The sequence below is a fragment of the Biomphalaria glabrata genome, chromosome 9, assembly GCF_947242115.1.
Source record: "Biomphalaria glabrata chromosome 9, xgBioGlab47.1, whole genome shotgun sequence".
NCBI classification, from domain to species: Eukaryota; Metazoa; Mollusca; class Gastropoda; family Planorbidae; genus Biomphalaria; species Biomphalaria glabrata.
In genome coordinates, this window is record NC_074719.1 from 43465259 (window position 1) to 43537347 (window position 72089).

General features: G+C 35.9%; 4 protein-coding genes across 6 annotated transcripts in view; 2 read left to right on the forward strand and 2 right to left on the reverse strand.

Annotated features, from left to right (window-relative positions):
* Nucleotides 1–307: 307 nt before the first annotated feature.
* Nucleotides 308–10014, reverse strand: LOC106072011 (uncharacterized). The gene is made up of 3 exons (XM_056041579.1): nt 9870–10014; nt 5264–6808; nt 308–2819 (listed from the first exon to the last, which is right to left on the reverse strand). Exons 2-3 carry the CDS (start codon nt 6792–6794, stop codon nt 1270–1272), a joined length of 3081 nt encoding a protein of 1026 aa, XP_055897554.1. The 5' UTR covers nt 6795–6808; nt 9870–10014; the 3' UTR covers nt 308–1269.
* A 6-nt stretch (nt 10015–10020) lies between these two features.
* LOC106072012 (uncharacterized) lies at nt 10021–18258 on the forward strand. The gene is made up of 2 exons (XM_056041580.1): nt 10021–10216; nt 12763–18258. The coding sequence occupies exon 2, from the start codon at nt 12764–12766 to the stop codon at nt 14375–14377; it is 1614 nt and encodes a 537-aa protein (XP_055897555.1). The 5' UTR covers nt 10021–10216; nt 12763; the 3' UTR covers nt 14378–18258.
* Nucleotides 18259–23070: 4812 nt separating this feature from the next.
* LOC106064776 (uncharacterized) lies at nt 23071–55439 on the forward strand. 2 transcript variants are annotated; one of them, XM_056039915.1, is made up of 14 exons: nt 23071–23206; nt 24706–24835; nt 25866–26295; nt 26894–27005; nt 31151–31377; nt 32738–32917; nt 40395–40577; nt 42662–42811; nt 43902–44025; nt 46795–47012; nt 48004–48130; nt 50890–50938; nt 52822–52847; nt 54148–55439. In XM_056039915.1, the coding sequence occupies exons 3-14, from the start codon at nt 25888–25890 to the stop codon at nt 54312–54314; spliced, it is 1971 nt and encodes a 656-aa protein (XP_055895890.1). In that variant the 5' UTR covers nt 23071–23206; nt 24706–24835; nt 25866–25887; the 3' UTR covers nt 54315–55439. The 2 variants fall into 2 exon arrangements, with proteins under 2 accessions (XP_055895890.1, XP_055895891.1); XM_056039916.1 differs by lacking the exon at nt 24706–24835.
* A 5753-nt stretch (nt 55440–61192) lies between these two features.
* LOC106072013 (uncharacterized) overlaps nt 61193–72089 on the reverse strand; it is a 12985-nt gene continuing 2088 nt past the window's right edge. For both annotated transcript variants that reach the window (XM_013232250.2, XM_056039868.1), the window contains exons 2-3: nt 66835–68373; nt 61193–65494 (exon numbers count right to left, since the gene is read on the reverse strand). In XM_013232250.2, coding sequence (XP_013087704.2) covers nt 63927–65494; nt 66835–68365 — 3099 coding nt within the window. In that variant the 5' untranslated portion in view covers nt 68366–68373 and the 3' untranslated portion in view covers nt 61193–63926. The remainder of the gene's footprint in view (nt 65495–66834; nt 68374–72089) is intronic.

Consider the following 72089-nt stretch of genomic DNA (forward strand, 5'->3'; position numbering starts at 1 on the left):
CTGAGTCCGAATATTAAGACGTTTTATTTTACAGTCAAGTGCGCTGTTTAAGCAGAGGAAAGGTTCTCAAAACGTTCTTGAGGGAACCTATATTTTGATGACAGAGAAATGAAAGCAATGGCTTCAACATAACGACATCTCATGGTTGAGGTATTCGGCTTTTTAAACGGACATGAACTCATTACCTCGCTGCTACATTTGTCGGTATCATTTTCTCTTTTACTTTCTCTATTACTATTTTTAATTACTTGCTCTTAAATGCAATTAGAATCTAAAAAGAAAAAAAAAATAAAGCTCAAAGAGAAGATAACTTGGAAAACATTTTATTATGAAGAAGAGTTATGTACATAGCCATTGAGGTCTTCAATGTGGAGATAGAATCGTGAGAAATCTAGAGCTACGGCTACGGATTTGTTTACACAAAATTGAGTTTTTGTTGCAGTCTTAGAGGACGAACTATCAAAATTGCGCTAGTTTTTTTCTTTACTAAAAGTGGAGTGACCAGGTATCACTCAAAAACGATAACTGCACCGAACATAATGGAAACATATACAGTAGAATGCTGAATGTGAATCATTATGAATGTGTAGATTAAATCCTTCCAACTTCATAAGAGATCATTGGGGAAATTATTGAAATTCCCTCTCTCCTCTTTTTTTCTCTCTCAACTTTCTTTCCTCTCTTATATCTCTTTTCTCTCTCTCTCTCTCTCTCTCATTTCTCTCTCTTCTCTCTCTCTCTCTCTTTTTTCGTTCTCTCTCTCTCTTCTCTCTCTCTTTTCTCTCTTTTTTCGTTCTCTTTCTCTTCTCTCTCTTCTCTCTCTCTTTTCTCTCTTTTTCCATATTTCTCTCTTCTTTCTTTCAGTCTCTCTTTTTCCTCTCTCTTCTCTCTCACTCTCTTCCCTCTCTTTTTTCCCATTTCTCTCTTCTTTCTTTCTCTTTCTCTCTCTTTCCTCTCTCATTTCTCTCTCTTCTCTCTCTCTCTTTCCTCTCTCTTTCTTCTCTCTTCTCTCTCTCTTTCCTCTTTCTTCTGTCTCTCTTTTTCTTTCCTTTTCTTCTCTCTCTCTTTCTTCACTATTTCTCTCTTTTCGCTTTGTATATTCTATTTCTCTCTTTTCTTATTTTCCTCTCTTTTTCTCTCTTCTCTCTCTTCTTTTTTCTGTCTTTTCTCTCTCTTTTCTTTCTTACTCTTTCTCTCCTTTTTCCTCTCTCTTCTCTCCTTTTTCCTCTCTCTTTTTTTCTCAAAAGACTATATAATTGTATGTAAATATCATGAGTTAATACCCAAGTCTCTTGATCTGCGACGTCTAAGAAATAAAGTCTGCAACCATCGGCCCAACATGGGAAAAGCAAGTAAAATCATTGACACAGATACAGCCACTCTACTGTCAGTACAAAGACCTACAGCAATATTCAGACCAGCAGAAATGAAAGTGATTATCATCCATACTAAGTAACTGTAATTGTCTTCCTCGAGGTAATTGATCTGTGATGTCATATCGTCCAACTGGTTCAAGAGGTCTTCATGTCCTTGCACATTTCTGCTTTGACTGGCTAATGTGCTGTAAATCTTGTAACGTCGATAACGGAAGTGAATAAATGTTTGGAACGAAACAGGAAGTGTAATTTCGCGCATGTCCTTTCTCAACGTGTCCAGTTTAGCCTTAAACTCTACCTGTATTCTCTTTCTTTCTGCTTCTTTTAATTTTAATTCGGCCATAGCTAATTTCGGTTTAAGAACGCACAAGTCTCTATTGTAAGCCTCGTTTTGTAACAGAATCTTAAACTTCATCTCACAATAACTGAGCCCTTCAAATGTATTCTCATTCACCATTAGATCTAGCTGCTCTGTTAACTGATCCAGTCCATTGCCATGCTCTAGAACAGCTTGCTCTCTTCTTAAGTTTCGTTGTACGAGCTCTATTCGTTTACGGAATCTAGTGAAAAAACGAGACTCAGATCGCATGTAGTGAATGCAATCACGTGAATCAGCTTGGTCCATCTCCGAAATATGTCGACTAATTATGCTTATTAAATGTTCATAGCTACTTAAATCTCTGGAAGTCAAACTCATGAAATGCAATTTCTCTGAGCACTCCATTTCTTTTTGCATATACAAGACTTGCTTTTCCTTCAATTTGGCTTCTAATGTAAGCCTATGATGTTGTTTTCTCAAGAGAGAAAACTGTTCTTTAGTAACGCCGTGTTTAAAGATTTTTGCTAAGTCGATTAATGTTTTCCTTTGACTTTTAAATTCTTCATTTTGTTTGGATTTGTTATTGAATTTCACACATCTGTACTGAACTAGAGACAGCAAATGAGCTAGATCTGTCTTTTGATTTTTATGCCATTGTACGAAACTTTTTCTATTTGGATAATTAAAGTCGTACAAATCCCCGTACGTTACTACCACAATAAAAGAGTGACTGAAATTACCTTCGCCAAACATTTGTTTCAGAATGTGAAGCATTGTTCTGTTCTCCTCAGTAAAACGGTCACCGTATTTCCAAACGATGATGACGATTATTTTACCCTGGTTTGGACACTTGCTGACTGCTTCTTGCAAATCCTTGCAACCTTTTAACTTAGCTTTGTCAGGGTCCAGGCCTGTGTTCATGAGACCAGGCGTGTCAACAACAGTTAAGTTATATCCATCTACAGAAACCTTTTTGACTTGCACTCGGGATGTTTTTGTCTTCGCTTTATCGCTGGTTTTGAACGCGTACTGTCCAAGTATTGTGTTCGCTGTTGAACTTATGCCACTCCCAGTTTTTCCTACCAACAAGAACGTGAAGTCATTTCTCAAAATGGACGAGGTGGCTGAAATATTCAACCACATGTCAAATCAAAAATCAGTTCTAATATGTATCAAATTCTATTTTTTTAATTAGTGAAATATACATGAAAACATTTATTGAAATAGATTAAGGATAGCAAATATAGTGCAAATTTATAGCAAGTCTAATAAAAACGTCTCTTAATAATCCCAGCTCTTTTTTAATCAGACACAGATTCACAAAATTGTGTAATTTATTCACTACTATACCCCCGCTCAGTCCGCCCCATCCCCTCCCCATCAAAAAAAAAAAGACAAAAAAAAGATTAGGTTATGTTGTTACTGGTCGTTGACTTATAGCACCAAACTTCTGGTAGACAAATAAAACAGCTGTAGACGTAACTTATCTTATCTAATAAACTTGAAAAACTAGAATAAGCTTCTTGCCAACAATACTAAATAACATTTTATTTGTAATCTAGACCAAATCAACGTACTATGAGATCAAATAAATGTAGGAGACTTTAGTAATAATATCTTTTAACTCTTTCTCTCCTAACTGACGATACCAACGTTGATTCCACCAGAATGTGGTAAATAATTACGGAGAGAAAGAGTTAAGAAATCTAGCTCACTGCAATAATACAGCCTTTTAGTGTCACGTTCTGGAGTCGTCTGTCCTAACTTACACTAAGTGACGAAAATGCGACCTATGTTGCATCATTCACAACCAATCGCTAACCTCTTCCCACCGTCACCACATAAACACACACACACACACTCCATAACATGTCCATCTGAGGGAAAATTGCATTTGCAGCCCTTCCAACTATATTAGTATTAACCAATCTCTGTCATGTAATCTCTGTCATGTAATCTCTGTCATGTAATCTCTGTCATGTAATCTCTGTCGTGAATCTCTGTCATGTAATCTCTGTCATGTAATCTCTGTCATGTAATCTCTGTCATGAATCTCTGTTATGTAATCTCTGTCATGTAATCTCTGTCATGTAATCTCTGTCATGAATCTCTGTCATGTAATCTCTGTCATGTAATCTCTGTCATGTAATCTCTGTCATGTAATCTCTCTCAATCCCTGGTCGTGCGGTTTGCGCGCTGGATTGTCGTTCAGATTTATCGATGGTCCCGGGTTCAAACCCTGCCCGCTCCCATCCTCGTCGTCCTGCGGGATGTTTGGACTAGGAAGTAATTATCTTCAACTCTGAAGGAACATCCGAAATATGTAAAACATTTTACAAACAAAACATTTTACAAACATGAATCTCTGTCATGTAATCTCTGTCATGTAATCTCTGTCATGTAATCTCTGTCATGTAATCTCTGTCATGTAATCTCTGTCATGTAATCTCTGTCATGTAATCTCTGTCGTGAATCTCTGTCATGTAATCTCTGTCATGTAATCTCTGTCATGTAATCTCTGTCATGAATCTCTGTTATGTAATCTCTGTCATGTAATCTCTGTCATGTAATCTCTGTCATGAATCTCTGTCATGTAATCTCTGTCATGTAATCTCTGTCATGTAATCTCTGTCATGTAATCTCTGTCATGTAATCTCTCTCAATCCCTGGTCGTGCGGTTTGCGCGCTGGATTGTCGTTCAGATTTATCGATGGTCCCGGGTTCAAACCCTGCCCGCTCCCATCCCCGTCGTCCTGCGGGATGTTTGGACTAGGAAGTAATTATCTTCAACTCTGAAGGAACATCCGAAATATGTAAAACATTTTACAAACAAAACATTTTACAAACATGAATCTCTGTCATGTAATCTCTGTCATGTAATCTCTGTCATGTAATCTCTGCCATGTAATCTCAGTCATGTAATCTCTGTCATGTAATCTCTGTCATGTAATCTCTGTCATGTAATCTCTGTCACGTAATCTCTGTCATGTAATCTCTGTCATGAATCTCTGTCATGTAATCTCTGTCACGTAATCTCTGTCATGTAATCTCTGTCATGTAATCTCTGTCATGTAATCTCTGTCATGTAATCTCTGTTATGTAATCTCTGTCATGTAATCTCTGTCATGTAATCTCTGTCATGTAATCTCTGTCATGTAATCTCTGTCATGTAATCTCTGTCATGTAATCTCTGTCATGTAATCTCTGTCATGTAATCTCTGTCATGTAATCTCTGTCATGTAATCTCTGTCATGTAATCTCTGTCATGTAATCTCTGTCATGAATCTCTGTCATCAATACTGACTAATTATTAAATGTGGGCTTAGAGTACAATGCAACACGCTGTATAAATGAGTTGAAATACACCAGTGTAGAAAATTAACTAATTTTGTTTACAAACTGTGTACAAAACGGCAGTTGACCCGTAAACCCCACCACCCAAGTCCGCCATTTCATAACGCCTTCACAGATATATTGATTAAATCATTATTATTTAATAGTTATCAGTATACTAAGTAAATAAATGACTTGAGTAACTAAAGAAAACTATTCTAAGTATTAAGTATACCTATATCAGTAGACCTCTTCGTTCGAACTACGGCTGTGTGGATCGATCTACCAATGATCGGTACGGTATTCAATGCTGCAGAGATAAACAGGCCAACAACTGGGACAAAGCCAGTGGCTACGCTAACTCCTGCCATAATGCCAGATGTCGATGTCCAGCCAATGGAAATGTCGTTGTCCTCTTTCATGTACTCTATACGCTTTTTTAACTCTTCCACGTCGTCCACTAAATGGTCCAGCCCACCAATCTTTCGATTTTCTTTACTGATAGAGTCGCTTATCTCATTTAATCGACGGAAGTATTCGGTGAATCTACTAACCAGAGTTGGAATGTTCGTTTTCACCACATCGTTGCGTAACGTATCGATCTGAGCTCCGTACAACACAGAGACTTTTGTCTGTTTGGCTTTCAGAAGTTTGGAATGAACTAGTTTGAGTTTGGCTTTCAAAGAGATATAGATGTCTTTGTTGTCTTTGATATTAACTGAGAGAGAGTTAATTTCTCTTTCTCGATAATCCAGGTCGGAAAATGTTTTCTGCTGAATGCTGTGTTCTAAATTTAAGATAAGGAGGTCAAGGTCTTTTTCATAATTGTCTATCATTTTCTCTTTCTCAATCATTGATTGTAGTTTGGTCACTTGATCTCGTAACACTTGGAAAAATCGCGGTTCATCCGCGAGATAAAAAATAGTGCTAGGGTCATCCGCTTTGTTTAATTCATTTAAATATTTGCTCAGTGCTAGGAGCAAGCTTTCAAATCTATTCGGGCTTCTGGGCGACATAGAAATAGAATGAAACGAGTTAAATAGCTCCTGTAATTTATTTCCATACATGATTTGAAGACTTGGTAATTGCAACTCAAATACTAGTCTGTGATGTTGTTTCTTTAGGAGTGAAAATTGTGTCTTTGTGTATCCTTGATCTAAGCCTTTCACTAAGTCGATGATTCTCTGCCTTTGTCTTTTAACTTCTGCTGAATCTTTACATTTGTTATTGAATAGAAGACATCTATATTGAACTAATGAAAACAATTGACCCAGTTCTTCCTTTTGCTCTGCCATCCAATCTTTAAACTGTTTCTCTTGCTGGTAATTTAAAGCAAACATGTCACCGTGGGTCATGACAATAACACAAGATTTGCATAAATTTTCCTCACCAAACATTTGTTTCAAAATATCAACGGTTGTTTTATTTTCTTCAGTAAAACGGTCGCCGTACTTTAAAACAATAACGATAGCCATTTTGCCATAGTTTGGACATTTGCTGACCGCTTCTTTCATGTCGTTGCAAGCTTTTAACTTGATTGCTTCCAGGTCCAAACCAGTGTGCATCACTCCAGGTGTGTCAACGACAGTTAGATTGTATCCATCTACAGTAGCACTTTGGACTTGAATTTGATTCGTTTCTGAAAGAGCCAGGTCACTGTTTTTAAACAGATTGTGACCCAGGAGTGAGTTTCCTGTGGAACTTTTTCCGATGCCGGTTTTTCCAACCAGCAAGTAAGTCAGACGTCTTTGTTGAGAAGCAAGCATTTTTTGTGTGTGTCCTGTTAGAAAAATAAAGAATTTAGGGATACAATTGTACATTATATAGAACTCACTTTTTTTTTTACAAATCAATTTTTTGAATCAATAAAATTCGTTTTTCCAATTTTGATTTTATTTGGACAAGAAATTGAAACTCATTAATTTCCTTTTACAAGAAAAATTAAAATTTTGAAAAATCAAAAGAATGATGGAAATTACTTAATAAATTTACAAACCAGTGAAAATGTACATATTACTCCGCTGAGAAATGATTCAAAACGTATGTGGGTATCAAATTCAGTCTCAATGATCAATCTCTATCCACATGGAGATAACTATGGATTTTTTTTTTAAATTGTGCATTTTTATATATATTTATAAGGTTTAGAAAAGGTAGACATCTTAAAACATATCAATTTACTTTTTCTCCAACAAAATACAATCTCATCTGACACAAAATCACCTTTTAAAATTATTCTTTAGATAGCAGTTTATCGTATTTATCAATTCCAACTATTATTATCCCCCCCCCCCCCCCATTCTTCACAGGGTGGTAATTGAGTGGATATTCGAAACTAGGGTAAAAAAGTGTAAACATTTATTTCAGGATAAAATGTTGCCCACAGAAGTAAGTTTTGATTTGCTAATAATGCGAATATTGCGAGATCAATCCCCGTACTTCTCAATTTCCCCTCCCCCCCCTTTTTTTTTAAATGAGAAGTGAAATAGAGATGTTTAGTTTACAACTAAATTTCTATTAGTAATTATTACTATATTTCGGAACTTCTTTTGCAGTGCGCGCAACATTACGATCTCCCACATAGACTTTTGACCCTTAAATTCTTTTAACCTTTACATTTCTATATCTGTCTAACCAAGGCGACAATAGAAACACAAAGTCATACATGCATTTCAATTCAATTTTATAGCTTTGTAGGCGATTTGGCATTGAGGCTATCACACTGTGTTGCCACAGCAACGAGGACGATGAGAGAGTAAATCACATTCTCTATGAATGTCGTAAAAGAGAGAGAGAGAGAGAGAGAGAGAAATTAACTGGTCCAAGTGCCGCAATGGGTCTGTTCTTGTATGAGGACAAGGTTACCCTTCTAACCCACTGTCCACTTCCTTTCACGTGCTCTAAGGGAGTAAACTCATCATGTTTCGTTTACTGATACGGTTTTCTGATATGGCTACCTATCAAGACACTCGATCAGAGTTGTGTTTCCTTAGCGCCTAAAGACAGCACGGAAAACTTTCTCCCAGATACCCACTTCCCCCCACTGGTCCAAAAATGAGATTAGACCAAAGCGCTCTGAGCTAGCTATATGCATAAAAGTTGCGCCTTATAAAACCATTTTAAAACACAATTTAGTCCACTGTGAGAATTTGTCACATTATTCGTTTTAAATCTAGGTGTACAAAAATCTAGTTTTAATAACACTGTTGCTTCTTATTCATAAAGTTGAACCTGTCATGCTCTATTTATCTTGCCCTCACACACACACACACACACACAAATACTGGTAGAGAGCCACAGGGTCAAAAAGAGAGTGAAAGATAGAGTAACATATATATATATAGAGAGAGAGAGAGAGATCCGGCCTTAGGCCACTGCAACCTATGCGACCGCAGTGGGCCCACCACTTTTAAGGGACCCGCACTTTCATAGGACACGCGCTAGTTCAAGGTGTATAAATTATTAAATTAAACCATTTTATAACTTAAAACAGATTCCCGCGCCTTTTTGTCGATTTACCAGGAGCTCCTGAAAATCTCCCAAAATTACAAAATATACCAAAAAGTCCTTTGATTTCATTATTATTTAATAAAATTAACCTTCAAATTTGTGTTTCAAAAGCAATTTTTTACATAAATTCGTTCCTTTTATCTGCGAATGTAGAATTCCTGATGAGCATTCTTTCATTAGACAATACCGTAATGTTACACATCTTTCTATTCCTAAGTCTAAAACACTAATTCAACTGTAAGATGTTATAACTTCTCTTCGCAAAGATAGTTATTTACTTTAACACATGAACATACTATTTATAGTCAATTCATTTCATATTTTAATCAAATTAACATTCAAATGTGTTTTTCTAAAGCATTTTTCATGCATTCGTTCGCTAAAGCTGCAAAGCCGTGTTAAGATATATTCTAATAGTTTCATTCATTCGCGTACATCTAATAAAAAAGGTCATGCATGCGCACAATGAACTCTATCCAAGCTAATATTTAACTCTAGATTACTCCTTCTTCCCTAGTCCTATAAGAGCATGGAATGGGTTGCCTGAGCTAGCCAGGAAAACCAGTGACTTGGCAGAATTTAAGTCATTGGTTAATATGCATGACTAAATGCATGACGTGTAGGACGTAATCATCTTCTTTTTTGAAGTATCGTCTGTATTATATAAGATAAGATAAGATCTAGATCTATGTCTAAATCAAGATCTACTTTCTTCTTTAACACGTGAACATACAAAATTAAGTCTATTCATTTCAAATTTTAATCAAATATATGTCGTCCTACAAGCACATGTTTTTATTTGAAAAAATAGATTCAAGTAGATTAGCTATTTTGATAGCTCCATTCATACCATTTTTACATTTACGCATTCGCTTTACTTATAACATTATTATTTCGTTTAATAGTTTACAAAGCACTCCCAGTGACTCATCGACAATGATACGCAAACAAAAAACACGCGGTCCGCGGGTTATATATGTCTAGTATATATATATATATATATATATATATATGGATGGCTGCCTGGTCGTGTGGTTTGCGCGCTGGACTGTCATTCAGATTTATCGATGGTCCAGGGTTCAAACCCTGCCCGCTCCCATCCCCCGTCGTCCTGCGGGAGGTTTGGACTAGGAAGTAATTGTCTTCAACTCAGATGGAATATCCGAAACATGTAAAACATTTTACAAACATATGTATATATATATATATATATATAACTAGACAGTTTGAGAGAGAGATAGTGAGAGATAGTGAGGTAACCATTTGGTCATTATGCGTTATTTCCATATCACTAAAAAAAAAGAATTAAAAAAAAAGACTAGATCTATTACCTTTCCTACAGAAATTTTTTTCTATATCTTAAGACGCATAGCAAAGACCTTTTGAATTCGTGTCTAGCCCAATCACAGCACACTATTTACTGATAAGAAAAAAAAAATGAGCACATCACGAAGACACACGCCCTAACCACACTGGGCTAACTGGCTGAGGTGACTTTTATAAAAAAAAAAAACGTACCAGAGAACTTTCTTTATAATAAAAAGAACAGCTCATGGGGTTCTGAGAAATCTCGGGGAAAAATTTTTAATTTCAAAGAGAAAGCGAAAATTAAATTGCGAAACTTCAGATCTACGTTTTCCAGCAGGGAAGGAAAGTTTTTATTTCTAAATCCCGTCAGGTAGGTTACAGTATGTCATAATATTTTACAATATGGACATAGTTTCATTAATATTGTTAAAATGTTTTACATGTTTAGGATGTTCCTTTAGAGCTAAAGATAATCTAATTCCTAGTCCGAACCTCCCGCAGGACCACGGGGGATTGAAGAGGGCAGGAGGTGAACCCGGGAACCATCGGGACGACCGAAGAAAAGTCCAGACAAGGCAGTCATTGTAGAAACATGGTTTGATAAACTATTTCCTGTAAATACAGTGACTATGTCAGTATTTTAAAAGTCTGATACAAACTTAGACATAGGAAGCGTTATAAAGCGCTATGCTTCCGAGTTCGAATCCTGGTGAAGAATGGAATTTAAAATTTTAGGATTTTTGGGGGCCTATGATCCACAAAGCTCAAAGGGGTATCTGAAATTAATTGTTTAAAAGTAAAGGCGTTTGGTCGTTGTGCTGGTACAACAAAGCCACACAAACAGTAGGCCACAGAAATAGATGATCTTTAAACCATCTGCCCTACAGAATACTAGGTCTAAAAGGGGAACGTTACTTTTTTTTTAAAACTCAGACATAGGTCGTACCGAGCTGTAAAACGCATAGGGAGGAAAGCTCTTTAGAGCCTCTTTTCGGTTAGTGCTCACAGATTTAAGATCTTCTAAGAAGATTTGACGCCTTGAGTTATATGTGGACGTCCTTGGTTTCGATTTTCTTATTTCGACTTTCACGTTAAAGCTGACTTTGGAAAACTTATTAACCAAGTTGGCCATATTACACAGGGGCCAATCAAATGTTTATATCACAGGGGCCTATCAAATGTTTGTAATAAAAGACGCTATTAGTTTGGTGTGGTCTGTTTGTCCGGCTGTCCGTCCGTTCTGTTTAGATCTCGTAAACTAGAAAAGATTTTGAAAATCGGACATCATAATATTTTAGTCCGTTCAAAGTTATGATACAACGGCTACTTTTTTCTTTTCTAAAAGCGAAAAATCTATTTTTTTAAAATCACTTTCCATAAAAATACACCACTTTTACAACTATTCATTATTAATAGTAAAATATTCTGGAGGCTCTTTAGTAGGTGAGATCACTATTTGCTATTTTTTAAAACATTTATGCAAACTTTTTTTTTTTTAATTTTTTGTCAAAAAATATTTTTTTTACATTTGTATTACTAAGCTATGTAAGTTATGTCTTACTAACTACTAATTTTACACAAACATTTTTTTCCTACTTTAGAGAGAAAAAATCTATTTAGTATGCATGTAGGTTAGACCTAATTTGAAACATCAATAAATAAGTAATTTTTTATATTATCGCGTGAACTGTTATCCGCTCACGGCTTGTAACTAAAGGGGAAAAAAATATTTTTTTTACGAATCTTTTTTTTTTTTTTTTTTGAGGAATTAGAGATTGACCATTTACAAAGCAATTAGATCAATTACATATTCATTATAAGTCATAAGTTAGGCCAGGTTCACATCTAACTTCACCTTCACGTTCACCTATCCTTTGGTCTGCTGGACCGCTGGGGCACCACACAAGTTCTGTCAACCTTCTTTCTCCATTCTTCTCTGTCATTTGTCTTTGATCAAATTTAATTCTGATGTTCTATCAGAAAATATTGATACCTGCCTTTTTACCTGCCTGGGTGGACCTATTCGGGGGCCGATTTTGAGTGTTTCAACACAAACTGTCTTTGTAACCTTGTTAAAAATAACAACATTTTAGATATATAAATATGTATAATTATTAAAAAAAAATGTAAATTTATTTTTGTAGTATATGGCAAAGACACAAAACATTTTTCTTTAATTTTGGTTAAGGAAGGAGAAAGGGTTAAAAAAGGACAAGATATTTAATGGCGGTGAGACAAAGGGGAAAAATTGAAAAGCAAAAACGTTATTTTATTATTTTATTATTGGTAAGGTATTAACCATATTGAATTGTCTTCATATTCGATTTAAACGCTTATTATTTCTAGGCATAAATTCCTACAAACACAAAAATATTTTTTAAAAAAGCTGTGATTGACATTAAACCACTCATAACTTCCATGGATTAACTAAGGTCCATTTTAATGTCCCCTGACTTTCAATGTACTTTGTATACTTATTTTTCCAGTTGATTGAACCTCGCTTACATGTACCTCCAAATGATGTTTATTATAATGTAACATAATATAACATAACATAACATAACATAACATATAACATAACATATAACATAACATATAACATAACATATAACATAACATATAACATAACATATAACATAACATATAACATAACATATAACATAACATATAACATAACATATAACATAACATATAACATAACATATAACATAACATAACAAACATAACATACATAATATAATATAATATAATATAATATAATATAATATAATATAATTTAATATAATATAATATAATATAATATAATATAATAATATTGATTGAAAACTAATGCCTTTTGAGTAAATACTAACTTTCTCAAATGGAACAAGAGTGTACAATTCATATTAGCTTAACAGTATGATTTTTTCTTTTCAGAATGAATAACGAGGCTATGCATCGCACGTACATTTGTGTTGGTAGAACCGGCACTGGAAAAAGTTCATTGTGCAATCAGATTCTGGGTAGAAACCAATTTATTGAGTCAGACTCAAGTACGTCCGTAACGTCAGCGCCTCAGCTGGCCCTGTCCTTTAATCTAGGCTATAGTTTCACTGTAGTTGACACCCCCGGCGTAATGGACACGTCCGTGAACAGCGAGGAGGCCAAGAAGAAAAGCTGTGACGAGATGATTGAAGCGATGGGTCAATGCCCAGAAGAAGGCAAACGAGCATTTCTGTTAGTCCTGAAATACGGAGATCGATTTACTGAAGAGACCAGAAAGTGTGTGGACATCATTGAGACAATATTTGGAGATCAATGTCTAGAAAAATGTTGCATTGTTGTCTTTACTCATGGAGAAGCTTTTGATGCAAACAATGAGGAAACAAATATTTCATTTGAAAATTGGTTTCGAAATCAACGCGGAGACTTAGAGCTTTTATTACAAAGATGTGAATACAGGTGCTTATTGTTTCGAAATAAAACTAGAGACCAAGAAGTCAGCAGACAACAGATTGAAAGTTTGATTCAAATGACAAACAATCTGGATGAAAGTTATACTCAAGAGAAATTCGAAGCCGCCAGATATAAACATAAAAGACTAATTTTAGAATCCAAATTACCTGAGCTGTTAAAAAACTATGATCTTCAACTGAATGAACTACAAGAAAAGACAAATAGCAATCTGGTTCAACATCAAACCATGGAGCAACTCAATTCTTTTGAAAGAAAGGCTAAAGAAATTGTGTTAAAATTACAGTCAGAAGATGAAGGCATCTACTATCGTGAAGGTGAATTGAGTTTATTTCACCAGCAAAAACTGAGAGCTAAACAGATAGTGAAACAAATTCATATTCAACAAATGTACAAACTGAAACTGGAGTTGACAACTTCTATAAACATCTTTAAACTTAAAATTCAGACAAGTGAACAGTCAAGTACATTGGATCAACTTGAAGATGAGATAAAGCAATTCTTCGCACGATTCACAGACTTTGGCTTAATTATAGACAGAGATAACATAACGGTGGATTTTGAAAGAGACGGCATAATTAGCCAGCAGGAAGATATACAGCACTTTGAAGATGTCAAAATCTTAATAAATGAACTTTATAATGTAATGAATGAGAAAAGAAATTATTTAAGGGAAAGAATGACAGAAGACGAGTTAAAGAGAAAAATTCGATTTCTGAGACGGAAGTTGAATTCAATCCCAGCGTCAGAGACGAATAGCGAACTAGCGGAAAATGTTCTACAAGAAACGACGGAACTTCTGAACGCAGTGCAGCCTTGCAGGGCCATGGAGAACTTGATTGAGCAGCTCAAAGACATTGAAGATGAGGCCAAGCTAAAAAAAGAACAGTGTGAAAGAAACAGGCAGAATGCTATACAAGAGTCTGTGTTTGGCATTGTCTCTGGTGCCTTCGGGCTTGCGGGAAGTGCGGCCAGTCTTAGTAGACATGCCGTTGCAAGAGGTTTTAGTAGGATTGTCCCAGGCATTACATCCATTTCAAGATCTACTTTTGACTTCATACGAAGGGCAAGGCGTTGATTGATCTGTGTTTTCTCAAGCAATACAAGTCACGATTCTTTGGGGTTTCCAGTGTACTTAAGACGAAAGCTATGCTATAGTACTTTTTACAAAGCATATATCAACTCACTCTGTCTACCTGTCTGTCTACCTGTCTGTCTGGTGAAAAGTTTGAACATTTTTCTTCTCCCATTTCAAATTCTCAGATCAAGCAGATTCTGTGCAAAATATTAATTGTACTTGACAAGCCAGGAATATTTTTTTTTTCATCAATTAGTTAATTATTTATTGGTGATCAATTGCTTTGTTTGATATAGAAATAAGGGGAATAACTGCTATCAAATAAATAATGTGGCTGTATTTATGGATTTAATCACCTTACCATATTACAACACGGTTTTTCCACCATTTTTCATTCTCGGATCAAGATGAAATTTTGCGTATTTATTGATGGTCATCACGATTAAATAAATTAAATTAGCATTTTTTTTATTAATTAGTAGAAATTCATTTTGATTTATATGGCAGATATGTTACTAAACCTTGCACTTTTCTTAAAAATGGCCACTGTCTGTGGGTTTTCAACTTAGATAAGCTTTGTTTTTATTTAAAATGTAATCATTTTAAACTTGCTTGTTGTTGTTTTATTATATTTTACCTAGTATTATTAGCGAACATGTTCTTTCTTGTCTAATTTGAAAGTGAAAGTACGAGAAAAAAAAGGATCATTTATTTTAAGGTAAATCTTCGTGCATAGTAGAATGAATTTTTAGTTTTTCAATAAAACATCCTGCCTACCAATAACTAGAATTTCATGTGTTCAATCCCTACTATCGCCATTTTTTTTTCTTTATGTCATATAAACTAAGAAATATGAATGTTGGGTTTAAAAATACAGAGGAAATTGATTAATTACATTTAGTTTGTATATATATATATATTATGCCATTTCTGGCATGTTGCAATGGAATTGTGTAGCTATTTCCTCTTAGCACACAGAAATCCTCGTTTTTGAAAATGAGTTTTCTTTAATCAGTGACTTGTTTTATTTGGCTCATGTATTTTAGAATCTCTCCAAGGCACCCATTTCATGCAATGTCGTGTTTCTTGAGGTTTTCTCATATCCGCCACAAAGATCTATTTGCTTTATCTTGTTTTGTTTTTGTTTCAAAGTTTTTATCAACTCACTCTCTGCCTGGTACAAGTTGTGTACACCCTTATTTCTACCAAGCACATTCTTGGATCAAGCTGAAACTTTACACAATTATTTGCTGTACCCAAAATAGTGGGAATCAATTTTAAAAAAATCTATAACAAAATTAAGTATTGAAAATCAATTTATTTGAAAATTAAAAAAAAAGGGAAATAATTTTTTTTTCATTGAGAGATGTTGCTGTATATGTGGAGTCACTTCCCTTATTACATTTTGTACGCGTTTTGTTTCTCCCTTTTTTCTTTTACAGATCAATTTGTCGCTAACAATATATGAATCAATAAAAAAAAATATTTAAAAAAATTAATTGATAACTGGTCATATAACTTTGCTTTAAATAGCAAAAGGGAGCTAATGAGAGAAATGGCGTTTTTTATATGAGATAAGCATTGTTTTTAAAATAGATTTGTTTTTTTTTTTTATTTATTTTTTTGCTATGTGAACAAATAGCAGATGCCTTTGCTTAACTATTATGAAAGTTCCAAACAGTTCAAGCACATTTTGACCAACGTATATATTTGCATATTTTTATTTACTATTATACAAAGAGTCGGTCTGTTGGCTAAAGAGGGCAACCATAGACTTATATATTATACTAGCCTAGAAACCGGAAACAAACTCTTATCTGCGAATGATCGATTCACAGACCTAGATATATAGATTTTTATGTATGAAACTCTTTTTCAAGATCTAGGGGAAGTCGCCCAAATCAATATTTTCTGTCTTAGAAATGTAATGATCTTTAGTTTTCAAAGTTTAAAAATAATGCAATTTTCTTTGGAATTGGCTATTAATCACAGAACTACATATTCACGCAAATATATGAAACTAAGCCATTTCGAAATAATTCATGTCTTTTTATTTTAATCATTAATTAACTAGATCTTTCTAGATTATGTATCTAAAAATTGCAAAGTTATAATTATGAGACGAGAGCACTCTTATTTTTTGATGTTATAGATCTAACAACTAAATTATATGTTACATAGGTTAGAGTTGAAAAAAAAAAGCAACTTTACTTCTTACTTTACAAAACAACTCCTTGTTTCAACTTAAAAAAAAATATTTCAGGACATTTTTTGTATTGATAAAAAGATATAGTATATATAAGTCTATGGCCAAAACTTTTGTACACGTTATTTCTCCGACACCCAATCTCGAAACAAGCTGAAATTTTACACAATTATTTCTTTTACCTGACAACACAAGAATCAATTAAAAACCAATTAGTGTATTAAAAAGTAGTTTATTTAATTACTTTGTTTGGTATCTCAAACAAAGGAAAGAAATAGTACTTGACTGGAGTGGTACTAAAATCCAAGTTATTCCCCGTTATAGTTTGCCTTCTTAGGCTTATTACAAAAATAATTACATAACTGATCCAAACTAATTGACACACTTAATATACATTTTGATTTTTAATGTAAAAAAAGCATTGTTTTTTTTTTTTGTTCTTTGCTTGTTATTTTTTAAAAATTACATTTTAAATTTTGTTAACGTTTAATGTCTACTAAATAACTGCTTATGTTAATATTTATAATCGTAATTATTTATTCTGTATTTAATTTGAATATCAGTTGTTACCAAACTGTTGTTTTTTATGTGATCTAGTTTACAGTTCAAAGTCACATTGTAAAGGCTCACTTAGCAAATATATAATATTCTGATATTTAATTGTAGGCATATAGGGGGGGGGGGTATTTTTAAATAAATAATATATATACATAAAGACGGTGGGTCGTTGTTCTGGCTACATGATACCCTCGTTAACCACGAGCCAAAGAAATATATGACCTTTACATCATCTGCCACATAGATCTCAAAGTCTGAAAGGGGAACTTTACTTTTTTTTAGACATACATATATGGGAATGTCAGGACTTAGTTGAATTAATTACTACGTATTAATGTGTTTAGTTATTAAAATCAATGTGAATTACAAATGTGTGTTCGTTATAATTACTTTATAACATATATTAATTATAGCCCCGAATTCAGCCCGACAGCCACACCATACACACCCAGTTGTGCATAAACTAATAAACGAGGTGTATGATGATTTAAATTAAAGTATAAATTTAATCTAATATGTGTACAATGAAAATGATATATGATCATGTAAAGGTCAGCTGTTTCTTTGGCCTAGAGTTAACGAGGGTGTCGTGTGGCCAGCACAACAACCAACCGCTTTAATTCTTCTCAACTAATGTCAGGTACCCATTAGAGATGGGTGGAGTCAGAGGCGCCCTAAGATCCTAAAAATTAAAAATCCCGGTCTTTACCAGGATTCGAACCCACGGTTCGGAAGTCAATCAAGTGCTTTGCCACTCAGCCACAGCGCCTCCAAAAGAAATCTTTAGAATATCATATATCTTGTATTGACCCCTTTTAGAGCTCTTTTCAATGCTCAGTGATGAGAAAGTCAAGAAGTTGCGACTTTCATATATTTATATATGACAGTCCATCAGCGAAGACCTTAAAGTAATAAAAAAGCCAAAGCCGTGAACACTGGAACTGACCAAAGCTGCACTAGCCTTGTGTGTGGTCGCCTTTACAACGGGGAATATTGAACGTCAATGTCATCTTTGAGTTCATAGGAAATTTCTGTATACAAAATAAACAAAAAGTTTGTGTGCTGTATTTTTGGCTTATAATTAAAATTGTATATACTCTGAGCGGAAACCGCTGAAGAGCTGTATTAGTCTTATTATTGTTATTATTAACCTGCATTTATTTTCGAGGTAAAAAGAGAAGGGGGAATGAGGGCTGGGTACAAGTACAAATGTTCCTTTTTTTTTTTTTAAATCTACAATTCAGTAGTCAATTAGGAGTTATTAAGTGTTTAATGAGTGCTTTTACCACCCCCCACCACACACACACTTACACCAATAGAAGACTAGGCAATAATAATCTGTAGTTTCGATGGTCTTTAGTGACCCCTGGCAAATAGTCAATCGACCCCCGGGGGGGGGGGGTCGCGACCCACAGGTTGAGAACCCCTGTATTAGTCTGTTTTCCGTTTGATGTCACAGTAGGCCCTTACGAGACAAAAAGTTATTTATTACAGGTGCAATCGAGGAAAAGGTTAATGAAAGTGTGACGGGTCCAATTGTTCCCCACATTTTTACCAGTGACGCTATCCTTAACTCTCGAGGACCTAAATTCAACAGGTATCTTTAACTCTTGAGGACCTAAATTCAACAGGTACCTTTAACTCACAAGGACCTAAATTGAACAGGTACCTTTAACTCTCGAGGATTTAAATTCAACAGGTACCTTTAACTCTCGAGGACCTAAATTTAACAGGTACCTTTAACTCACGAGCACCTAAATTCAACAGGTACCTTTAACTCTCGAGGACCCAAATTCAACAGGTACCATTAACTCTTGAGGACCTAAATTCAACAGGTACCTTTAATTCTCGAGGACCTAAATTCAACAGGTACCTTTAACTCTCAATGACCTAAATTCAACAAGTACCTTTAACTCACGAGGACCTAAATTCAACAGGTACCTCTAACTCTCGTGGACCTAAATTCAACAGTTGCTTTTAACTCGCGAGGACCTAAATTCAACAGGTGCCTTTAACTCTCAAGGACTTAAATTCAACAGGTACTGACCTTTTATCTAGTGCTTTTATTGCTTTCTTGACATTTCGAAGTACCAGGAAATATGTTTTTTTTTTAAATCGCTTTTAGAGGAAAATGTGCCTTAAATACAGTGAATATAGTATGAAGAAACATTTCACTGTTAACTCGATACTAATTTTACATTCAAACTAATTTCTAATTTATTAAACAGTTTCACTTTCAGACCTTACACTTTCAATCTGTACTGTAGAAAATGTAATGGTCATCCATTTCTGTGGCCCACTGTTAATTAGGGTCTTATGTGGATATACTCTGAGTACAAATTCTCCTTCTTCCCTAGTGCTATTAGAGCATGGAATGGGTTGCCTGAGTAAGCCAGGAAAACCAGTGACTTGGCAGAATTGAAGTCATTGGTTAATATGCATGACTAAATGCATGACGCGTAGGACGTAATCATCTTCTTTTTTGAAGTAACGTCTGCATTATATAAGATAAGATAAGATAGCACAACGATCAACCGCCTTAAATTTTCCCAAATTTACGTCCTGCACCAATTATATTTCCTAGCTGCACAAATTAGAGATGGGTGGACTCAGTGATGCCCTAAGGATCCCGAAATAAAATATCCCAATCTTCATTGGGATTCGGACCCTGGATCCTTCGGTTCGGAAGCGAAGCGCTTTACCTCTCAACCACCGCGACTCCATTTATTAACATAACGTGTTCAAACCCCGAAACTCTGAGTTGAAACCTACCGCTATTTTGTCTTCAAAGCCGTCTCAAACTTCGGTGACACTGTGGACTGTCTTTAGTGAAAACAGTCGTATTGGCCTGCGCGATCCAAATATTACTTAAACAATACTAAGCGCAGGATCGAGTCAATACTCAACTTTATATAACGAAACCATAAAATAAATAGCAGCAACAGCATCGATAAAAGTACCACCGGCGGAAAATGGCTATGTCTGCGCTGGATTTGGCAAAATATGTAGGTCGAAGGTGGGGCTGCGTAGCGACGGGAATACTGTATTCCTCATTAATCTTCGGGCTCGAAAACAAGCCTTATTATAGTAGAAAAAAAGAATCCCGTAAATATTTTAAATAATTCTTGATTAGATCCTTAATACTTAAAGACATCTTGCCACAATAATTAATAATCGTAAACAACAGGTCCTTGTAGGTTTTCAGGAGCACGATACCACCGCTTCCTTAAAGGTAAGCATTGAGCAGCAGGTAAACCTCTGAAAAAAAGTCAGTTTGAGGGCTCTCATGAACTGGAATTAAAGAGAATAACCGGTCAGCTGATATCGAGTAACAAAACCCATTATTAGCAAGATATTGCTGTAACTTAACCAACAGCGAATCCGAAGAACCTCGATGGAGGAAGTATATAACAACATTATTTTAATAATAAATAAGCGAATAGAGCGAAACAGCTATAGCTTTCTTGTTTATTTTTTTTATTTTATTTTTTTTTTCAATAGGAAACCTCAGAATTTGCGCTATTGAATTTTAGCTTTATCATCATAGGAATCCTTGGGCCTTAGGCCTCTTTTCTTTGCCTCTTTTTTGGGCTTTATGTGCCTCTTTTATGGGCCCTATTGCCTCTTGTGTGGGCTTTTTTATATAGATTTTTATTTGTAAGTTCTCATAATTCACAAGTATTAAATAATAAACAATTGAAAAGTGATTAATCTAAAAATATAATAATAGTAATAGAAATACTATTTGATATCATAGACATACTACCAAACCATTGAAACCACCAGAGACAGAAAAATGATACAATGAACAAGAACAATCAACAATATCAAATATCCCTGACCCCCAACACCCCATTTCTAGAATACTACCTGAGTATTGTACAAGTATAAATCAAACTAGATAATTCTCTACCCTAAAATCAATAATTTTCCTAAATGTCAATTCTAAGTGATTATGATCAAACACGTTATTATTATGTAGAGCTTTGAGCCAGCTAGCCCAAACAAGATTCCTGTTTTCGGAAACAATAATCAAGTTGAAGTTATGCACCATTTTATTTTTTTAGTTTTGGCAGCTTGTTTAAAACATTTCTACGGACCGGAAATTCAAATTAGTGCATAAATTTAGCACACTTTTTATATTTGCGTTTTAAAGTTCAAAGATAAAGGACTGTTTTCTTAGAGGTACGCACTTAAGCTGTTTTATTGAGTGGAAACCTGTTCTCACTAGGTGGGTGGGTTAACATTAAACTTTGCATGCGGACAAACAGACTCCCAAGGAAAACATTGCCAATGATTTTACCATGCGCTGCACAGAGTAGCAAAAAAAGAATTGCAATGACTAACACACTAGAGGATTCATGCACTACATCTACTGGGGTGGTGGTGCATGTACATACAGTTAGGACATAGTGCACAATACGAACAAGACGGTGCAACAGTGTCAAATAATACAGGATAAGACGCGGACCAGAAATTATGTTAGATTAGGCTAGATTAGGCTAGGCTAGATATAGCTAGGTTATATAAGGCTTGGCTAGGCTAGATAGGGCTAGGTTATATAAGGCTTAATTAGGCTAGAAAGGGCTAGGTTATATAAGGCTCGGTTAGGCTAGATAGGGCTCCGTTATATAAAGCTTAACTAGGTTAGAAAGGGCTAGGTTATATAAGGCTCGGTTAGGCTAGATAGGTCTATGTTATATAAGGCTTGACTAGGAACGATAAGGCTAGCTTGGAACCTTTGGGCTTCCTTAAAAATTATGACAGATCCATCCGAAAGAATCCCAGATAGCTTCGTCTACAACACAGGACAATGAACAACCCAGTGATCGTCAAGTTTGGACAGTTTTATGAACAATTTTAACGTGAACTATTGTGTAAACCGTAAACTTATGTTAGTGTCTTATGTGTTGTTGGCAATGTCATCTCTTCAGTACTAAATTTAAAAAAGATTAGGCTAGGCTAGATTAGGTTAGGTTAGATTAATCTAGGTTATGACAGGCTTAAGTCTATGTTACATTGATTGTACGAATGGTCTTACCATATAGAAAAACAACATTATGAACTAAAAGACAAACCCGTAGATTTCTTCAAACGTAATAGTTAACGGAATGAATGAAAGGTCGTTAATGTGATAGCCTTTCAAATATTGTTGCTTTTATTAGAAAAAAGAAAAAAGGGACTTTTTCATGGAAAAATTAAAAAAAAGCCTGTGTTAATTATCACGAACAAATAATAACAAAGATATAAATTATAAGACATGAAATCAGCTGTTTAATCTAACGCCATCTTGGTTGACAACAACAGTTACCAGGGATGTTACTCCCAAACACCGAGTGGTGCAACCTATATAAAAAACACATCAACAGCCTGGAAACAAAATTAACGGGCATTTCCGTTAAATAATGCTAGTATGATGGACTAGAAAGAAAACTTAAATAGACCACCAGCGGACAACGGCTTTGTCTACATGAGAAACGGAAAAATATGTAGGTCACATCTGGATTTACGTAGTCATATGAACAACAGCACTCAGCTTCAGAATCGAAGTCATTGCCATTATTATTATTAGAATTATAAGTTATCGGTCAGATCTTACTACTGTTGATGTGTCGCATTGTACAGTAATTAAGAGAAGTTTGAATTTTATTATACTCATAAACAAAATACAATTATTTAAACAAATTCGTGTAAAACAAGAATTCCGCTGATCCCAAACTGTATCGGCACTTGCCTTTTTTTTTTTTGGATACATCAGCTGTAAGAAGAGGAGGAGCTAATATCCAGACATTCATCTCATACATACATTTAAAATAAATAGTGCTAGATTATTATAGGTTTTTTTTTTTCTATATTTTTTAAAGTAAGAAATTGTAAATTGTTTTGGTTTTTAATAGTGCTTCCGTTCAATATAATTATTATGTGATTTCTACTTTGTGATTCTACAGGCTGGTTTGTTTGCTGCATTTATTTAAATAAAATCATTTTAATTGTGTTTTGTACCTAGACTAAACAAAGTCCACACAAAACAACAATAAACATATCTGGATCTAATCTAAGTATCTGTAGGCTTTATAGTCTAATATAATTTATATAATATAATATAATCTATATCAGAAACAATATTTCAAATGATATCTATTTACTCATATCTAGGTCTAAGATCATAAGGTCTGAAGACAAAGAAGTATTGCACTTATTAAAGTGAGAAAGCAGGTCTAGCTGTGACCTATATATTTTTCCACAATAAGTGGAAAAAAGCCGGTGGCGGATTTCAATTCTCTTTCACGTGGTATGAAATGTAAATACTTATTACGCAACCTGTCCAATTAGAAGTCCAGCTCTTTTAGAAGCATTTTGATTCTGGGAATCAGTAAAGGCAAGCTTTCGCAAGAGCCGTTATTATAGCGTTAATTAGGTACACCTCTATTTTATTGACACGCCCTCTTATGTACCTGACATCTCTATGCGAAGTTTGGCAAATAAACAACGAGGACAAAAAGGACAAAACGAGGATAGAAAGTGAGGATCAAGTGAGGAGGTCAAAGCCTTACAAAGGATGACGACCTCAAACACTAGGCATACAACAATTTGATGACTGGAAATTGAATGCCGTCAAATAGGCCTACTGGGATTACAATTTTATTTTGTGTAAATAAGCACACAATTTTTTTTTAAAATTATACTTAGTTGCAGCGGCGTCACTAGGTGGGCGCAAAGGGTGACAACTAAATGGAAAAAAAAAGAAGGCAGCGAAAGTAAAAAAAATGTTACGGCCGTTTTTTTTTTTTTTTGTTTTTTTATATTAAAAAAGATCAATTGTATTAGCATTGGAGTTATTTGACATATGAGTATTAATCAAATAAAACAATAATAGTGTAATAACTTAAGGGAGGCAACTCAACGAGATGTAGATATTTATTTACATGGCGACATCACAACATATATAGGACATCTGCCTTGAGCACAGCATCTTTATATCACCTCTAGACATGGGCGCAAATCGTACTCTTCCTTCTCTCTAATGTCAACATCCTTCCTAGTCTAGTCACTAATAGTGCGCATCTTCTGCACTATCTTGGATGGCGGTGCGCATGACGGGATTATAAAAATATTAACAACTTGTTAAAATAAAATCATTACATTAATGCAAAATTTTTTCATCCTCAAAGTAGAAAATTTTTCATTTCATTTTGCGATACACGTTAGAAATACGATTGATTCAAAAGGCTATTGTGGAGAGGACATTTTACGGCTCGCTATGAGTAGGGCACATTGGCCATGACTTCTCTTCGGCAGCTATCGGGATTGCACTAAAGGTGACTAAACGTACAAATCTATCATATGGTTTGATTCTAAAAAGCATCTAAGCAGGCTAGAAACTATTGCGATCTGTAGACCTGAACAAAGAGTACTTTAAATCATTTGCGATATCTCTAAGCCAATGTAGAACTCTTTCGGCGCAGCAGGTTTTTGCAGCCCAATTCATTCCAACTAGCTTTTTATTTCATTTTTTTAATTGCAAACCTCTCTGAGGCCGACTCTTTTACTATTGCTCCCACAGCCCGCAAAGTGAATAAGGGAAATCGAGCTACAATTTTGTTATCTTTGGCGTCCTACTTTTAAGTTTGAGAGAATCAAATATACTAAAGGCAACAGTTCTCGATACATCTTAAGTATTTAGTATTTCAAAGGTAAACATGTTAAGTTGATGTACGCTCTGCTTATAGTAGTAAGGATACATTTAAAGTATGGAATATCTTTTGAGACGCGGTGGGTGAGCGGTAAAGCGCTTGGCTTCCGGGTACGAATCCTGGTGAGTACTGGAATTTTCAAGTACATGATCTTTAAGTCCACCCAACTCTAATGGGTACCTGACATTAGTTGGGGGAAAAGTAAAGGCGGTTGGTCGTTGTGCTGGCCACATGACACCCTCATTAGCCGTGTGCCACAGAAACAGATGACCTTTACATTATCTGCCCTATAGATCGCATGGACTGAAAGAGGAGGAACTTAGACATTTAATGGGAGAAATAGAGAAATAGACCTGCATAAGCATTCTTCACATTATTAGAAATCATTCGCTGGACTGTTAATAGAGGAGCTTGGTTGTGCAAAGCTCATTGGAAAGCTTACCGGAAAGACGCTTTGCAGCAATAAAGCATTCCAATTAATACAAAGAATGATAAACTATAGAACACTGTAATCTTGGTAACAAATTAATATATATTCACCTTTACCTCCTTCCATCACCGTTCCCTTAGTTTGTTGAACTGTTGTGGCAACACACACTAACTGTCAACCGTCTTTCCTCTCTGCCCTTTGGTTTATAGCGAATTTCATTCAATGACAGACCCGTACGCTCTTTCGTGTTGTCTTCCAATCGCCTCCTCTGTCTTCCCCGTCTTCTTCTTCCTGGTACTGTTGCCTGAAGGAAGGGCTTTGCTAGCCCTGAGGACCTTATGATGTGACCATATTGTTTGAGTTTACATTTTTTTACAGTGGTTAGCAGGTCATCGTGGGGTCCAAATGCCATATTAATCATGTTTCTACTCTCTTCATTCGTAATGTGGTCTTTGTAATTGACACCTAGGATATTTTTGTAGCATCTTAGTTCAGAAGAGTAGCTAACCATGTGCGGGTGGTAATATTCATTCTATGAACCCGTAATACTATTTTACTTAACTATTACTTTTTCTTTTATTCTTTACTTTTTTAAATTAGGCTGCATGGTTTTTACGTTAAAATGGGCATAAACCTGCTTTGGAAGTTTATAAAAGACCATAAACAGGAAGTAGTAACTAACGTCGACCTTGTGGAACGAGCTAAGACCTGCCACGAGAGCAAGATGAACGTCATGATAGATTTTTATAACTTTCAGTTTTATCTTAAAGACAAGGTAACTCGAAGCCTTTCACAAATTACTGACAACTCACAACTAATGTTTGCTGCAGGAGAATATAAGTTAATGGACAAGGCACTAAGGTGTTTTATAGAAGAATTCAGAAATGTGAATGTAGAGCCTGTGTTCTATTTGGATGCTGCACGGGGTAGTGGTGCAGAACAGGTTGAGCCGAAACTTCCATTGTGGAGACGTAGGTACTTCAGTTACTTGGGTAACATGAACAAGGTTTTCCAGTTTCTCAATGGAAAGGTGAGTACTTAATGTATCCAGAAATTTGAAATAGTAAATCGAATTATTAAAAAAGTTTTCTTTTCTAACATTGCGATCTATAGGGCTGATTATGTAAATGTCATCTGTTGCCCATGGTTAACGAGGGTGTCATGTGGCCAGCACAACGACCAACCGCCTTTACTTATCCCCAACTAATGTCAGGTACCCATTATGGCTGGGTGCATTCAGAGGCGCCAAGCATCCTGAAATAAAAAATCCTAGTATTCATCAGGATTCAAACCGGACGCACGGATAGATAGACGGAAGACATACCACACTAAACTAATAGCGGCTATGTCCCTCTCGGGGGCTTCTGAAAATTAAATGTGTACAAATAAACACAAAAAAAAGACATGATATAAATAAAGTTTCACAACAAAAATAATAGCAATGAAAAGAATGAATGCTTAATTGAAGTAAATATTTTTTATTTAATAATTAGTATGTCGGCACTAAAGGTATATATTTGATTGAAAGTACTAAATAATTTTTGGTAACAATTAACCACCTCTGCTGATTCAATAGTGAAAAGAACTTATTTATTCTAGGTGCATTTTAAGCATTATTTTTTTTCTAGATCCCTATCACTGAAGTGAAGTTGGACTTATTAGCTAGACCTTGTCTTCAAGAAATTCAAAACATTCATACTTTGCAAGAATTAAAATGTCAAATGGTGTTTAATGAGTCAGGTGAGAGTTTTAAAAACTATTTTTTACAACGTTTTTTTGTGAAATAGTTTAGATACTGATGTTTTATTACTAGTACTGATATTCAATACTAGGTGGCAGTTGCGTAGCTAAGATATCTGATGCCCTGTGCAGCAGTTTCTCGTGATGCCGCCCCCCCCCCCCCAATGTTTTAAAACAGCGAAAAGTTTGGAATTTCGAAATGAAGTCTATTCATCGTTTAAGCATTGCTCTTTCGCAAAGAATTGATTTTACACAAAAAAAAAAAAAAAGATAATACAAGAATATCTCACATGTTTTCTTGTCGTTAAACTATCGATAATTTTATCGAACTCAGTTTTTCCCACTAATTGTTCAATAGACGAAATTGACTTATTAGTGAGTCGTAAATTTATCATCGTTGACTCTAAATATTTCTTCTTCAAAGTTAGTTTGGAAAAACATCGCTTGCGTGTAGCCCCACTTACACACAAAAAAACATTAAAAAGAAAAATGGCAATCAAGATGTCTGTATTCGTGGATAGAAATATTTTAAAAAATAAAACTGCAAAGCTCAATAGATTCTTTTTTTGAAAGTTCTGAGACTTCTAAAGGATCTGCGACAATTACCTGAAGCCGCGAGACAAAATTCGTTTTTGTCTTTGTCGCAGGAAAAAACAACCGAGATTAATTTCTGTCTGAGGATTCAATAAAGGCGACTAAAATTCTTATTTATCATGACGTTGTTCTTATGGGGTTATTAGCTCATGAACAATGTTGGTTTTTTTGCGGTCTACAGCTTACATTTAATTTAAATTTTAGAATGAATATAGGACTTGAAAAATTTCCAAAACAAATAAATATGTTTGATTTTATGTATGTAATTACAATGTATAATTTTACGGAGGAAAAATTGCCCTCAGTTTGATCCCCCCCACCACTTGATGCCCGAGCGGCCCGCACCACCCGCACATTGTTAGCTACGCCACTGTTTCGTGATTACTGTTCCGCTGGACCCAATTTCTGAGTAATAAGTAAAGTTTAGAAAGCTTCTGGATGTGAGAGCTTATTTGAGACGCAGAACGTTGGAAACGGCATACGTGCTGGACTGTCTTTCGCTCGTCTCAATGGTCCCGGGTTCGTACCCACCCGCTGACCTTCCCCGTCGTCTTGTTGGACGTTTGGACTAGGAAGTAGATTACTTCAACTCTAAAGGAACATCGAAAACATGTAAATAAAAATTTACAATCATTATTTAGGCAGCACCGATGTTTATGTCACTGATATAGGTAGTCTAATTAGATTCTATAGATAGACTGCGAAGTTCGATCGCACTAAGCTCGCTGGCAGCCATTTATTTTCAAGTTTTGATTTTTATAGCACTGTAACGGTCTGACTTATGAAAAAAAAAATTGTATCTCTGAATTCCTCGTACTTTTGTCTATAAAAATAGATCTTATTTAATGTATCACTAGGCTTAGTTAAAATTAAACATGAGGTCAAAGAGGTGTAGGGTAAGTATCGCCAAGTGTACTTCCTCGATAGGATTTCTCCCCTAGTTAGTAAGCTCGATCGGGCTGATGGGAGGCTCTAGAAGATCAAAGAAAATATATCTAAAACATGTTTTAAACTTTAATTTTCACTATGAACTCATTTTCTTTTCACTCCAGCGCAAGAAAAGCATCTACTGCACCTTTCCCACGCTCCACTACTTCAAATAGTTTTTTTGATGTGATTATCCATCAGACTTAAAAATAGCCATAAGCCCATGACCGATTTCCTTCAATACCAAAAGTTAAAAAAAATAATTCAGAGGGTGCGGGAGTGCGTGATGCCAACCCTCCACAGCGTTTCGTTAGCGAAAAAAACGCCGATTACGTCCAGGTATTTAATTCATGTACATGGAAAGAATAAAGCTAAAGCATAGTTTTCACATCTCTTGAGTTTGACCTCATCATGAACTTAGCCTTTACAAGGAAAAGGAAATAGTATTAGTCGGAAGTGAAGAAAATAGATACAGGCGCAGTAACAATATAGTAGTAATTTGGTAAACATTCCAATAAAAAAGTTTTAGCAATAAAAAGTTAACCGTTTGAACCTCTACACGAAACGGGGCTGATCGAGGTTCGCACTTTACTCTATCTTTCAGTTCTTCATAAAACTTTGTCTGCCTCTAAACACTGAGAAGTAGTAATATTTCTATTTATTTGTGTGCGTATTTTCTGGTGTACCAGCTACTAACATTGAAATACTAATGTTTAATTAACATAGGAATGGACGTTGCATTTTGTTTCTTCTGTGTTCTCATTATTTTATGTTGGAGGATTCATATTAGTGATCCTCTATCTGAGATGAAGTGCGCAGAGGTTTCCAGATCAGGCAGTTCTCATTATGGAGTACACATTTTTAAAGCCAAGTTTAAATAGGCAATGAATTGTGTATTTTATTAGTAGCGAGCTGTACTAGGCTCTAAATTTTAAAGCCTAAGGTCCTTGAGACCCTTAAATCCCCCCCCCCCCAAAAAAAAAAGGATTTCTACCAGAAACTAGGAATAAGAGGTTCTTTTTGAAGTTTCATGTCTGAACGCCCGGCCCTCATAAACTAGATCAGTGTTTCCCAAACTTTTTACTGACCTAAACACTTTGCTAATAAATTTAGTTGGATCATATCCTGTTTGTTAACACAATTAAGTAACTTAATTCTGCATCGTTATTTTTTCACAAGTAATATAAAATTATGCATAGATGGCGTTGAAAGTATTGTGTCCTAGAAGACTATAACTTTTTATTATCTGGTAATATATTGGTCAACTGAATTTTAATATCTGGTGTGATGTCAACCTTCTTCATAGTATAGAAGACCGTATTGAAAAAATATCCCAATAGAACTTAAGGATATAGGGAACTGTTTTTGGTAAACTCATTACCCTAACAATCAGTGGATCAGAGTTTACGCGAATGGTTATCCCTTAAAACCAGCGCAAATGGAGGAGCTGGAATACCCACCGATGGAGAAAAACTAGAAAAATCCATTGCAACCGGAGAGCTCTCTGACAGCCCACAGATTAGAAAGGGAAGCACTAGAACTAGCAGCTACCATGCTAATCAATTATCTAAGTACCGCGCACAGTCTTCCTAACCGATACGAAAATAATTCTCCAAAACTTGATCAACTATGCATCATCCTAAGTGAAATGACTCAGGACATCACTTATCAAGCTCAACAACAAAAGCAAAAAAAAAACAAACAAAAAGACAACAACAAAGAAACAAACTGTCAATCAATGGATTCCAACACATATAAAACTAGAATGAAATTATTAAGGTCTAATCTTTCGCCTCAGAACCGGACACTGTGACAACATATGTCCCGAGAGCTTAAAATTCCAACTAGTGAAATCTGCTCATGTGGAGTGTCACCAGAGAATGCTGACCATTTCCTCTAAAACTGCATTCTATACCAAGAGTTCTTAACAAGACACTGGCTCAAAACAACCATATAGAAAGAAAACTATTTGGAGAACGCCATGATTCTAAAACCACTGCACTGTTTATCTCGTATATTGGCCTAGTCATCTGCACGCTTCAAAATAATAATCAGAATGAGGAAGAGGAAATTCACGTGTTGGTCTACTAGTTAATTACTTCATTTTCTTCTTGAGAGACACCTAATAAGGTCTGGTGCAACATTAGTGTTTGGTAAGCACTAAACTATGTGATCAATGACATTCGCTTTCGAGTTTCCCTGCCATACTAACAACAAACTAAAGTAAATAACCCATAGAAGGCAACTACCACAGATTGTGATGTTATAAGTTAGATTTAATATGAAACAACATTTAATTAAACGTTTTTCCTAATATTTAAAAGTATTACATTTTCACTATGACTTGATGAGTAGAAAATAAATCGGTCGTATTCAGACAGGATACAAGTAGAATAACGTACATAGAGTTTTATTGATAACATAGAATAGAAACTTTTTGAGAAGTAGCCGCAATGTTCCGATAATTATTGTAGTTTTTGTCTTTTTAAAATTGTCGAAATTTGACTATTTTAGAAGCATTGCTTACTCATATGCCAGCATGTAGCAGGCCGATTCTGAGTTTGTTTTTTTCAAACATACATAACTTACATGTGTCAGCTTTTTTTTTTCTTTTGTTTCCTTAGGGGAAGCTGATGTGTTAATCGGGAAAAGCGCTAAAGGTAATGAACAGGCATTCATCATTAGCGGTGACACAGATTTTCTCATCTTTCCTGGAGGTAACCTTTTGCCACTTGACTTCTTTGATTTGAATGGTCAACTCTGCCAGGATCTCAGTTCTTTTGAGGCTAAAGTCCCGAAAAATGTCGTTTGTGGGATGATATGTTCTGCAGACATTACAAAACTTTTGAAGGTATTATTATTTAAAGAGAAAAAAAACATTTCCTTATGTTTGTCTGTATTTGTTTCCCATAGAGGGAAATTACTAATAAATTACAAAAATTACTCATGACATCTGTTTTAAATGTGGTAGGATGACCTTAGGTTAAAATTATTTTTTTTTTACCTGAAGGTATTATAAGGTTTAATTTTACCGATTTCTTGTTAAATTTATTTGTGTAATTGTGAAAGTCGAAGTTGGCATGTTGTGAGGGGGGGGGGGGAGAAGTCTAACATAAAAAACAAACAAACTGGGAGGGGTGTTAGGGTGGTATATGAGAGTCTCGTGAACTAAGGTGGGAAAACATTTAGAATTAATTGGGTTAATGGAATAATTAAATGCTGAGACCAAAGTGACGCATTGAGTGACAGACATTTAGACGTTTCGTCACATCTTTGCATATATTCATGACTTTTAATGTCTGATATCGCAATGGCTAGTAAGATGCGTACATTGTATGTTGTATAATAACTGTTGTTAAGTTTGAAGTTCAATTGTTTTAACTAATTAATTTCAGTGAACTTTATAAATTAGATTTACTAATGACTATATTTATAAAAATCGAACCGAAACTGAGCCCGAACTTGATTGAACCGAAGCCGACCTAATTTCTTTTTCAAACCGAACTGGACGTGGTTATGGTTATACCTTTTTATGATAAAACGTAGATCTAGATTTAGTTTTAGACTAGATCAAGTAGATCTACTTTAATAATCATATAAACTACTGAATTATGGTAAGTTACTTTTGATTCCTTAAAGATGTCTAGATTTAGACTATTTTCATATTCAAATTACAATGACATCAATGAAGTCATTATCTTATAGAATACAGACGTTTCTTTAAAAAATGAAGATGATTACGTCCTACGCGTCATGAATTTAGTCATGCATATTAACCAATGACCTACATTCTGCCAAGTCACTGGTTTTCCTGGCTAGCTTAGGCAGCCCATTCCATGCTCTAAAAGCGCCAGGTAAGAAGGAGTATTAGTACACATTTGTCCTAGCATATGGAACAAGAAATGTGCCTTAACCTTTCTATCTTTCTGAGTATTTTATTAATGTAAACAATACAACCACGTGAATCAGGAGAGATTCTGAGCAGCCTTATTAACATCTTTGCATAGATAGTCGTATATTTCGGAAGAAAGATTCTGTTTATTCACTATAGCTCAATTAATTTAATTCTCAGAGTAAACAATTTAATTCAATTTCTGTAAATTTGATTTGTTTTTTTTTTCTTTTTATAGCTGCAACTATCCGACTAAGCCTAACTTTGACAACACTTTTTAAACTTTAGCTACTGAAACATTTTTATTTTCTTTTTTTAGCTGCAGAGTCAGGTTGAGCTTATAGAAGTAGCTACTATAGCTGGGAATGATTTTACAAAGCATTTATTAATAAGACATAAAGAATACCGGAACCTATACATGGGCCAGTTCGTGAAACTAGCTCAGCTTATTAAAACGCATAGAACTATCGAACAATGTGATTTCTTTGGAGCACTAATGGTAAATTTCATTTAAAAGTCTTAATTTATTTATAAATAGAAATAGCCAAAAATCTGCATTACACAGACACTATTTAATGATACGCAGCTTAACTTTTAAAATCTTTTATTGACAATAAAAATACTATTATGTAGCTTGGAAATAGCACTTTAATGAAACATATTACTTTAACCATGTCTGATGAGTTTATAAAAAAACACCTTGTTTCATCTAGTACATTTCATTGAATTACTACTATTAGCGCATACTTTACTTATGGTAAAATTTAAAGTGTGGGTGGAAAGTGGAAGTTGGTCCAATGTAGCACATACTAGTATGGCTGTTGAGCTAAGTTGATAAATAGTCTCGCTAAAAAATAGAATGTTGTGGGTTCCATCCTTAGACTGACCATTTATGTGTCTCTTTTTAATGACAAAGAAAACATGACTTTTAATTTATTATAAACTTGTTACGTGTGCAGCCTAGTGTGAATGTGGAATGGAGCGAAAAGGAAAGGATAGAAAGGGGGGAATTTAAAAAATGGAGTAATGTAAATGAAGTTGTAATTGACATGTTATTGTTTGTTAATCAAGATTAAAGTCTTCATAATCTATTAGACATGCGTCTCTTGATGTATGATTAGGAGTTGGTGTATGATTATCTGTCTGGCTGTATCTGTTTCGGAAGATAATGGATGCGTCCAGATGAGTCACTAGCTTCGGTTTCGTATTGAGACGGGACAGAATCTGGAGTGACTGATTAAGCCTATTCTAAAGCGACAGAGTTAAAACAGAGTTCGTGCAAATATATGCACCTGTCCTAGGGCTAGCTGACAGGGCAGCTTTCTTTTACTTTCTCTTGAGTGATGTAGCTTCGTTTCTTTTGCTCTAAGCGAAGTTCGTACCTACACGTAATGTCTGTCTCCATCCATGCTGTTCGTACTTTGGTTGATTCCTGTGGTTCTCATGCCTCTTTTGTAGACATCTCTGTAAGTTAGACTTGGGCCTTCCTTGGGTCTGACTCTCTCCTTCAAGCTCAGCGTCTAGGGTGTCTTTAGGGATTGTTCCATCTAGCATGCGAGTGACATGACCGAGCCAGCGTAGTTTCTTTGTGTAAGAAGAGCATAGATGCTGTACATATTGGCCCTTTTCAAAATGTCCTGGTTCAAGACTGACCAAGAAGACTGTCTAATCTTAGGAGATATGAATAGTCACTCTCAGAGCTGGGGATACCCAGACCTCAATGCCAGGGGAGAAGAAATTGAAGAATGGCAAGCAGAGAACAGACTTATCTTGCTTAATAAACCTGAGGATAAACCAACCTTTTTCTCGAGAGCATGGCTAACACCAACCACTCCAGATATAGCCTTTGCAACTGACAACTTATCCAAAAATGCACCAGAGAAGTTGCAGAACAGCTAGCCACCAGTGACCACAGACCCATATTGAAATACGTATCGATATCTCCTTCAAAATATCAGAAAACTCCACCATCCCCAGATGGAACTACAAAAAGCCAACTGACACCTATTCTCAAAGCTCACAGACCTATACACAACTTTAATAAACTGCAAATCAAAACATGTTAAAAGTCATACTCATCTTTCTCCAAAGCAATCCTCTAGCAGATGATGTAAAGGTCATATGTTTCTGTGGCCTACGATAAACAAGGGTGTCATGTGGCCAGCACAACGACCAACCGCCTTTACTTTACCTAACTAATGTCAGGTACCCATTAGAGCTGGGTGGACTCAGAGGCGCCCGAAGATCCCGAAATTAAAAATCCCAGTCTTCACCAGGATTCGAACCCGGTCCCCGGTTCGGAAGCCAAGCGCTTTACCGCTCAGCCACCGCGCCTCATAATCAATTCCTAGAGAAGCAAGAAAAGATTATAACCCCAACTGGTCTGATCACCTTCAACAACTCCACAATGCCACTATAGAAGCCACAAACACAGTTGAAAATAACCCTTGTATAGAAAATAACATAAATCTAAAAGCAGCCAATGCAGTTTTCAGGAAAAAATACCTTTCCGCTATGAGGAATGAAAAAACAGAACAGCTAAACGTAGATAGAGACGGCCACAAACTTTGGCGTATAGCCAAATGTCTCAACCAGGAAGAAAACAGAACAACTCCTATAGTAATAGAAAAGGACAACAAACCCCTGAAAGGCCAAGAAGCAGCAAATGAATTCATGAAGTTTTTCCAAAGCGTAGGACAAATACAAATTAATGAAAGTAGAAATAAAGATGTAAACTCAGAAATTCAAGATAAAATTAAAGAAAACAAACCAGCTTACTCCTTGGGAATGACCACTAATCTTAAAATGAAGGAACTAGATGAAACCCTAAAAGTCCTCAAACCAAAACAAGCCCCGAGCCCAGACAAAATATCTAATGGCATGCTTCTTCACTTGGGTCCTCAAGCCAAAAGAAAACTGCTACAAATATTTAATACTAGCTGGAAATCAGGCAGAATCCCAAACATCTAAAAAAAAAAGCCATTATGATCCCTATACTAAAGCATGTCAAACCAAGAAATAAACTGGACAGCTACCGTCCCATCAGCCTCACTAGCTGTACTTGCAAACTGATGGAAAGAGTGATAAATAGAAGGCTGACATGGATCCTTGAGTCAAATAACCTACTCACTGAAGCCCAGAATATCAAATCGCCTTCATCACACAAGAAATCGAAGACGGCTTTCAAGAAAAGCGGTACGTGACGTTTTGGCGCCGCCGTTTTGGCGACGCCGTTTTGGCCCGCCGTTTTGGCGACGGGACTTTTTGGCGCGAGCCTTTTTGGCGACGGGATGTTTTGGCGCGAGATATCATTTGACGATAATTTAATAAGCAAGTAGCTTTTTTTAAATGAACCCTTGAATTCCAGCGACTTAGGCAAATAACCATGGTGTCTATGTATACTTAACTGAAAGTATTTTGAGAAACATGGTACATGTATTATATTTTTACTTATATTAGCAAGTGTTTGGTATGTATAGCTGGAGATACCATACAGTTATTAAATAAACCAATGTTAATGTAAACAAATAATTGCATCAATTTTTAGTCTATCATCGTTTCATTTTGTTTTTTATTTTAAGGTAATATCTTAAAAAACTTTTTTGAAAATAAAAGTGTGCCTCTTAATAAACATACATACACAAGCCAAAATGTTTATTAAAGAAAATGATGTGAAAAACAAACACACATTTACATTTAATACGTGAAAAATATGTCTTAACACAAACACTCATGCAAAACATAGATATGAATAATTCTTTTAAAAGAAATAATACAATAAACGTACATAATGTATTTCGCGCCAAAACGTCCCGTCACCAAAACGGCTCGCGCCAAAACGACCTTCGCGAAAAAACGGCCGGGCCAAAACGGCGTCGCCAAAACGTCCTGCTTCAAAGAAAAGAAACCAACAACAATTGTGTGGGTTGACTTAGAAAAATCATTTGACAAAGTCTGGGAACAAGGTCTCTTACTCAAGCTAATCCAGCATCACATATCCCACAGAATGTACAACTGGATAAAGGAATATCTAAATAATAGAAAAGCCTTAGTTTGCATGCAAGGACAAAGAAACCACACAATGGGTATAAAAAATGGGGTCCCCCAAGGAGGTGTCCTATCCCCAAAACTTTTCCTAATATTCATAAACGATCTAAATCAAAACCTACCAAGAAAAGTTTAAAACAGCATGTATGCAGATGACCTTGCCTTAATTAGCACAGAAGAATATGTAGGAACATCGAAATTTCGATTACAAGATGCTCTTGATAAATTAAATTTAATAATTGCTCCAAAGACTGGGGCATGTCCATCAACACAAAAAAGACAACATATACCATATTCTCACTGTCAACAAAACAACAAACAATAAAATTAACATTAGATAAGGAAGCTTTAGAAAAAAATGACAGCCTACATATCTTGGAGTCACCTATGACCTGAGACTAACCTGGAAAAGCCAAATAGATAAAACACAGAGTAAAGGCATCCAGAGACTATCCCTATCGAAAAAATTAGCTGGCACAGATTGGGGAGCTAATCACAACATCCTGAAAATGACCTATACCGGTTACCTAAGACCTGTACTACAATGTGGTGCCACAGCATCGGGCTCAGCAGCCCAAACCAACCTAAGAAAAATAGACAAGGTTCAAAATATTGGTCTAATGACAGGAGCAATCAAAACAACACCCATAAGGGCAATGGAGGAAACCGCTGCCCTGATCTCTCTGGATGAAAGAAGAGAAATACAAATCCTTTCCCAATTCACTAAATTGCAAAACTTGGAGAGGCACCCACTCAGAACAAAAATCTACAAAACTGGCACTAAAAACCGTCTCAAAAGGACTAATTTCATACAGGAATCTCTAAACCTAAAAAAGAAACACAAACTTGAAAAAATTACTATGGAATCCTCGATACACTATAATGAATCTCCACCATGGGACGAAAGCCCTCTTCCTACTATAAGGGACCATATCGAAAACATAAAAAAGAAAATCTGATTACAGACCAACAGAGCTCAAGGAAATAGTGAACTGTTTTCTACAAACCAATTATCCTAGCAATCAGTGGATCAGAGTTTACATGGATGGCTCAACCCATAAAGCCACCACAAATGGAGGAGCTGGAATACTTATCGAATGGCCAGATGGAGAAAAACTAGAAAAATCCTTTGTAACTGGAGAGCTCTCTGACAGCCACAGAACAGAAAGGGAAGCACTAGAACTAGCAGCTACCATGCAAGCAAATCATCCAAGTACCTCGCACAGTCAGATTGTCTTTCTAACCGATGCGAAAACAACCCTCCAAAGCTTGCAAAACTCTGATTCCTCTTATATTAAAAACCTCAGAACAGAACTTACAAAGCTCAACAACAACAGCAAAAAAAACTGTTTTTTAATGGATACCAGCTAATATACAACTAGAAGGAAATGAGATGGCTGACCCACTCGCCAAGAGTGGGAGAACAAACTCACAAGTAAACTCTGCACTCTATCCAGAAGAATTGAAGAAATTAATTGTAAATTTAAAAAAAGACAAATGGACGAGCTCTCATCCAAATCACAAGAAAGATGACGCTTACTATACGCTATCTCGACAAGACCAACGTCTAATCTTTCGACTCACGACCGGACACAACAGAATGGGACAATGTACCGGAAGCTCAAAATTGGAACCAGTGAAATCTGCCCATGTGGAGTATCACCAGAGAATACCGACCAAAACTGTTCTCTTTACCAAGAGGCCCGTATAAGACACTGGCCCAAAAACACCTCAATAGAAAGATAACTATATGGAGAGCTTCCTGATTTGGAAATCACCACGCAGTTCATCTCATTATTATTATTATTATAGCTTTGATATAGCGCTACTTTCATGCTTATAGCATGCTCAGAGCGCTTTTGGTCCAATCTCTTTTGTGGACCAGTGCGGGGGAGGGGGTATCTAGGAGCTGGTTTTCCGTGCTGCCTTTAGGCGCTCAGTAAACACAACTCTGCCCGTGTCGTGTGTCGAACCTCGAGCCCACTTCTAGGTAGCCAAGCCAAGCCAAGTTCAAGCGCGCTTGGCCTCTCGACCACGCTTCCCACAATCTCATGTATTGGTCTAGTCATCTGAACACGCCAGCATAACAATGAGAACGAAGAAGAAGAAGATAGACTGACATGATCCCACAGGAGATGAACATTATGCGTCGAAGGCAGCGTAGGTGGAAGCTGTTTAATCTGTGTTCTTGAGGCATGTAAGTTGCCCAGCTCTCACTGCCATAGAGAAGTGTGCTCAGAATGCAGGCATTGTAGACTAGGATTTTGGTTGCCATGGTCAATTTGGTATTTTCCCACACGCGCTTGGAGAGTTTTGCCATTGCTGCAGAAGTCTTTCCTATTCTTTTTGTCAGCTCAGTATCTAAATCTAGGTTGCTGGCTATTGTTATTCCCAAGTATGTGACTTCCTGCACCACTGTAAGTGTGTGGTTTCCAATATGTATCGCTGGTATGTCTGCAACATCTTGTGCCAGGATTTCGGTCTTGGAGAGGCTTACTGTAAGGCTAAGCTCTTGACAAGCAGCTGCAAGAGCCTCTTCTTGTGAATGCGATATGAGTGCCGCATCATCGTCAAACAGCAGTTCCCAAATCAAGATACGCCGTATCTTTGTTTTGGCTTGATTGCGTGCCAGGTTAAAGGTTTCCATCGGATCTACTGTGGATATATACTCCATCTAGTACATATATAGAGAAAGTATAAATAGTTATTTTTACCAGCAAAATAATCATATTTGATTAATTTCATTGAGATTAAATGTCTTAACTAAAATGCCATTGTATGAGCTTAATAAGGAGTAAAGAGCGTGTTAGTCATCGCCCCCCCCCCCTATCCATATACTTCTCACAATATTGCACTAACAAATTAAATATCCTAAATTAACATCTTATGCCCCACGCTCTTTGTTATTAAGCGACCTTTCTCAGCGGTGCTAACGGTTTCATATAACCCTATGCAACATATTACAATAATATATTAAATTATCCACATTTAGGGACAATTACAGTTGTCTCTCCATCTGAAGACACACATTTAGGGACAATTACAGTTGTCTCTCCATCTGAAGGCACACATTTAGGGACAATTACAGTTGTCTCTCCATCTGAAGACACACATTTAGGGACAATTACAGTTGTCTCTCCATCTGAAGACACACATTTAGGGACAATTACAGTTGTCTCTCCATCTGAAGACACACATTTAGGGACAATTACAGTTGTCTCTCCATCTGAAGACGCACATTTAGGGACAATTACAGTTGTCTCTCCATCTGAAGACACACATTTAGGGACAATTACAGTTGTCTCTCCATCTGAAGACACACATTTAGGGACAATTACAGTTGTCTCTCCATCTGAAGACACACATTTAGGGACAATTACAGTTGTCTCTCCATCTGAAGACACACATTTAGGGACAATTACAGTTGTCTCTCCATCTGAAGACACACATTTAGGGACAATTACAGTTGTCTCTCCATCTGAAGACACACATTTAGGGACAATTACAGTTGTTTCTCCATCTGAAGACAAGTGCAGACACAAAAAAAAATTGTTATTATTATTATTCACTAATTACTAATTCAGCTTATACCATATGTCTTTTTCCATAGCTCTTTTAGAAGGAAATTTCTTGTGAGGAAAAAAAAAAGCATTTGATAATCTTTGTTATTCCTTTTAGGCTTTTAGGATCATTCAATCACAATTCATAGCGTTTATGCTATTGTATATTTCCACCTTTCTTGTTTTAATTAATTAATTAATTTTTAGCGTTTATGTAGCGCTACTTTCATGCGTTATAGCATGTTCAGAGTGCTTTGGTCCAATCTCAATTGTGGACCAGTGTGTGGATAGGGCATCTGGAGATGCTTTTTTTTTTTTTACCGTTCTGCCTTTCAGTTCTCAGTAAACACAACTCTTTGTTTCTTTTAGCTTAAGAACGACAACTTCGGCAAAGCTGTGCTTTATTCAAGACAATTTTACTCCTTACAACTGCCCGAGGAACAGAAACAAGAAGACGGAAGTCTTTTCCAGAAGATACTAGCAAATATTAGGCAGGGAAAAGTTCCCAGTACAATCCTTTCTATGTATCGTGGGCGGTACTGGCGTCGTCTGGTTTGTACTACTATCTTTCTTGAGTAATTATGTATATTAATAAGTCGAAATATTATGCGCCTTACTGTATATATATATATATATATATATAGATAGATAGATAGATAGATAGATAGATAGATAGATAGATAGATAGATAGATAGATAGATAGATAGATAGATAGATAGATAGATAGATAGATAGATAGATAGATAGATAGATAGATATACTAGCCAGATAGGACATGCTGCTCAAGGGCTTTATATTGAATATCACTCATTTCATCATTGGTCTCCTTGAGTCGTAGAACGACTATGATTCATCTCAAACACTTTTCCATATGGCTGTTGAGCCCTGTTTCGGATAGGCACTTCCGTCCACATATATTGCAGGTCAATGTGGCTTTCGCTTTGGTGGTAGAGGAGCCGGCCATCTTTCGTATGGCTTGCTTTTCTTCAAGTTTGAGGCCCATGTTTTTTTCGCTGTCCATAACTCTCTTGGTCACCGTATCTCTAAAACTAGCGCGGTCTAAGGCTATGTCTTCACAATGTTCAATGTTCACTGTTTTTAAATCCCGTTTTAATACATCCACGCAATTGAGGTTTAGGCGACCAGTTTTTCTTGAGTCAGGCGCGAGTTGCCAGTAGTGAATGACTTTCAGGATGCGATTGTCCTCCATCCGGTGAACAAGTCCGAACCAGCGCAGGCGGCGTTGAATGAGGAATGTAAAGATCACTCATCTAATGCACTAGAAAACAAATCTTATAAGTAAAACTAATGCGTGAGTGTAAAATTTACTAAAGAAATAAAGCCCCATTAAAGTCGTAGACGCAGATTTAAATTAGATTCATAAATATGGGGACAATATGATAACTTTTCATGTATTTCATGTATACCTAGATATTATGAGTTTTTAGTCTGTGTAACCTTTCTTTTATATATAAATGAAATAAGTATTTTATTTCTACATTTTTTTACTCTTAATAACTGGCTTTTTTTCCGAATGGAAAGACATGCTCCAGTTTGATTACGATTTCTGTGATTCTTCTAATTCTTTTTGTTAAATGTCCGTATCTTTTGTGGTTTTTGTTCACTATATATTATGCAATTGTCTGCAAAGTATCCGACATTTGTTCTTGAACTATTGAAATCAGGAAATTTTAAATTCCAATCATGTAAAGCGAAAGTAGTTTAATTTCTTTAAGCAGGAAATTGTGGTGAACTTTGTCAGATGCCTTAAAAAGGTCTGGTATCGCGGTGTCTGAGCGGTAAAGCACTTGGATTACGAACCGGGGGCTCCTGGGTTCGAATCCTGGTGAAAACTGGGACCAGTAACTAATGTCAGGTACCCATGAGAGCTGTGTGGAATCAGAGGCGCCTGAAGATCCTAAAATTAAAAATCTTAGTCTTTACCACGATTCGAACCCCGGACCCCGGTTCGAAAGCCAAGCGCCTTACTGCTCAGCCGCAGCGCCTCCATCAGTATCGTCTGTTCAATCGCGCTACGACAGCATATTTGCTGTAGAAGGCGAATACTACAGCCTATTATACGTATTTTATTAAATACAATTCTTACACGCCAAACACCATTAAAAAGGTGACAGCATTTTTACTAAACTCATATCAACTCTCTTTATCAGTCTGGTATACATTTTGTAGGCTCCTAAATGCTATTTATCCCTTTCCATTCTGGGTCAATAATGACGCTTTACAAAATCATTGAAAGTTTCTAAAAAAAAAAAAAACAGGTATCAATGAAACATTTAATTAATGAAATAGTAATAATTAATTTTTGTTAAATATTGCTAAGGAATGTAGTCACATTCTCTTCTGAGACTCACTGTGACATGAAGTGACTTTGTAATCATTTGATTTTTTCCTCCCTTTTTCCCACGGGGAAAGTGACCGGTCTGTAACTGACCACGAGGTGAAAATCTCAGTTATCTTTAGGCCTTAGAAGAGTAAAAAGGTACTTGTAGTTTTTCTTAACTGTTGTCTATGCTTTATGAAGAGTCTAAAACCTTTTAAAATTATATTGACAGCCTTCAAAATTTTTATTTTAATACACCTAAGTCTAATTTGTTTTTCTTAATTTATTTTTCAGATTTTAGAAGATCCAGTTGAAGGAATGCCTGTCGCAGAAGACGTGATGTCAGAGCTAAGAGCCTTTTTATATCAACTTGTTTTGCCGCGTGAAACAGATGCAGTAGTTGAAATAGGACGAACAATGGAAAATAATTTCACAGAAACCCAGGTATAAATACGTTTTCACATTCCTGATTTAAATAATACAATTTCTAGTTTTGATAGTGTTATTATACATTTTTTATCTGTGGAGTTCATCTCAGATCTGGGACAAATTAAATGAACCTATAAACTTCATAATTTAGAACATAAAGAAAGCATACTCCATGAAAACTATAAGAGAGTATAACATTTAAATTATATTATACAACATATCTAACTTAATAATCCGACCGCATCTATTACCAAATAATGTGGTAGCTTATTAACAAATAAAAAGATATAATAGCTAATACTGCACAATTGGCAACACGATGTACAAACTATAAATGCTTTACTGTACATCTCCGTACTGCCGTACTAAACTCTACTATCTCTCTATCTCATCCTGGACTCGCACTGCTTCACTTGAGGACTCACAGTACCTGGATTGAATCTATGGCTACCCGGAAAATGGGCTGTTTTTATAATCTATTGAGAATGCGCGTTACATTATTTTTTCTGAAAGAGCATACAACACTAGATATTTTGGGATCCATTGCAAAAGTGACGCTGTTTAAAATATGGATCTGGACAACATATATAATGTTTTAAAATGTCAGTCAAAAGCTGTAAGTAAATCTGTTAATTTTTATCCTAGGATAAAAAGTTTATAGCGAGTAATTGCAAAATATAAGGAGTCTCTATAGAAACCTTCTATCTGAAGCCAAACTACCCATAAATTGTAAAATTATTGAAAATGTGACATTATGTAATAAAAGCATGTTATAACAGTTTCACAATTGTGTTGTTTTTTCCTTTCTTTTTTTTTTTTTAAATTGACATACTTACAGACAGGTATATCCGTTACTGGATGGTGTTGAATTACTTAAAATGAATGCTTAATCTCTAAAAGTTGAATAGAAAGAAAGGAAAATGGGGTGGCGAGCTTGAAAAATAAAGTATATTGCTATATACCTTATATTTGTACAACTCTTGGACAAGTTTACTCTGAATCAAGTGTTCAGTTAGAAAAGAAATTTAGCGCTTTGTATAATCCTTTTATTTATTTTAATTTTAAAAGCATTTACATAAACTGATCTATACATTTTTTTGTACAGGTACAAAAATCCAGTGATGTTCAATTTCCTTCGCTGCAGGAAATACAAGAGAACTCTACTCCTACAAATTTAAACCTGTTTGAAAGGATTTTAACGCATAAAGACTGTTTCGAGCTAAAAGATGGTAATTATTAAATTTTTTTGGGAGACCCTTACCAATAAATCAAATTGGTTGATATGTTTACATGTGTCACGGGTCGATCATGTGACTTAGTTTGATCTGTTTTTAGAAGCCGAGGTCAGATCATAAAAGTCCAAAACAAACACACATTAATTATAGTCATCCAATCAGAGAAAGAGGTTAAGGAAAAAGTAGCATACGTCAGTTTCTAGAAGGTTACAGTTAATACAATTGGGAAGACATAGCTCTAGACCGCAACAGATGGAGTGAGACAGTAACCAAGAAAGCTATGGACAGTGAAAGTACCTGGGTCTCAGCTCAGGAAGAAAAACGTACAATCCGAAAAACGGCCAGCTCCTCTACCACCGAAGCAAAAGCCACCTTAACCTGCGCTATCTGTGGACGGGAGTGTCTCTCCAAAATAGGGCTCCACAGCCACATGAGGAAGTGTGCTCTGAGATGAACCATAGTCGTTCTACGACTGAAGGAGGCCAATGGACAGTTAACATTTTAAGGGGAGAAGTTTCTATAATTCTGGAAAGTCCGAATTAGAAAAATATAAATTGGGGGAAAGTTAGTTAGTTGGGATCCTCGCATAGAAACGATTTGTTTTATAGTAACGATCTTATGTTTAAACGTTTGCGGGTGCAGTAGTTGAAGTTATTTTAATTGAATATTTGTATCATATAGCTACTTCTGTGATTAGTTATATCAGTTCAAGGTGTAGTATTAGAAAGTTTCATTTTATGAAGATATTTAAGTCAAGCTGTTATTGAATTGTGAATCTAGATATGTGTGTAATTTTAAGAAGTTCATTAAAGAAGGAAGAAAAGAACTTAACTCTTTCTTTCCTAATGACAATACCAACGTTTATTCCACCAGAATGTGCTAAATAATTACGGAGAGAAAGAGTTAAATGTTCCTTCAGTGTGTTATCAAGTCATTTATATAATCCCTGGCAAGATGATTCTGTTTTAAGAATAATTAATATAAAAGGAAATATCAACAGTAAACAAACAGAAATCATCACACATGTACATAGAATTAAACCTAAAGAGGCTGTAGTGAGCCAAATGTGTGCCAGGAGCAAGCTAGTTTTTTTAGCGCCCCTCTCCCCAATTCACCATAACTATCACATATAAATATAGCCTCTCTCTGTGTGTGGAGCCCCACCCATCGTTCCCCGTTGCGCCCCCCCCCCCCGACTACTCCTCTGCCTTAATATTAAATGATACTGACGCAACTTTTTTTTTAACACGAAAGAAAAATTATACCATCTTGTTTATCGTTAAATTAGTATGCTATTGTCATTGTACACCTCGAGAGACGTTTTTTTTGTTCTTATTGTAACCTCTTGAAGAGGCCAATCCTAGATTCACATTAACGCTCACAGTTTAGGCAATTTATAATCAACAAAAGCTACAGCGTTTACAGTCTTCTCCCCAGTTTTGGTGTGCACGCTACACCCACTTCATCCTTCAAGCTATGGCTGGCTTTGTGGCTGGGGGGGGGGGGGGGGGAAGACGTCACAAATGTACAAGTTGTACAGGTTTAACTAGGAGAAGTTTCCCCAACTTGGCAAACTAATGTTGTAGTTAATCTTTAAATGACAACAAGCACATAGCACACGTTCAACAAATTTTAAATAAATGGTCAACACTTTGCAACAATAGAAAATTTAATACAGTAATATGAATCTTAGACGTCTACTGTCCAATGTAAAAGTAAAGGAAATGTTTACACCAGTTTCTCTGTATCGATGAATGTTAAAATAAACATGATCTCCAACTCACGTCAACGAATGTGCATATACTGCCGCCCTTTTTGCTTTATTTATGAACCCTGGAACAGAATCATGTTCCACAAGTCACCCAATAAAACCTACTCAGCCCAAAAACATCACCACTTTACAAATCTAGGAAGCATTGTGTCTAATGACGCACTGCTTTCAAGGGAAGTTGATAGCTGTATAGCGTGAACCATTAGCGCTTTTGGACTCCTCCATGCGAGAGTTTGGCGTAAAAAAAACGCTCCACTTGCCTACTTAAATCAATGTCTACCAGGAAGTGGTTCTAACAACCCTTCTATGTAGCTCTGAGACATTGGTACAATACAGAGAGCTGCTAAGATTTCTTGAACGCTTTCACTAAAGATGCTTGCGCGCCATCATGGAAATAAGGTGGCAAGACCGCATTACAAACAGCGATGTCTTAGCCTACGCCGTTAACTGGCTTAAGAGGGGAATCACAAATAACAACCACCGATTTAATGGAGCTGCCGTCCTTATACTCTTGGCGTGAGGGCCTATAACGTGGCTGACACTCTAGGCAGTGAAGGAGTGCTGGCCTTGCCCACCAGGTCTACATGAGAAATGGTTGAAATTATGGATGAGTTTGGCAAAGCCCAAAAAGTCTGTCAGCACACGCGCCGCTCCAACTGAAACAATTGGTTGTGGAAGCGTAACTAGGCCCAGGACGAACTCCAGCTCCCGTCGTCTCAGCGTGGCGCCTCCTATGGAAACAGATAGGCTGAGAACGAGAGCAAACACAACCTCCTGTGGGTTACCACAGCTATGTTCTAGCGAGTGTACTTGCACGAGGTGGGGATGGAAGAAAATTAGATTAAAAAGTTCATAAAATGGATGTATACGCGAACTTATTTATTTTGGTTTATTAATATTTTTAAGAGATACTATTAGCGACAAGTTGAAATTTCATTTATTCCCCTAAACATGATTATAGTTTTTTTTTTTAAATTCATTTTTTCTTTAAGGCCAATCTTACTTCAAAGATTTTGGAATGAAAAAGGGATTCGTTTGCCTTTTACTGAGATACTTTTTACTTGTAAATTGGAACATCAACCTTTGTTTGAATCCTCGAGAAGTGTTCGCACTTATAGCTTGGACAGTTTCTGACCACAACGTTGAAGAATATTTAAAGTTGAATATTTTACCTACATCACGTTGCCTCACACTGCAGTCTTGGATGCAAGTAAGTATAAATTTTATATATATATATATATATATATATATATATATATATACACTTTAAATGTATACATTTTATATTTAAAAATGTTATATGTATAAATGTTATATGTAAAATGTTATATGTATAAATGTTATATATAAATGTAATAAGAATTATTGATATATGTATACATTTTTATATATACATTCCATATATATAAATGTTTATGTAAAAATGTTATATGTAAAAATGTTATATGTAAAAATGTTATATGTTTAAATGTTTTGTATTGATACACCCCGTTTTCATGGGCCAGTAAGCTCCGCAACACAGATTGGATTTGGGCCTGCCAGTCTCAGTTTAGGCAATCATTTTATTTCATTTTGTGGTATGTGTTTGTTAGTAAATATTGCCTAATTATTGAGGAAAAATATTCAAACTTTGAAATACAGCTTTTTTTATAGTGGCTTCGAACCTGTTAACTCCCATTAAGATGTGTCACAATTGTAAGGGAGCCTTTTTATGCAAATGACTACTTTTTTTTTTCAGTACTAGAATTGGTTGTGAGCGTTATGTAATAGTAGGCTAGTAGAGACTAACAAACACTTTCTTGTCTGTTTAAATGCTGCTTTATTCATGTTAGATCGTCCATATATATAGGCCTAAAAGGAATTCAATTATCCCCCTTATCTGTTAATGAGCACATTCTTTCGGCATGCCAGCAATGTGGGTTACTGGGTTACAATAACAGGAAGGGCCTGACAAAACAATCACATTTACTATCACACGTTACTGGTTTTAAATTTAATGCGACTACTTGGCAGTGTAAGAATGTAAGCGATACTCCTATGACAATTTCCAAATAGTGCCATAAGGTTTAACTCATCTGCGCACCAGTAGATCGCAAAGTCTGAGATTATTACCTTAACCTTTTTTTTTTTTTTTTGCTTCACTTTATTATGTAAGCTACACTCTGCTAATTTATATATTTTGTTCTTCTTTGTTGTTTCAGAACTTGTATCGTATAGCATACGCCTTTTTGGGGAATGTTCTTGACGTTTCACAGGAATTCCCATCTCCGAAAGAAATGTTCTCCGCCTCTGCCTGGGTTGTACTCTACACTTCTTCGTGTGTAAACAGTGAGTCTCAAAATAAATTAAGATTTCAAGGCCTAACACTTCTAGAATATGAAATATGCAGGCTTTAAGTATATAGATATAGAATATACATATGTACACAGTACACGCAGGCTAAGCCCGTAGATTTTTTCCCAGGCTTTATATTGTTTATTACGGCCGGTATACTCCTTCATTTTTTTTAACAAACGGGCAATATTTTAACGAATCCCGTAACATACTTTATAAGACCTTAAAATAGTGTATCTGTTACAATAAAATGTTACGTCTTATTCTCTATTTCCTTCTCTCTCTCTCTCTCTCTCTCTCTGTGACGCCCACTTTGTTTTATGTTTTACTGGGCATCGTTGGCCTAATTCAGACGTAGAACGACTATGGTTCATCTCGCACACTTCCTGTTGCATTGAGGCCCTATTTCGGAGAGACACTCCCGTCCACAAATAGCGCAGCTTAAGGTGGCTTTGGCTTCGGTGGTAGAGGAGCTGGCCATTTTTCGTATCGTACGTTTTTCTTCCTGAGCTGAGACCCATGTTCTTTCGCTGTCCTTAGCTTTCTTGGTCACTGTCTCTCTCCATCTTGTGCGGTCTAGAGCTATGTTTTCCCAATAGTCAGTATTGATGTTGACTGATTTGAGGTCACGGCTTATTACATCAATGTAACGGAGGTAGGGGCGACCAGTTTTTCTTGTGCCAGTCGCGAGTTGACCATAGAGGATGACTTTCGGGATGCGATTGTCCTCCATCCGGCGAACATGTCCAAGCCAGCGCAAGCGGCGATGTCTGAGGGCTGTAAAGATGCTGGAAATACCTGTTCGCGCAAGGATCTCGGTATTGCACAGTGTTTCTTTCCATGTGATTTTCAAGATCCTACGGAGACATCTCAAATGGAATGAGTTCAGTTTTCTCTCTTGCTTTGCGTAGGTGGTCCATGATTCACTGCCATACATAACGCATGCCTCATAACGCATGCCTTGTAGACTTCCATTTTGTCACTGTAGTGAGTTTCTGGTTTTCCCAAAGTCTAGCGAAGGTTGAGGCAGCCTTCTATATGCGTTTTTTAATCTCCGCTTCTAGAGACAGGTCATCTTGAATTGTAGATCCCTGATAGCAGAATTCATTTACGGCATCTAGCTTGTTATCGTCTATGAAGATGGAGGGTGGTGCTGTAGCAGGTGGTCCCATAACATTTGTTTTCTTCGTGCTAATAGTTTAGTCATATTCTTTACAGGCCTGAGAGAAGCGGGACATTAGTAACTGAAGTTCCTCTTGTGCGTTTACTAGTACCGCTGTGTCATCCTCAAATAACATATCTCTTACGAGGGTGGCTCTGATTTTAGTTTTGGCCCTCAGTCTGGCAATATTCAGGAGTTTGCCATCAAATGTGGAATGGACATAGATGCCTTCGGCGGATTTGTCAAACGCGTTGTGGATTAGCAGTGAAAATAGTATTCCAAAGAGGGTTGGGGCCAGGACACATCCTTGTTTAACTCCGCTGTTTATACTGAAACATATTTTGGCGGAAAGATACGATTACATTTAGTAGCTTGGGTGGACAGCCTATTATCTGTAAAATTTAAAAGGGAACAGCTGGGCCTCGTAATTTCTCAGAAATAGACTTTTGACTTACTTTTGAACGACCCACTTCAAAACTCGCCCCCGACACATATATGCCCACAAACTTTGTGATTGTTAATTCTAGTATCACGTTTTAAATATCCGACCCCACTCCTACGTCCACAAAAAAAAGTTATTCCTTCATACACTCTTTTACTTTTCTTTGGCATCTCAATTAAATCTGTATTATATTAGGACAGTGACCTCCACACACATACATACAATAACACCAGTCACACACACACACACAAACACTTTCACACTCTTATTTCACTGACAATCTTTAACCTTTTATCGTCTAATGATTGGTTGATTATTCAGCTTTTTTCATTTCAGCTTTTGAATTCTGTTAAAAGCATTTTGGTTGAGCTTTTCTTTCTTTTTCAACCCTTTAATCTTAAAGCAAGCAATTTACGGTATTTGACACCGCAAACATTTCTTTAGATTAGACCATCAGTTTCATACCTAGAAAAAAAAATGCATTTTCCAAGTACCCCAACTGAATGATACATTCCCATTCTCCACTCTATAGTAATGGTATATGTGTTCTCTAAAAAAAAAAAAGAAATATCAATTTCGATTTATTAATTAATTATCTTTTTTTTTAATCCGTTTCGAATATAACGAATTGACAATAGATCTAACTCTAGATGTATATTTTAATATGGTAAGTTTTTTTTTGTTGTTTTTTTTTTTACTTCTATATAGTCAGCATCGAAAGGAAAACGAAAGTTTAAAAAAAATAATTTAGGGAAAATAAATAATATATAGGAAGTTCTATTTTTGTGCTACTTTTATTTATAGAAACTGTGGCACTCTGGGAAAATACAGAAAATAAAATACAAAGTTTTTTGATAGAAGGAGGTAAAATAAAACTGTCTGCGATATTTTATGCGATTCTGTACGTCTTTTTAAGAGATCTCTTGATCAATAAGTCAGTATTAAATTGCAAATGTATAGTATATATATTTTATATGAATGTTTTAAATTTTTAACTCCACTCTTCAATAAGAAAAAATCCAATAGAAAACTACAGACACTAAATTCCATGAGCGTAGACAAGAGGGGCTTAGAATTTGGCCCGTTTCCAGTGGTTTTTGAGGTTATAGTTAAACGTAACTTATCATCTGTGTTTTTCGATAACCTTAGGAGCAGGTCTTCCTGCAGCAATGAAACGTCCGCTTCTCCATGGGCCAGGGTAAGTTAACATAATATCAAATATTGTTATGTTTTTGGTGATAGAAATGAAGTGATGGTTAAATCTAACTCCATTGTGAAATTGCTTTTGTGTTGTTGTTTTTTTAAAGAAAATTACGGGTAAATGTGGTATGGAGCACTGTCCACATTGGCAGAAATGTTTACATGAAGAAGCATTTCATGGTATTTTTTAAATCAGTCTTTGCTTTGTAGATGTAGATAATTGTCTCCATTCTAAAAATTAAATTTACGCATCTTCTATGAGTCATAGAGGGATTTTTTTTTTCTTTTGTTTTGTTTTTACATTTCCATGAATCGTTTTAAATTAACCCTTTTACTCCCTAAAACGGCAAGTTCAAACCAAAGTGGCTAGGTCATTGTCATCTTAACACGAATGTCACTACCAACTATTTTTTTTCTAGGTTCGGTTTCTTGTTTGTAAAAGCAGAGTATCCTGAGTATTATGGTTGACAATACAAAGGTGGCGAATGAGCAGGGAATGAGAATTTATGATTCAGAATTGGGGTTACCTGATATCTGCCCGCCCAAAGAAAGATGCAGATTTTCATATGAATGCCAAAAATATTGCACCTATACTTAGGTTCTCTCGCGCCTTTCGTTGCATAGTGTGCCAAGTTCTTCACAATGACATAGTTCATAGTCGAATCGCACAGCTTTTACCATCTTGTGCCCATGTATTTTATATGTTCTAGGAAGTTGCGACGTCATGCCAGGCATGTACGGCACTTGTTTCGAATTTCTCTTTTCAGCATCCATGTTATGGCTGACTTTGGTATATGTGTTTTGTACAGTCTAATTATATGCCACGCAAATCTCATAATATGTTCATTTGACTCGTCACCTTTGTATCTAACTTGAATGAATGAGCTTGTCACATTTCTGAGATATGTTAGTTGTAGGCTGAAGGAAAAAAAAAAAGACTAAAGTGTGATGTTTCTTATCGATATTAAATTTTGCGGTAAAATTGTTTATTGGCACAAACATAGGCTTAGAAAAGCAATTTCTATTCCTTTTTCCGTTGTGGGACACCTATGCGTTGACAAGCAGATACTGTTGAGTTCTGAGCAACCTTGCTAAGCTAATTACCAGCATTTCTGTTAAACAAATGATGAGGTAAAATAAAAAGTGACATTTTTAAGTACTGCATAAGATTTCAGGCTGCAGTACGGGTGATGTCTGGAGGCGCGATAGCTGTGTGCTCCTGAACAAGGGGGGTCTCGGATTGAAATCCTGGTGAGGACTGGGATTTTAAAATTTTGGTATCTTTGGACGCCACCGAATTCACCCATCTCTAATGGGTACCTGAAACGACATTAGTTGGGGAAAAATAAAAGGGTTGGCCGTTGTGCTAGCTCTATGACACCTTCGTAAACCGTACACAGAAACAGATGACCTTTACATCATCTGCCCTAGAGATCACAAGTTCTGAAGGGCGAACTTACTTTTTTTTAACGGATGATGTTTGATAAAAAATAAAAATGTGTTATCCATTGCTTATTCTTTAATGTAATCTATAGATAACAATACAATTTTATGAGTGAATGTATGGGCTATACAAACAGAGGGAGAGCTGGGCATTTTCATATTTTATTGTATCAATGCATGTAGGATAAATGATGCGATTTCAGAAAATATGACATTGCATCATTTTGCGCAGGTCTGATAACCCTGCACACAAGGTGGACTGGAAATAAATAGGCCTGGAAATAAATAGGCCTGGAAATAAATAGGCCCTAGAAATAGGCCTACGTTGATACATTAAATGTTTAATTTTTGTGTTATTATCATTATTTTGAAGACTCGTATTAAGTTCATTAATCTATGTATTCTGCAAGTTTTTCACCAGTCTTTGTTTTATTTTAGAACCAGCGAAGACAACGAACAAATTGGTAAGAATAATTTTGTTCTCTCAGTGCAATAATTATGTCGAGGCGTCTAATGATTTCTTTTAAACAAATAGTACTAAATTTGACATGTGAAACGTTCCTGTAACACATTCTACCCACATTGCATTTCTCGCTTTGTGTCCAATATTTTAAAAACGTTTAAGGAGACGCTTGTAAATTCCCCCATGAGTTCTGAGACAGCTGTAGTTTTGATGCATACTAGGCTTTAGAAAAAACAACAACATTTTCTTGTTATCTATAGCACACTATTCCGATATTGTTTGATTGTCTAGAGTTGATCCGAAGGTTTTTTGAACTCTAGGCGAGTAAGCCTGCTTGAACAAACCGTTCTGTCTGGAAGAGGTCAAAGACAATGCCTATGTAAGACATTGCTATTTCCGACGTATCTGGCACTCCGGACCCATGAAGTAGAATACAGGCCGAAGGCCGAGCACATCGGGATCCTCCGCAAATTTAGTATGCTGTACCAAGCTAACCGTGCATGACTCGCCATTAATATAACGGTCCATTGAGGAACGGCGCGTGGATTATCGACAGGGACGTGGAAGCTCCCTTTCAACTCCGCACAGTGCAATGGGAAAGCTCTCGCATTCCCTTGGACACTCCCACAGGAGTTTTGTTTTGCTATTTATTTAGCCTAATTACTTCCTCCAGTAATCGTTTCCACCCAGGTGACACGTTTAGGCAGAATAGCATACCCTTTAGCTATTCCGATACCTATATTTGTAGTAGACCAGGCTGCAGACCCGTGAGTGGCAACTATATACTGGTCTCGACTGACATCTCATTGCCACGTCACAGATCTGCACACAGGCCTACTACATCGATTCGTCTCGGCTATTTTTTCTAGTACAAGAAACAGGAAGTCAAATTTAAGCAAGCAAAACGAGGCAAAAGGGCCAATAATTAAATGTGAGGGACACGTATAGTCAACTTATTTCTAGATTTGGCTATTAGCCTGGTGTACACTAACAATATGTTACTGACAAAAAAAATTGATAATCTCTACCCTTAGCTCTCAAAGATCTAAATCCCACTATCAGTCTTAAAAACATTTTCTTTCTGACATAAAGAGGTACCAGAGAATGTTTGCAAATAGATGCAATCTTGCTTTAATAGTATTCAAAAAGGAAGTTTAATCAATACATCTTACATGCTTAACCATTTTTTTCCCAAAGAAATTGTTGAGAGCCTATCGAGATTCTTGTCTGCCTACTCACCTCTTATTTACCCATTACAACGCAAAATATATTTTCACACTATTATTTTTGGTATGTTATAGAAACACTTGTTTGCCCAACACATGTACCAATCGATGAAATGAGGAAAGCAAACAAATTCGTCCTCAAGACTCTTGAAGAAAATGAAGTTTTGGTTAAACAAGTAATTGATGGATTTTTTCTCTTTAATTTAAATGAGCTCAAAGCGACTGATTGGGCATATGGATAATAGTTCCACTTTATTACTTTGATCATTAACTGAAAAAATCGTTTTGTCACTGACTATGCACTTATATGCTGATTGGTTAGCAATTTTGCTACCGAACCCAGTGGTTTAGGGTGGAATTCTTGACGAAGACAGCAGTTTTGGGCTTCAGGATTTTTATGACGCCCTGAGTCCACAAAACTCTAATAACTAGTTGAAATTAGTTGGTCAAAACAGGCAGTTGGTAATTTTGCTAGCCACAATATTTTTTTAACCGTCGGCCCACAGAAAAGAGGAACTTTGCGTTTGCTTCGTATGAACTATAGATAGCAGGGTCTAAAAGGGGACATTTATTGACTAACACTATTTTAATGATCTGTGCCAGCATTCAGTGTTTTAAACAATATTATCCATCCATCATTTTTTTATTTATTTATCATGACTTGGGAGTGTATTGAGTGCTAGTCACTGAGCTATTTGCAATAGCTTGAATTAGTTTCGATATCTTGATTGGTACTGAATGCAATGTTTATCGTTCTTTAATGCTAATATACAGGTCATTTTAATTTTTAATTTCATTATCTTTTGGTGTAGTCGTGCAGCATCATGAGCTATGAATGCCTTGTGCACAAGTTAATAATAATAAGGGATGTCTTCGAGTCCAAAGATTAACAAGGAATGCATTATTTCACGTGACAACGCAGCCCCAGCTATGACCTACATATTTCTTGTGCACTAATTTTTGAGCTATGCTTTTCCCAATAGACTAAATAGGTGTCAGTAATTTTTTGTAATTATTGAGTTTTAAATGAACATGCTCCTTTAATTATTTACAATTACGGCATAAAAGGTAAATAGTACGAAAGAGAGATTAAGTGATTTTGTCAATATATCATGTATAAGTGAATTCAATTTTTCTAATATATTTCTCCAACGTTTTGATTTTATTATATGAATACAGTTGCATTTGTTAAGCGAGTCTTGTGTACTAGCTATTGGTTGCTTTTAGAATTTAAGGATTTTAATATGAGAATGTTTGATAAATAAATCGCACAAGATATGTGTAATTCAATAGCCTTTTTAACAGACCAATATTTTCCTTTTTAATTTTTTTTTTCATTTCAAATGAAGAGTACAAAAATATATGAAACTATGTATTTATTTAAATAAAATATTTTTAAAATACATATTATTATACTTAAAATGTACTAGTTTGTTGACTTTTTTTTTTTTTTTTTGCAGTTTCAAAATTGTGAAGATGCTTTTGATTTTGTGCTTCGCAAAGTAAATATTTATTAACATTTTGCAAACATGATTGAAATACAATTCATGTATTGCCTGCTATAAACATAGTGTACGCTTGAGAGATGTCTGTGCGGGTAAAGAGACCGCGGCCTTGCAAACTGAACAATCTTATATTAACCATTTTTGTAAAAAGCTTATATCAACTAACTTTATCTGGTAAAAAGTTTGTACACGTTATTTCTCCCAGACCCAATCTCGGATCAAGCTGAAAGTTTGCACTCTTATTTCACCTTTTTGCCTGACAAAACAAGAATCAATAAAAAAAATATTAATTAGTTATTTAACTATTGGTAATTTATTATTTTGTTTGGTATCAAACAAGGGAAAGAAATTGCACTTGACAGATGTATTCTTTGAATTAGTCCTTATTATGCTTCGCTTTTAAGTTTAAAACTAACAATAGATAAGTGAAATAATAAGGCGTATCTTCGAGTCTGAAGATTAATGAGAAATGCAGTATTTCTCGTGGCTACGTAGCCCAAGTTGAGACCCCTTACGTATTTCGCTACATCCAGGGCAGACATAATTATTTTTCCGTTGCTACAAAATGAAGTTAACTTTTGAATTGTACTACTTTTTTTTTTATTGATTTGATGGTTCAAAAAATGTATAGAATGTGGTTCTCAGAATCCAGGGGATGTATATAAGCACCACCTGCTGTTGAAAGGCCACTGTGTTAAGTTCGACAAAGTGCAACATCAAGGAAACCTATTCAAGAACTGATAAATAATTGATGACAATTACAAATCAAATCAGAAACATGAGGAGCAAACATTAATTACACTAGTGTGTCTGGTTTCACTTGCAGACGTCATTTTAAGATGCGCCAAACAAAACAAAAATTTTCTCGAAGTTGTGACTTAAAGCGCGAATAGATTAGTGTTCCTTAGTCCATTGCGTCTCACAGAAAAGAGGTAAATTTAGCATCAACGCATTTGCTACCGACTGTGACAGAAGAAGAATGCTACCCACCACGGGGGCAGTCATCGTAGCCTTGTGCGAGTAGTTTGCCCATGCCTAGATTGTTCATAATCTATTCGATGAGAATGATCCAGGCAGTGCGTCTCTCTTAACAACAGAAACAAAGCCAATAAAGTCTTCTCGAATACAATCGCAAATCAAACAGAACGCTCGATAAGATATGTTATCATTGTCTGTGATATTTGCAGTTTCATCACTGAAATACCCAGAAAACGCAGTTAAATCATGCTGATACTACTGGGTTTTTATTTTGTTTCTTGCCAGTGCTCTGTTAATACTAAAGAACTTTTAATAGATTTCAGAAAGAATAAACAAATGATACACGAACTTTAATAAACAATACATCGATACAACAAGGGAAGTCATATAAATATCTAGGCGTCTTCATTGATAACGAGTTCTCATGGGAAGACCACCTTGGAACTTTGACAACGAAAACAGCCCAGCATCTATTTTACCTATACAAACTCAATAGCTTTAAACTAAATAAAAAGATCATAAGTAGTTTTTACTGCGCGACTATACAAAATCTGCTCACATACGTAATAACTTGGCAAGGCAACGCTTCATCTAAACTGTTGCGCAGCCGAATTATAAAAAGGGCATTAAAATTCAAACGAACAACATTACCATATTTAAATGAACTTTTTGAACAAAAAATGTCTAAAAAAAAATCGAAAAAATCTTGGAAGATAAAAGCCACCTGCTCCATCAGAACTACGTCAAGTCGTAGCGAAGTGGGTGACTAATCTCAATCAAGACAAAAACCGAGTGGTACAAAAACTCGTTCGTACCTTACTCGGTCAGACTATATCAACGCCACTCGTTGATCAGGAAACATAAAAAGGGCCAAAATGCCTGTGTGAAGTCGCTGAAAAAACGCTTTATGCTGTGTCTGTTCTATATGTGTATATGTTTCTGTTGTGTTGTCTTTATATGAGAAATGAGTCCTTTTAATCACAACAAATGTCCATCAGGATCAATAAAGCAGTCTTAGTCTTAGATCAATATTTTGACTCACGACTGACCTGCTCTGGAATATTAGCCATCCTTTTAGTGCTAAGAAGTGCAAGCCTACAATAAAGCGTACATGGTCAGATTAGATCATTCTAGTTCATCACAATAATAGCTCATCCTTACACCTGTATTTCAGTGGACGCACATGTTAAGTTGCTACTTAGCAGAAGTTGTTTTTTTTTTATGTGAAAGTGTCACAAGTTGACTAAAATGTGGCTCCTCAGAATTCAGAGGGGTGCACGATCATGTTCGGCCATGAATTCATCATAAGCCTAGGCAAGTCTACTACAGTAACTTATCTTTACAACTGTACTTAAGTCACCAGTGGAAGCACTACAAAGTTGCTACTTACATTTTAATTGGATTTGACGGTGCCATAAAAAATGGATAGAATTGGGCAACTCAGAATCCAGGGGTGTAAATGTGCACCACCTTGCAACCCGTCGCCCATAATTATATATAAATGTATTCGCATCGTTAGTGCCGGCATTTTATATCTGTGCCTGTGTTAATTTTGTGCAAGTGTTGACTCAACATAAAATCCCATAGGCCCCATAAAACGGCCGCAGTATCATTCAAATTAACAGCGCTTGTCACTGTAACTTAGCGCAGAAATGAAATGTTCAGACTACGTTCTGCACTCTGTTAGTAGCTAGATTGAAATGGACAAGAATTGCCAAATCTGATTTCAGCACACGAAATCAATTAGTTTCAGATCAAATCAAGACTCCCCCCCCCCCCACTAAAAACGACTTTAAAAAATGTTCTATACCTCTAGAGATATCGATCTTATTAGTGGATTCATTATTAATGGGGAATAATGAACATTCTGGAAAAATGGCACATACTCAAGTACCGATATAAACCTAATTAACACAAAAAAAAAATTTGTAAGAGAATGGGAAATAAATTTCTTAGTTGACATGCACCAAAAATTCTTATTTGAGCGAAACTTTAGCGAATCAAATATATAACTTATTATAAGGCGCATTTGTAGCTCCATGAAAGAAAGTGCTTTCTTTGAGGTACGCGAAAAATGTGTATTTAGAATGAAAATAAGACCATAATTAGGGGGGTGGGTTAACTCGATACTATGCACACAGACATGCATACTTACAAACAACTCAAGCCGGACCTGACATGCATTGCACAGCGTAGCTTGAAAAAAAAAAGCACTACTAAAACACTAAATAACATGATTCAGGCACTACACCTACAAGGCATGTACATACAGTTAGATAACAATGCTCATTACTTACAAGACGGTGCAACGGTGACCATAACATCAGCAAAATAAGACGCGAACCAGAAGTAATGTTAAATTTATCAATGTATGACTAGGCTAGATAGTTTGGTTAAGCCAAGCCATTTTTATCTTTAGATTAGGCAGGCTAGATAATATTAGATTAGGGTTGATTAAAATGTATTAATCTAGCTAGACTAGATAAATTAGATTAAGCTAGACTAGATCATGCTAGATTAAAATAGGCTAGATTACGTAAGATTAGTCTTGAGTAGGCTAGGCTACAATAGGCTAGATAAAGCCAGGGTACATTATTTTAGTTTAGGCTAGGCTAAATGATGTCAAATTAGGCTACACTAGATTAGGGTAAAACTAGGTTGTGTTAGTATATATTACGTTAGACTAGGTAAGATTAGACTTGTCTAGATTAGGTTACATTATTCTAAGCTAAGCTAGTTAGGTAAATCTTTAGGCCAGGCTAGACTAAGATAAGAATAAGATCGATTAAGTTAAGTTTGTTTAGGAATTCGCTACCCTTTATTAGTTTAATTAAGATAAGTTTAGGCTATATAAGGTAACGCTAGATTAGGCTAGCTTAGTTAAGGCTAGTGTAGAGTATGCTGGACTAGATAAGGTTAAATAAAGCTAGGCTAGATTAGGTTAGATGAATAAAGACCAGATTAGGTTAGATGAATAAAGACCAGATTAGGTTAGCATCTAGACTAGATTAAAATAGGCTACTATATTTTAGGCCCGGCTACAATAAGCTAAATATAGCTAGGCTAAATTAGTTTAGATTATGGTAGACAAGAATAGATAAGCCTCTAAACTAGGGAAGATTACTTTAAGCTCGGCTAGATTAGATTACATTAGGCTTGGCTAGATTAGATTAGATTAGATAAGCCTCTTAACTAGGTAAGATTAATTTAAGCTTGGCTAGATTAGATTACATTACATTACATTAGGCTTGGCTAGATTAGATTAGATTAGATCAGGCCTGGCTAGGTTAAGTTAGGCTAACTTAAGTGACATTTAAATCTCTTACTAAACCGATTTAGGGGCGCATCTTAAAATTTAAGAAAGATCTTTAAAAATGCAAACATCAAGTACATTGGCAGCAATAGTTTCAGTTTGATTAAAGGTCTCTTCTAGTTTCTTTATCTAGCTCAGGGGTTCTCAACGTGTGAATCGCGACTCTTTTGGCGTCAAATGACCAATAGCCAAGGGTTGTCTAAGACTTTCGGAAATTTTAAGGTTTTGGTCTATTTATAATCGATTTTTTATTGTTGTTTTTAACAAGCCTATTTTGTACCATAGTTGGTATGCATTTTCATTTCTAATAACATAACAAAAGGACGTTACTCGGAATGATTTAGAAGCGAAAAAAGGGCCGTCTAGCATAAATTTATTAAAAAAAAAAAAAAAAAAAAATGATGATGACATATTTAGGAAGACTGATATTTTGTTAATGAATAAGGATGGCACTTTGAGTTAGTGAGTGTAACATCATTGTTGGAAGGTAGACAAGCTCTTTTCATTGGTAGTTACTTCTTTGTAGAGTTTGATGCGTTCAACTGTTTCACACTGATATGATTAGGTTGACGAGAGGTAAACTTCTAAAAGTGCTGTTTTTAATCTTCGTGGTGAAATTTGTTGTTGTTGTTGTTTATAAAGAAAGCAAAAATACAGAAAATAGCCGACCTGGTCTTTGTTGTCTTGAATAATTACATGTTTAAATGCAAAGATCAAATACGTTCTGCCTCGTCCAAATGAAACTTCAACTTTGACAAACAAAACTAGATGAAAATAAAACTTATATCTTGCCAACTTTAATTATTTTCTATGAGGAAAAAAAAGACTAAAATGGTACTTTTTTTTATCAATTTATGTCAAAGAACATTTGTATTAGCGTGAAAGTCCAAATCTACATGACATCCTGTTTACACTTTCTACTAGCTAGAAGTTAAAGATGTTCCGGGGACAAAGAGTTTAATGAGGTCATCAACAGCGATGCAGCTAGAGTTTTTTTTTAGTTTACATGTCAGTTACACAATTCTGGATCAAGTGTTTGTTGTCATATATCATTTTGAGATTGTGTTGCGCCTTCTTTATCCATTTCTAACACGCAGGGCTTTCCAGCCCGTTAGTTATCAAGTCCTAATAGAGAAGTTGAGTTGATGCTGAAGACGACATTCATTGTGCTCTTACAAGACTCACACAAAAATCCAACCTTTGCACCAACGCCTGGCTTCTTTTATACATTTCTAACAATGAAGTTCACCTTAATTAATATCATCTACCACGTTTTGTCATACTTCTCAAATTGTCACACAAGTATGTACATGAATTTGGTGAATACGCAATAGAAAATTTAATAAATGCATCTTTTAAGGATACTTTTTCTTGGCAGCAATTTAATTTTACAATACATTTATACATTTATTTTACACAATTTACTATAACATACGCTTTTTCTGTGTTCAGCGTCTATCAATGAAAATACATATGTCATAGATCAAATATAGACATTACGATAACAATTTGCAAATTTACATTTACCTAGGCCTATGAACGAAAAATAAATTACTTTTAAGGGTCGCTGCATAGTGGTAGATTGTATTAGGGGGTCGCGCACTAAAAAAGTTGAGAACCGCTGATCAAGCTCTTTCTTTTCAGGTCTGTACTTATCGTTGTGAAAGTTGTTATTTTATCCTGAAAGCAAGACTTGTCATTACTTCCAGTTTGTCCCTTTTATGATACCAGTCTACTGACAGGTCAGACCATTTTGGTATGGTCGTATGTTTGACCAATAAGATTCTTTTCACCTGAACGCCTTCCACACCACCATCAAGCATTGAGAACTCAAATGTGTCCATATTGTACAGCTCCACTTCCACCATGTCTAGAGATAAACCGAATTCCAGCATAAAATCTAGACCAAGGATGCAATCGTCAACAACATTGGCGATCAGAAAACATTACTAAATGATTGACTTTTGTTGCGTCTTATTATGTGAGGAGACTCTTTACCCATACACCAACACCAAAACGACAAAGTCATAGTATATTGTAATAACTTAAGTGAGGCAACTCAACGAGACATAGACGTTTATGTACACGACATCACAGGTACACAAAACAACATCTATCTTAGGCACAATCTCTCCATATTGGCCTCTCTACTTGGGCGGAAATCGTTCTCCTCTTCTAATGTTGACATCCTTTCCAGTCTAGTTTATCACAGTGCGCACCTTCTAGCTTAGATGGCGGTGCGAATGGCAGAGTTATAACAATATAAATAAATTAATCTTAATTAACACTGTCAACACTAGTTTGTTTCTATTCCTTCATTTAGATTCTCCACTCCATTCAACACGCATTCGCACCGTTCCATATTTACACTACGATGCGCACGTAACAACCCCCCCCCCCCCGGGTCCAAAATACAAATCATCAAATATATTATCAGATTTTAAAACAAACAATTTTAAATTCTCTCTAACATAGAGAACCATAGTGTAATACAAAACACAATCATACACAATAGTATATAAATAAAATACAATTCTAACGTTAAATAACATTTATATTTATCAATTGTGACAGTATCCATCACAATAATAATTGTTTTTTGAACAATTAAAACAACTTCAGTTAAAGCATATATATATAATTGTAATGACTCTACATTGCGCACTGTCATTAGGTGCGAGACTGTGCACCATGAGACACAGGACAGAGACACGCCCAAAGAGAGAGGAAGTCGAAGATGGCCGATAATTAGATCTAGGATGTCAACAAGAAAGAAGTGCTTTTATTACTGAGCACTCTAGTTGGATAGTTGGATATTTGTTATCGCATTATTGTTGTTCTATTTCTATATTAAACTAGTGTTTTGGTAGGCTCCTTTGGTTGAGGTACTTTGGGCTCGCTGTTGGCTAAGTTTGAGCAGTATTATATATAATCAATTCACTGTAATCGAAACACCGTCCAAAACACAGATTTTAGAATTGACTTGCTTTTCCATCTGGGACTTTTGTTTGGTTACCTGATTCATTAGTGTTGTTTTTTGAAACTGTCTATGTCCTTCTATAGTTCGAACACTTAAGGTTTTTATCGAGCCCAGTTCTTTCCCTAAGTCATCCGCTTACCTTCAGCTCTCTCCGTCTGAGTTCCTGTCTACGTTCTCATAATAAAAGTTGACAAAGTGTTTTCGTAGACGCCATCCAGTATCGTTCCTATGTTAATCAACATAAATCACATTTGGCCTAATGATAGTGTGTAATGCAGGGTCATATATATATATATATATACAAGTTTCTAATATTAAACATTGAAAAATAATATTTTGACATTAACATAAGTAGAAAGTTCAATTATTCAAAAATGAAGTCTGGCTTAACTCAAGCGGTACTTAGACTTAGACTTAGGTCCTCCCGCGCCGTTCGGCGCATTGGGCGGCAAGCTGTCTCCATAAAGATCTGTCCCTGGCAATGTCTGAAGCCTCCTCCCACCTGGTGTCCACTGTTCTGAGGTCCTCCATGAAGGTGTGTCGCCAAGTAATACGAGGACGTCCCTGTTTGCGCTTTCCTCGTTTTGGCTTCCATGTTATCGCAACTCTTGGTGTGCGTAATTCATTTTGGCGTAGAACATGAGCGGTACATTAAAATATATATTCTTTTTCAATACAAACATTATCTTTACATCTTTAAAATTTGCTGTCATGCTGCTTCGGGTTATCATTTTAATTCTTAAAGATTTTCTTCTTTAATTAAGAAGCTATTGAATTTTTTAATTAACCTCGTGAAATGTGACAAAGTATGAAAAACTTAATGTGACCTAACAGACACTGCCCAACCAGCTCACTTTGGTACTTGACGATAGTTGAAAAAAAAAAAAAAGCAAAGACGATTGGTCGTTGGGTTGGCCACATGATACCCTCGCTGACTTTAGACCTGTACAGCATCTACCCTATAGCTTTCAAGATCTGAAAGAGATACTTTACTTTTGAGAAATGTAGCAAAAGCAGAAAATACTGGAGTTGGTGCCCCTGAAACAAAAGAATACATTTGCAAGAAGAAATAAAATTGTTAATGATATGTGCTAATACCTAGGTCCATTAATCTGCGACTTCTAACAAATGATGTCTGCAGCCATCGACCCAAAACAGGAAAAAGAAGTATAACCACGGTCACCGCTATGTCGATCTCGTTGTATAGACCTAGACAAATACTTAGACAAGCCAAAATGATAGTCACTACTGTCCATAAAATATAACTGTCATTATCTTCACCGAGGTAATTAATCTGGTGTCTTAAATCATCCATCTGGTTCAACAGATTGTCAAATCCTTCTATGCTGCTTATCTGGTGATAGAAGACGCTTCTTATATTATTCTGACGAATGTGTAATAATTTTAATGTTTGATATGAAACAGGTAGTGTAATTCTTTGTGTATCTTTTCTCAGCTTGTTTACCATTTCGCCAAACTCGATAGTGATCTTGTTTTGTTTGGCTTGCATTAATTTTGATTTGGCTATATCTAATTTTGACCTCAGAAAACAGAGGTCCTCATTGCAGGCATCAGCACGTGACAGACCATTGATCTGACTCTCATAACGATCAATGTCATCAAATCTATTCTCATGAATAATTTGATCTAAACTATCTGTTAATTTATCAAGTTCTAGTTCGTATTCCAAAATAGTTTTCTCCCTTTTTACATTTCGTTTTAAGAGTTCCAGACGTTTTCTAATGTCGGTGAAAAAAGGAAAATCCGATAGTGTGTATTCAATACGATTAGAGTTGTGAAAAATATTATGTGAATCAGTTAGGTTCATCTCTGTCATATGCTGACTTATTGTTCTCAGCAATTGTTCATAACTGTTTAAATTTCTGGATGTCAAACTAATAGAATACAGTTTCTCTGACCATTCTATTTCTTTCTGTGTATAGTAGGCTTGCAGTTTGGACGATTTGGCTTCCTTTGTAGGTATGTTATGTTCTATTCTTATTCTATAGAAGTGTTCTTTGCAGTTTAAGTGATGCATGCTTTTAACTAAGCTAATGAGCTTACTTCTTTGGGATTGTATCTCATTGGCTTGTTTTAATTTGTTATTGAATTTAACGCACCTGTACTTGACTAGAGACAGCAAATGGGCTAGATCTGTCTTTTGACTTTCAAGCCAATGCTTGAACGTTTGTCCATAGAAAGATTTAATTTCGTGCAATTCGCCATAAGTTACGACCACAGCGAAAGACTGACCAAACTTTCCTTCACCAAACCTTTGTTTCAGAATGTGAATCATTGTTCTGTTTTCTTCAGTGAAATAGTCACCATACTTAATGACTATTATTACAACCATTTTACCCTGGTCTGGAATTAGATCAACTGCTTCTTGCAAATCTTTGCAAGCTCTTAACTTAGCTTCGTCAGAGGTTAGACCTGTGCGCATCAGACCAGGTGTATCAACAACAGTTAGGTTCATGTCATCAACTGTAGCTTGTTTGGCTTGCACTCGGGATGTTTTTGTTTTTGTCTTATCGCTGGTTTTGAACGCATACTGTCCCAGTATTGTGTTCGCTGTTGAACTTATGCCACTCCCAGTTTTTCCAACCAACAAGAACGTGAAGTTATTTCTGAAGTTTGACGAATTAGCTGGAAAAAACAACAACATATACACTTTTTAAATCACAAATACTTTCTTTTGTTACAAAAATGTAATAAAAACTTTTAATTAAATTTAAACGAATGAAAAAAAATAAATAAATAAAGCATAGTATTCTTTTCTCAAAAGCTTATTCTGTAAAAGTCATATGAACAACTAACTCACTATATGGTCTATTTAGTTAGAAAAGATAATTTTGAATGAATGTTCTCAAGACAAAAACAAGATAAACACAAAAAAAAACACATTTATTTTTTAAATCAAAGCTCATAAAAAGTTTTAAGACTTATAAAAGCATAAAAAATGTGTGTGCGGGGGGGATAGACCTATATTGTAACTCATAAGTTTTGAAGATTATATACTTATTTTGTTTGTTTTAAACTTACTTTAAAGCGGTGACCTATAAAAGGCACTATTTCAACTTACATCAACACTTCAGTCAAGAACAATTTCTTTCCCTTGTTCGAAATACCAAACACAATAATTTATTACCAATAATTAATCAACTAATTGGTTTTTTTAATTTCTTCCTGTGTTGTCAAGGAAAAGAAATAAGTGTACAAGATTTCAGCTTGATCCGAGATTGAAATTTTGGAGAAATAACGTGTACAAACCTTTTCCCAGACAGGTATATACAGGTATATATGGCGCCGCGATTCGGAAGAATATGCAAAGCAGACGGGCAAGACGTGAGAACAGTTGCAGAGACTTGCCTCGAACGGAGAAGCCTGCAACAAGATGGTTGGAGGATCTTGCTCCAGACTGGACCTCAGATGATGGGATATGGCGATATCCCATAATTTTAAAAGTTCTAGTTTTAAAGCTGCCAGAGTCATGAAATCAAATCATAACTCAGATATTTCCGAAACAAAGTCCATTGAAACTTCTTATTTCGTGGCTCTCTGAAATCACATCTTATGAGATCTCCCACTATTGCCGAGGAGTTAATATTTGCCAGCGGTCATAGACATTTTTCGAATTATAATTGGAGCCGAATTCGTTACTAAATTTTATGGCAATTTTTAATCTGATGACACAAGAGAGACGTTACGTACAACAAAATGACATACAATTCATTCCAACCAGAAGTAAACAAGCAACCTATTAAGACTAGGATGGCTGCCTGGTCGTGCGGTTTGCGCGCTGGACTGTCGTTCAGATTTATCGATGGTCCTGGGTTCAAACCCTGCCCGCTCCCATCCCCCGTCGTCTTGCGGGAGGTTTGGACTAGGAAGTAATTATCTTCAACTCTGAAGGAACATCCGAAATATGTAAAACATTTTACAGACTATATAAACTACTAGTTAAATATCTTAGCATAATATCATACCTAAATCATCCGATCTTTGAGATCGAACTTTGACTGTTTCCATAGATCTGCCAACTACCGGTACAATATTCAATGCTGCTGACACAGCCAGGCCAACAACGGGGATAAAACCAGTGGCTATGCTAACTCCTGCCATAATGCCAGAAGTCCTAGTCCAGCGTTTAGACATAGCGTTGTCTTCTTTAAGATAGTCTATACGTTTTTTCAAGTCTCGAGCGTCGTCCAGTAGATTGTCCAGTCCCCCAAGCTTTCGATTCTCTTGATCAATACAATCTCTTATCCTAGTTAGTCGACCGAAAAATTCGCAGAAAGTTGCATCTTCTGTTGGGACTTTAGTTCTCATCAAAGTATTGCGTAGCGAATTAAGCATACCTCCTAGCGACATGGCAACCTCTGATTGTTTGGATTTGAGTAATTTCCCTGTTGCTATTTTTAATTTCGCCTTGAGAGAGTTATAAAAGTCTTTATTACATTTCATCCTGACCGAGAAAGAGTTGAATTTCTTCTCGACAGAAGCAAGTTTGTCAAAGTTTTTCTCTTCAATAAAAATCTCGAATATATGAATAAATTTGTCAAGCTCTTTTTTATTCTTATCAAACTCGTTGTCTTTCTCAATCATTGTTTGTAGTTTGATTACTTGACCTCGTAACGCATCAAAGAATCGCGGTTCACCTTCGAGATAAAAAATAGTTCCAGGGTCATCCGCTTTGTTTAATTCTTCTAAATATTTCTTTATATTTTTTAGCAGATCATCAAACATAAATGGGCGTCTCTGTGACCTGGAAATAGAATGAAACAAATCAAATAGTTCCTGTATCTTCTGTTGACATTCCTTTTGCATCTTTGGAAATTGTGTTTCAAACAGGAGTCTGTGATGTTGTTTCTTTAGGCGGGAAAATTGCGTTTTGGTGTAACCTTGATCTAAATCGTTCACTAAGTCGATGATTGTTTGCCTTTGTTGGTTAACTTCTGCTGAATCTTTACATTTGTTATTAAATAGAAGACATCTATACTGAACTAATGAAAACAATTGACCCAGTTCTTCCGTTTGCTCTGCCATCCAATCTTTGAACTGTTTCTCTTGCTGGTAATTTAAAGCAAACATGTCGCCGTGGGTCATGATAATAACACAAGATTTGCACAAATTTTCTTCTCCAAACATTTGTTTCAGAATATCAACGGTTGTTTTATTTTCTTCTGTGAAACGGTCACCATACTTCATCACAATAACGACCGCCAACTTGCCATAGTCTGGACATTTGCTGACCGCTTCTTTCATTTCGTTGCAAGTTTTTAACTTGATTGCGTCCAGGTCCAAGCCAGTGTGCATCACTCCGGGTGTATCAACAACAGTTAGATTGTAACCATCTACAGTAGCACTTTGGACTTGAATTTGATTCGTTTCTGATAATGCAAAATCACTGTTCTTGAACAAGTTTTCACCTAGAATTAAATTTCCGGTGGTACTTTTTCCGATGCCGGTTTTGCCTATCAGCAAGTAGGTCTGGCTTAAGTTTAGAGAACTAGACATTTCCTTGTCTGTGGAAATAAGTTTTAAAGAAATTATATTTGATATTAAAAATATATAATTATTTATACTAATGCTTACAACAAATAACTTTTAAAAATCTCCCACTCCACCTTTTTGTTTTTTAAGTGTTCCACATTCAAACAAAGATTGAAATCGTACATGTCTTTAGGTAGAACGAAAAAACAAAGATTGAAATCGTACATGCCTTTAGGTAGAACGAAAAAACAAAGATTGAAATCGTACATGCCTTTAGGTAGAACGAAAAAACAAAGATTGAAATCGTACATGTCTTTAGGTAGAACGAAAAAACAAAGATTGAAATCGTACATGTCTCTAGGGAGAACAAATAAACACAAGAATTGAAATTGTACATGTCTTTAGGGAGAACAAATAAACAACAAAGATTGAAATCAAACATGTCTTTAGGGAGAACAAAAAAACAACAACAAAGATTGAAATCGTACATGTCTTTACGAAGAACAGAAAACAAAGTGAAACTTTTTAACGAGACTATGTTTGAGTAATACCAACATAAAAAAGGGGAGACAAGAATATATATGAACTTTAAGAGGAAGCATAAAACTAAAAGTAAATATTTCTAAACAGAAGACTATTTTATTTTTAAAACATATTTTGCCAGAAGGCAACTTTTTTTTTTGCCCTACGTCCTAGATTATATTCATTTCCGCTTTTCACTGGACACGGCGAGACCATGCGTTACAGAAGGCCTCAACACCTACCTGCTGCGTCACAACCTGTGGGCAGATTAAACCAATAGAGTTCTTTGTCACGTTGTACAGAGGTTTGAGAGATACAGATGAAGAGAGAGAGAGAGATATAAAAAGAGACATGGGGATAGAGGGAAAGAGATGTAGTGAGAGAGAGAGAAAGAGAGAAGGAGAGAGAGAGAGAGAGAAAAAGAGAACGTTATGGTGAGAGAGAAAAAGAGAGATGTAGACAGAAAGAAGTGGAGAGATGAGATGGCGAGACAGTGAGACGGAGAGAGAGAGAAAAAGATATAAAGGGAGAAAAATGAAAAAAAGAGAAAGAGAGAGATGGAGAGAGAGAAAAAGAGAGAGTAAGAAAATGAGATATGGAGAGAGAGAGACAGATAGAGTGTGAGATGAGATGACAGAGATGGACAAAGAGAGAGAAAGTACCACGCAATAATTGGACGAGCTCAATTCGGACACAACAAAGGAGCAAGGTTCAGATAATCGCTGCAGGTACACTACATAGTTCACATCTAATGACTATTAATTAAAGAGGGGAAGACATGTCACGAGCATACACCATCATGGGCACCACCCACTTTTTCTAATCTGCACCTTTCGTCAAGTTGTCAGGCGCCCAGATCTAGGTCACCTTCTACTTCCTTACTACACTCTACAGCAGGGGTTCTTAACCTGTGAATCGCGACTTTTTGGGGGGTCGAATGACCATTTGCCAGGGGTTGCCTAAGACAATCAGAAATTTCTTTTATTCATCTATTTTTCTTTCACTTTTTTTAAAATTTAAGCATAATTTTATTCAACACTAAATAGAATCACAAAAAGCTTTTTCTGTGCAAATACATCATCGATGTCAGATATATACATTTAAAATATGATTATGATCTTATAATTGTCAGGTGGTCTTTCTACAGGTCTATGGTATGCCGGGTCTCCACCTGAACGCTGGTTATTAACTTTCTGCCGGGGTTGTAATTTCGCCGCGGCTCGTCTGCCTGGGCACCCTTAACAGTCTAGCATTCCATATATGAAATGAGTATCAAAGAACGAATAAAACAAATAGTAATGTATACTAGTGAATAACGAGCTTGTATATAACAACAAAGATTTAATGGATTAATAATATGATGATGTATAAATGACGAATAATGACAATGACATTTGTACTAGCTATTTGTAGCTACAAGCCAACAACCGACCAACAACCTGCCGTACCTTCAATTTTAATTATTTACTTTGTATTAAACTCAAGAAAAATATTCAGCTCTGAGTTGCTTCATTAGTTGAATACATTTCTAGGCAACTCTGAATCCATGTATGTTGGATTATTGTGGATACAATGCACATCTCTTCAAAAGACAATCGTGATAATTATCATGAAAGTGTAGAGAAAGTTGAAAAAGCTCCACCGTTAATGGCTTTTGTATTTCGAGCTTTTTTTTTTTTTTTTTGCTTTATCTTCCAATAACAAACAAGTTAACATGTCCACTTCCATACCATATAATTTTTTTTGAGCTGTCCAAGTTATCGATATATTGCATACCATGGGCGTAGCCAGGATTTTTTTTCGGGGGGGGGGGGGGGGGTTGGGGGGTGAATTCCCCCCCGGGAAAAAAATTATATGTATTTATGTGTGTGTGTGTACATAATCTTTATTACATTCTGACCCTTCATTCTTTCGGAAGACGTTTATTGTGCCCTAGAATAGGTTCTTCCATGAGTTAGTGAAAAAATTGTAGATTCCCCGACATTACTAGCAAAGAGGTCTGGGGGAGCGCTAGGAGCTCCACCAGCGCGGGGCGAAGCCCCGCCGCCAAGCACTATTTCTGATATTGAAAACCAACAAAATGCATATTCTGAGGTATCTACAGTGCATTTTCCTGCTATTAAAAAGTTCTATTTCAAAAACCTAATGTGTTATTCTTACTGACTTAGACCCTCCCTCGTCGTTCGGCGCATTTGCCATCAAGCTGTTTCCATAAAATTGTGGACTCCCCGCCATTACTAGCAAGGGGTTCTGGGGGAGCGCCAGGAGCTCCCTAGCGCGGGGCGAAGCCCCGCCGCCAAGCACTATTTCTGGTATTGAAAGCCAACAAAATGCATATTCTGAGGTATCTACAGTCCAATTTAATGCTATTAAAAAGTTTTATTTCGAAAACCTAATGTGCTATTCTTACTGACTTAGACCCTCCCACGCCGTTCGGAGCATTTGACGTCAAGCAGTTTCCATAAAAATCTGTCACTGGTAATGTCTGAAGCCTCTTCCCACCTACCATGAGGACCTCCATGAATGAGTGGCGTCAAGTTGTACTAGGATGTCATTGCAACTCTTCTTATGCGTAATTCATTTTGTCGGAGAATATGTCCCGCAAACCTCATGCGTCGTTCTCTCACAATCTTACTCCCAGTTCGGCATAGGATTTCCTTGATTTAGATCCGATCTCTATAACTGACTCCTGAAATCTGTCTTAGCCATCTTTGTTGAGCTATATTTAGTGTTTTTCGATTTCGGTAGATGACTATTCACTGCAGTTTATTAATGGAGCCCTGCCACTGGTAAAAATAAGTAACCTCTCTTGAATACGCTCTTGGAATTAAGTAACTGTAGTTTGCTTTAGATTTTATATCGAAAAGAGAAGTTTTATCGTCAAAATCTTCTGTTGAGGGTTTTCCACCTCAAATGCTCTGTAGGGGGATCTTAGACTCAAAACCATCTGGAGGGGTTTTAAACTTTAAAAAAAAAGCCATCTGTAGAAGAAACTCAAAACCCCCGATTGGCTTGGCTACGCTCAAATAATTTTAGTGTGTAATTTGCTTTTTTTTTTATATTGAAGATGTATTTTTAGCACCAAACCCCTCTGAATGGGGGTTTAAACTCATAGCATTTTGAGTGCGTAATTTGCTTTTTTTCTTACACTGAAGATGGCGGGGGGTTTAAATTCAAAACCCCATTTGACTACGCTCATAGATTTTAGAGTGAGTAATTTTCTTTT

Coding starts and splice junctions, on each gene's coding strand:
- LOC106072011 (XM_056041579.1), bottom strand. CDS start 6,794: ATGCTTGCTTCTCAACAAAGACGTCTGACTTACTTGCTGGTTGGAAAA. Junction 2,820..5,263: donor GAAGAGGTCTACTGATATAG/GTATACTTAATA, acceptor TGAATATTTCAG/CCACCTCGTCCATTTTGAGA.
- LOC106072012 (XM_056041580.1), top strand. CDS start 12,764: ATGAATAACGAGGCTATGCATCGCACGTACATTTGTGTTGGTAGAACC.
- LOC106064776 (XM_056039915.1), top strand. CDS start 25,888: ATGGGCATAAACCTGCTTTGGAAGTTTATAAAAGACCATAAACAGGAA. Junction 32,918..40,394: donor ATTTCTTTGGAGCACTAATG/GTAAATTTCATT, acceptor TGTTTCTTTTAG/CTTAAGAACGACAACTTCGG. Junction 50,939..52,821: donor CCGCTTCTCCATGGGCCAGG/GTAAGTTAACAT, acceptor GTTTTATTTTAG/AACCAGCGAAGACAACGAAC.